At 36.5% G+C, this 72,089-nt stretch overlaps 2 protein-coding genes, 1 non-coding gene and 1 pseudogene across 3 annotated transcripts; 2 read left to right on the forward strand and 2 right to left on the reverse strand.

Moving 5' to 3' along the window:
• Positions 1–10,294: 10,294 nt before the first annotated feature.
• Positions 10,295–18,942, reverse strand: LOC147517993 (nuclear poly(A) polymerase 4-like; annotated as a pseudogene).
• A 2,750-nt stretch (positions 18,943–21,692) lies between these two features.
• On the forward strand, positions 21,693–31,706 carry LOC147517994 (long chain acyl-CoA synthetase 6, peroxisomal-like). The gene is made up of 23 exons (XM_086590021.1): positions 21,693–21,934; positions 22,080–22,140; positions 22,230–22,307; positions 22,401–22,472; positions 22,574–22,655; positions 22,803–22,908; positions 23,009–23,085; positions 23,226–23,270; positions 23,371–23,457; positions 24,430–24,519; positions 24,647–24,726; positions 24,842–24,935; positions 25,776–25,864; positions 25,962–26,050; positions 27,463–27,592; positions 27,703–27,821; positions 29,025–29,148; positions 29,238–29,324; positions 30,148–30,251; positions 30,341–30,426; positions 30,934–31,020; positions 31,113–31,199; positions 31,304–31,706. Exons 1-23 carry the CDS (start codon positions 21,811–21,813, stop codon positions 31,397–31,399), a joined length of 2,094 nt encoding a protein of 697 aa, XP_086446147.1. The 5' UTR covers positions 21,693–21,810; the 3' UTR covers positions 31,400–31,706.
• A 7,697-nt stretch (positions 31,707–39,403) lies between these two features.
• On the forward strand, positions 39,404–39,485 carry TRNAS-AGA (transfer RNA serine (anticodon AGA)). The gene has a single exon. It is a non-coding gene; the product is annotated as a tRNA-Ser (tRNA).
• Positions 39,486–68,887: 29,402 nt separating this feature from the next.
• On the reverse strand, positions 68,888–70,474 carry LOC147517996 (uncharacterized). Its single transcript, XM_086593772.1, has one exon. The coding sequence runs from the start codon at positions 70,472–70,474 to the stop codon at positions 68,888–68,890; it is 1,587 nt and encodes a 528-aa protein (XP_086449898.1).
• Positions 70,475–72,089: the final 1,615 nt, after the last annotated feature.

The raw sequence follows: 72,089 nt of genomic DNA on the forward strand, positions 1-72,089 counted from the left end.
TTTATGGCGTTACACTAGATCGTGTTTTGTTGTTTCACTTTTAACCGCCAACCACGCGTTTCTTCTTCCACATTCGTTTGTTTTTTATTCCAAAGCTTCCTCCAAACTATTTACAAACCAAACCAAATCTATTTTATCCCAAGGTTAATGGCGTGAGATAGTCCCGCTTGTTAACAAGTGGACTAAAAAACAGTATGTGTTTTCATGCATGGCGTTGAAATATAGCGATAGTTGGTCGCTTTTCATGCGGCTTGCGGTTCCCTTACGTAACTTTATATACACGCGCCGCGGTATGTATATATAGCAGTTCTCCAATCTTGTTGTGTCAGACACGATGCAAAACGTTATTTTCAAGACGTCCAAGTAACAGGGCTAGTTTTTTGAAGAAGCAGTTTATTTTCATGATTTTGAAGCAGTTTAATATAAAATATCCACAGATGCTAGACCAAAGATCTTCACGGTATTGAATTTTTAATCAACTTTTGCGGTATTTGCGAGAGAAAAATTGATGCGGAAGAGCTGATGGTAAGAGAACATACCTGGCTAGTCAAAGCGACGACCGAACAAGCTTCAAAGCTTGTCTTGCCTACGTCTGTTCTGTGGGATGAGCATAAAGTGTTTTTTTTTTTATGGATTGGGATATGCGGCCCCAGCACTTATATAGGATTACGAGCGGGTTTTCCAGTGCTGGTGGGATTCTTCTCCGACTCCAACTTCATCTCTACTCTCAATTCTTATCTCATCCGAACACGTTGAGTCCAATTCGTATTTAACTTCCTTTTATTACTATTATTACTAAACTGCCCCTACGTTTAATTTTCAACGGTATATTCCAAGTTTCGCTATTCTGTTGGCACGCATTGTCGAATTCAAATTTCGTATTATTACGTGACGCGTTCGGTACAGTTTTCGCCAATCAATTTTTTTTTTTTTTTTGCAATTTTATTTTTGTGTATATTTTATTTTTTTTCTGTGCATTTTCGGCCATCTTTTATTTAACTACATTGCGTCCCGTATTCGTTAGTTTGACATTATTTCGTTCCCGATAATTCACGAATTTTTTTCGACAGTTAATTTTCCAATTATTTCTTTTTCGCATCTACACTTCGTTATACATTCCGCTCATTTTTTTTTTCTTTTGCCATATGAACTTTGTTCGCATGCCAAAGAGGGGCGGTGTTTCGACCCCCACCTACGTGGCAAACGCCCATTGGTAGGAGTCTCCACTTTATTCGTTTAATCGACGGGGGCTAAAGCCCAATTCGCAATATCATGGATCAATGTATGAGGCCATTAACTCATGTGTCTAAAAGGTCAACCTTAGCCACATGGCTTGCCACTAATAATGCGTTGATTTATGTCCAAATTTATTTCTTATCAAAAAGATAATTATCAGTTGAAAGTTATAGTCTATCACAATTACTCAAGCTACAAGATTACTTGAGCTACAAGGACTCTCTACTCTACCTATATAAATACCAAATTATTTTTCATACAGAACTACGTTCTTGAGACTTGATCCCACTGATAATTTGGGCACGTAGGCAACCGCAAGGTACAGTCTCATCATTCCCCCGATCACCATCATTTTTCTAATTACTTTTATACGTTCTTCGTCTTTTTCATCAACACTTGGTGTTTTGATCATATTTGGTCGAAACACGACGCTTGACATATGCTGATCACACCGCTTCGGGAAGGTCGTTACTGCATATTGAAAGCTTTATTGTCGAAAATGTTCTTCCATTTTATGGTAATACACATACCGGCGATAGTTTTGTAGGATAGCGCATAACAAAAAAATAGTGCATGAAGCAACTAAGTATATAAAGAAATGCTTGGGAGGAGGACAAAGAAGATGCCTTGATATTTTGTGGTTCGTGTACTACAGCAGCTATAAAGAGACTACAAGAAGTTATGGGCATGGTCGTTCCTTCAATTATGAGGTCTAAATTGGTTAATGAACTTAGACACGAGAGAGATGGGTTGCCTTTGTTGGGCCTTATGAACACCATTCTAATCTTCTTTCTTGGAGACAAAGTTTAGTTTGAAGTTGTAGAAATTGGAGTGGATGAAGATGGATTGGTTGATATGGAAATGCTTAGAAGAGAATTAAGTAGTTCAAAGTACTCTAATAGGCCTATGTTGGGTTCTTTCTCAGCTTGTGTAGTAATGTTACCGAATTCTTTGTGATACTAGAGGCATAGCTCGGCTTCTACATGAACATGGTGCTTTTGCTTGCTTCGATTTCGCAGCCAGGTAAGAGATCAAATCCATTACATATTTGCATTGGAGGCGACTACACCACACGACTACACCACATGTCCCAGCACAAAAAAAACCATCCGAAGTCAACTGTGATTGGCTGGTTTAGAGAGAGAAAACAGGAGAGAGGAGATAGAAAGAGAGTTTGAGTTGTTATTTTATTTTTATCAACCAATCACAGACTTCGGATGTTTTTTTTGTGCTGGGCCATGCGTTTTAGTCCTATCCATTTGCATTTGAGATTTAGTACTCTGACAATAGCATTACCAAAAATTTGTCGGCACCATTATTTCATCACTCTGTAATAATAATGTCTGTTACTTCAGGGTCAACATCTTTAATATATAGAAAAATGTGGGGTTGAGTAACAGTGTTTTGGTGTACGCCCGGCAATTTGATAATTTTCAAAAAAAAATCTTTTTGAGGAGTAAAATAGTAATTTAACGTTTATATTTTTTTTTTTAAAACTCAATAGAGCCTACATGGGTACCACGTGCACAGTGGCTAGTTTACGTAGTACGTGTATTCTAGCTAGCTTGTAAGCATGTAATTGTACTTATAAATGATAAAGAATTACATTTAGTTACTTCGCAAGAGATTAACAAAACGTTTAAATTTTTAGCAATATTCATAAATCATGCAATAAGCCAGTTTTGTGAAATGTTGGAATTAAGAATAACACTAATCACAATTTTGTTGTTTTATAATTAGTATATACATCTAATATGATTTTGCTTGGAAAACCTTGCTAGAGTGAGTACATATGAATCAAAAACAACAAATTAGAACGATAAAATGTTCAAGGGATGAAATGAATGAATTTAAAAAAATTACTTACTTGATTGCATATACGAAGATGTCATTTAATTAGTTTTGGCACTTAAATTTAGATTTGAAAAGCAAAACCTTTAAATTTATTGTGTTCAAATCGAAGACCATTGAAGTGCCAGAACCAAGCTCTAATCACATCACACAAGTAATTGCTTTTAATTAATGAAATTTCATCTCTTGAACAATTTGTACTCGTAAACTATTGTATTATTTGTAAAAAAGTAAATAAAACTTTTCAATTCATAATCCTCTCGACTATTCTAATTGTAAAAAAGTAAATAAAAATGAATGTATTATCGTGTTACTACTTTTTAGTAAATTTATTTATAAAAAAGACATAAAGGAGAAAAAAATAACAATAGCTAGAGAACTATATATATCAACTTCAAAATATGCAACAGATACAATCAACAAGAAATTGGTCCCCAAGGGCCATTTTCAAGTGAAAATAACTTTCGCAACCAGCATTTTTTTTTAATCACTATCAAGGACAATTTTCGGGTGAAAAATAACCTTAAAAACTAATTTTTAAGTGAAAATAACCCATAAAGGCAAATAACCCGGATTTGAAATAAACATTTTCCGATTTTACCTTTTATGCCATTTTGCTATGAACAATGAGTGTTCATAGCTCATGTTGATGTATAAACAATTATTGTTTATACTCCAATTGGTGTTATTACTGATCATACATTATGTTGAGGTATGAATATTGATTATTCATAGCTCATGTTGAGGTATGAACAATTATTGTTTATACCCTAAATATGTATGCACAATGATTGTTCATACTCCAATAGGTGTTCTACTGATCATATATTGTGTTGAGGTAATTATTCATAGCTCATGTTAAGGTATGGACAACCCAAACAGGTGATTGTTCATATCTCAACGTAAATTATGAACAATCACTGTTCGTATGAATAATCATTGTTCATACTCCAAATAGGTATGAACATTCTTTATACTATATACACGGGGTCGTTTCGGTTGGGTCAGGTCGTTTATTATTTCGCGCTAGGAGTATATTTGACTTTTCATCTATTCGAATAGTTTTTAATTTCGCATCAAGGGCATACTTGACATTTCATCTATCTTGGTCATTGGCGATTGATTAAAAAAAAGGTGATTCAATCGGGCACTCATCAAATTGGATTCGGCAACCCCAATTTTTTTTTTTTTTTTACAAGTTTACCATATTACAAGTTTGCCATCAAATCCCAGGCCCAGCAACCAATTCAACTGGTCTCGCCATAACGAACCCCTCGGGCCGTTTGAGTGTACACTCAAACGATCTCGTCATGTCGTTTGAGTGTACACTTAAACGATCTCACTATGTCATTTGCGTATACACTCAAACGATATTGCCACGTCGTTTGAGTATACACTCAAACGATATCGCCACGTCGTTTGAGTATACACGCACTTGGTCTTAGCATGTCGTTTGAGGCTTGGCTCTCTGGAATCTCCATGGAACGGTTTGAGCATGCCGTTTGAGTGTCACCATATCGTTTGAGTGTACACTCAAGTGGCTTGACCACATCGTTTGTGTGTGAATTGAAATGGCTATGCCCTGCCGTTTGGTATCACATGCAAGCGGTATGGTTGGGTCGTTTGGGGCTTCTATGGGCGATATGGTGAAGTCGTTTGGACTAAAATAAATGAGAAGTTCTCAACCAAGGAAACTCCTGATTAACCCGATTAACCAATAAAAATTGATTACATAAACACCAATTACACTTTCTTATACATAAACACCGAACACTTTTCTTATAATACAAATCATTAATCGATCATAAATGTACAATAATTTATTTAAAAAATTATTTGCAAAATTTAATTAGTAATGATCAATTATCGACACATCCCAATTGAATTAGGAAAATTGAAATCCGATTTAAAAAATTGGGTTAGGAACAACACAATTAGTTACACCAACACAATTACATGCACTCTGCACTCTTTATCTGTTATGACAAAATCTAAAATAATGTAATCAAACATGCCAAAATCTAAAATAATAATTTGTTTTATATCTAAACTTGTTATTTTTTATTTTTTTTTCAATTGTGAATCATAAACTAGTTTGGGGTTTGGGGTTCAGGGTTCAGGGTTTACAAATTTTGTACCAACATATTTCACTTAATTATTCGAAATAACAATTTGTTTTATATCTAAACTTGTTATTTTTTATTTAATTATAAACTAGTTTGGGGGTTTGAGGTTTGGGGTTTAGGGTTTAGGGTTCAAGATTTACAAATTTCGTACCAACATATTTCACTTAATTATTCGAAATAATAATTTGTTTTATATCTAAACTTGTTATTTTTTATTTTCTTTTTCAAATTTTGAATCATAAACTAGTTTGGAAAGGGTTTAGGGTTCAAGGTTTACAAATTTCGTACCGACATAAAAAAAAATTAATTTCAAACATATTTCACTCAATTATCCAAATCTAAAATAATAATTTGTTTCATATCTAAACTTGTTATTTTCCATTTTTTTTTTCCAATTGTGAATAATAAACGGGTTTAGGGTTTACAAACATATTTCACTCAATTATTTGAAATATATCAAAATTTCAAATATCTCTACATAGAATACTCAAGTTTCTCATTTACTTCTCCTTACTCCTTTTTTCATCAAAATCCTTACTCCTTACATAGAATACTCAAGTTTCTCTACATAGAATACACAATGAAAATCCTAAATGGAACATGAAGATGAAGAAGAAATATTTGAGGTAATGCTTGAGGTGCAACAACAAATTAGAGAAAGAGAAAATAGAATAAATGTTGAAAGTGAAGAAGTGACACAAAATGTTGAAAGTGAAGGTGAAGAATTTGAAGAATTAGAAGATGCGACTAGTCGAGCAAATGAGATGCTGAGAAATTGTCGACAACAAAGTATAAACCTAAATAATGAGGTAACACTTGATTATAATGAATACAAATACTTGATTGATTGAATTAATGAATGAATGAATCTACAAGAGAGCATTGATTAGAATGAATGCAAATCACTTGATTGATTGAATGAATGAATGAATGCAAAACACTTGAATGAATGCAAAACCTGAGCCCAAACAACATGGCTGGGTTGTTTAGGGACATTATGGAACTACATGGCTAGGTCGTTTGGGGACACTATGAAACTACATGGCTGGGTTGTTTGGACCCTCTATGGAACTACATGGCTGGGTCGTTTGGACCTTCTATGGAACTACATGACTAGGTCGTTTAGACTAAATTTAGTGAGAAGTTCATTTTTTTTGGTGACTTTAAAATCCCTCATTATCTAAATGTAAATTGTTTGAGACTCTTGTTTTATTCTATATGTAGGATTCTTTGCCGCTATCCGAGAACCAATCCTCTGCAAACTCAAATGACGTGGATTGTCAACCGATTTTAAGTGATACAATAGAAATTTTTACTACGGAAGAGGTATGATGGAGTAGGCATTTTTTTTTTTAAAAAAAAAATTCTAAATGTACTTTTATTAGTGTATTAATAATAGTTGTTGTTTTTTATGTGTTTATGTCTTTCATACACGTAGCGAGGCAATCAGTTGGGCAACCACTAGAGGAAAACAAGTTAATGTTGTTGTGGTCATTGAAAAGTCGGAGTGTGCCAAGGGAAACCGAGTAGCAAGATTGAATTTGGCTTGCGAGTGCTCAGGTGTGTATCAGTCACACAAGAAGGAATGCGAAGGGAGGGCTAATAAGAGAAGGTTGGGAACCAAAAAATCGGGATGTCCATTTAAGTTAAAAGGTATTTTCCAACGCGGCACTGTCGATAGTTGGAAAATAGAAGTTAGAAATGGTATTCACAACCATGTATTGGCGAAGACCCTTGAAGGACATGCATTTGCTACTCATCTGACCGTTCCAGAGTTCGAGTACTTGTCAGAGATGAGTAAGTGTGGAATAAAACCTAAGCAAATTTTGGATTCCATCAAAAATAGGTATCATGAAAACATATCTAGTATATCTCAAGTCTACATTGCAAGGTAGAAGGTGAGGAAATTGGATATGAACGATCTCAGACAATTGCAGAGATTGCATGAGTTGTTAGCAAAAGACTATTATTTTGAGGAGTTGAGACAGGATGAGAATACCGAGGAGATAATGAGGTTGTTATGGGCCCATCCAGAAGGTGTTAAGCTGGCTTGGACTTTTCTAACAGTTTTCATGTTAGACGTTACCTACAAAACTAACAGGTATCGGTGGCTTTTCGTACAGTTTGTTGGGGTGAGTTCAACGTAGAAGTTTTTCACCGTGTGTCAGGTGCTGCTTCAGTCTGAAATAATAGTCGACTATGAGTGGGCCCTATGTCAGTTTAGTGGCTTGCTTGGTGACATAAGCCCATCCGTGATCGTGTCTGACAGAGATTTGGCCCTGACGAGTGCCGCTGACAAAGTTTTCCCTAACTCACACAAGCATTTATGTAGATGGCATATCGCTACGTGCGTCCTTTCAAAATGTTATGATATTTTTCCAACTACAGAACTTGTAGAGAAGGCCCAGTTCTCGTGGAACACTGTAGTCAAATCGAAGACAGAGGTTATTTTCCAGCGTTGATGGGATGCTTTGGAAAAATATTATAGGGTTGAGTACTCCAATTTTGTTAGTTATTTGCGAGAGACTTAGTTTCCTCACAGGGATCGATTCGTATGTTGTTAGACTGACCAACACATTCACTTTGGGAGTACAACGACTAATAGAGTTGAAGGGTCTCATGCTCAGGTGAAGCGTGTACTAGGAAATGCAAATTGTCATGATTTTTAGAGTATGTTTAGCTTAATCTACCCGATTCTAGAGATCCAGATGTCCGATATTAGAGCTACCTTCTAGAGGAGTATGATTGTAACTCAGCACCACCACCGGATTTCTTTGTTTCGTGAACTCAGAGGCCTTGTCTCACGCAAGTGTTTGGAGTTGCTATTTGAAGAAATAGATACCCGCATAAAGCGTGTTAAAAATGGAGAGATCAGGTGTTGGTGCTATTTGCGCATGAGCCATGAACTGCCATGTGCTTATGAATTAATTGAGTTTGAAGAGGAAGAACGGTCCATCCCTTTGACTGCTATCGACCCCTTTTGGAAAACATTGTTTGTTTCTCCCAATGTGTTAGTGGGTGTTGGTCCCGATGTTACACCTTCGATGGAGTTGTTCATGAAAAGGTTTGCAATGTTTTCTGAAGAAGAGCAGAGGGTTATGATTATGAAGCTTATGGAGATTGTGATACCAGAAAGTAAATGGCTAGTACCGCCTCGTGAGGAAGCAAAAACCAAAGGTCGGTCGAAAGGTAGCTGCAGGAGAAAGCTTCCAACTGGATATGAGAACTCTTCAAAGCGAGATCCATCTCATTTTGAACATTCTCAACGTGACCATGAGGAGTGGGTCTCGTCACAACTAAACACTACGCCCACCCAAAACACCCACACCACACCAAGAAAGAAGCTTTCTCCAAAAATACCAACCCAAAACACCTACACCACACCAACAAATAAGGCTTCTCTAAAAACACAAAAAACAACCATACTAAGAAATAAGTCTTCTCCAAAAACACCAAAAATAACCACACCAAGAAATAAGGCTTCTCCAAAAATAGCCACACCACAAAATGTGAAAGATGGGTTAGACTTTGGAAAGACGACGGGTCCTAAAAATTATGGGTTGAATATTCCTAAAGAAATGCATAAATACATTGTTAGAGTCGATGACCCTGTTGGCGATGGCAACTACGGTTATAGAGCTTTCTGCATTGCATTAGGAAGAAGTCAAGAAGATTGGCCGCAGATGAGAAATGACTTGTACCAAGAGCTTATTGACAATCTCCCCCTTTATTGTACTTTGTACAGTCAAAGTGAGGTTATTTATGCGATGAAGGAAATCCTACATGAAGAAGGTTACACACCCTTAAATAAGTGGATGAGCATGCCCTTTGTTGGATACCTATTTGCTTCAAGATTTAATATTGTCCTCCTGCATTTAGGAGCTCGTCAGTGCTTCCTTATCATGCCGCTGAGAACCCAAGCAAATCCTGAGAGAGTGAAAAAAGTGTGGGTAGCGCACATGTTGGTGTAAATCATTTTGTCTGAACTTGTTGAAGATTGTCTGGTTCCTCCAGTAATGCGCCAATGGCTTAGAGCTCGATATGATATTGCTGAAAGTTGGAATTTGGCATTCACAACAAGACAACTGTAATTTATGGCATTAAACATCCCCAATCTAATATGGAAAAACGAGCCCGTTGAAGACCCAACAATACATGTTATCGACTAAGTTGTTCGTATGTTGTCAATATGATATTTTGATGTAATTTGTAAATTCATTTTGACATGTTATTTTGGTGTAATTTGGAATAAGTGTAATTTGATTTGATTTTTATGTTATTTGGAAATAATGTTAGGGCTTTTATTTGATTTGATTTAGAAATCGAGTGATTATCACTATAAGAAAAAATGTTTTATATCATTGTTAAAAACAGTCACAAAAAGTCTTTTGTCACTGTTTTTTTTTTTCCCAAAACCGTGACGGAGTGAGAGTCATTTATTTTTTTTCCAAAACCGTCACAAATATTTGTTCCAGACTAACCTCTCTCTACCATAAAAAAAACGGTAACAACTGCTCAAAAACCGTCACAACAAATCATATTATTTGTGACGGTTTTAAATAAACGGTTATGCATTCATCCTTTTTAACGGTCATAAAACCATAAAAAACGGTAACAACTACTCAAAAACCATCACAACAAATCATATCATTTGTGACGGTTTTAAATAAACTGTTATGCATTCATCTTTTTTAACGGTCATAAAAAGTACCATTAGTCATGACAGTTTGGATAAAACAGTGATATGTATATATTATTATTTTTTTTATTAAAAAAAGAAAAAAAAAATGTGAATATATATAAAAACCCCCAAAATTGGGGACTTGCAATAAACTACATATCTAAATATGATCCATTAAATTTCAAGTAACACTCATATATATTGCTAATTTCATTGAAACATTCCAATCCCATTAGATAACCAATATATATTTGTACTTAATCGTAAAACGTAATGAAATAAATAACACATTTCCAATTTAATTCATATAAATATAATCAGCCTTATCCAAATCCAAATCCAAATGAAAAAAATAACCTAATCTCGTCAAAGTCGATCACCCACATATATCTCTTCAACCTTATGGTTCATTTTTGTCTTGAGGATAGTTCATAATGCATTCTTGGATGAACATAACAAAATCCATTCGAATTTCATTTATCTCTTTATCGGTGAAGGCCTTTTTATGGCTAAGATTTTTTAGCTGGAATATAAGAAACAACAAGTTTAATATTTTGCAAAATAAAGAAAAAAAAGGTAAAAAACATAGTTGCTAAATATATCAAGCATAAATTAAGTTAAAATATGAGAGAGATTTTATTTACTTTCAATGGCAAAGGAGAAAGATCGCTCATTATGTCTCGCATGAAGCGCATTGCATGAATACCACATTGTTTACCATCTGGTTGCCTAGGACCTGCAAAAATATGAAATTGAATTAGGGATGTTATACATCAAGTACATACATAAATAGTAACGGTAATCGTTTATCCTTCACGTATACCGAATTGTTGTCCTTCTTACACTAAGACCCCCTGTTCCCTTTGCAAACCCATGAAAAATGCGGGGACTGCTTGGAAGTGTCTACATACTAACTAGGGTATGGATGACACTGCAACATCCAATTTGTGTCTCGTTCAATCTGAAAATTATCAAATGGAATGCATAGGAGATAGGGAAACGTGTAAAATTACACAAGCATAAAATCTAAAACTTTAATTTAAAATAGCATGTTACTGTAAGTTAGTAAGTAATTTCTTTTACTTCTAACAGGCACAAACTTTACCATCAAAGTCAGCTGCCTCAACCGGGATTCAACCCAGCCCTTCCAAGAATGTAAATCATCACTATCAGCCGCAACAATGTCAACCTGCAAATAATTTTTGTATGTTTCGAAGAAAAGATATGGTTCAAACAAAGCTCTCCATTGGGCCTTATTAAGCTCAATATCCCGAAGATGGGAAAATATAGGAAAAAAAAAATTCAGAGAATCAGCAAAGAGAAAATTGACTAGAAAACTCTGCTCGACATTGTACCTCACAAATCTTATTTCCGTTATGGAATTGCTCCATCATAACCCGACGAGTACGAGTTGAGACATTGTAACTGGAGTTCATGCAAGGATAAGCAGCGGTGATGATCGACATATGATGGGTGCAGTCGCGTGGGTTCTTGCGAGGATCCCACACTGGAAACCCGAGATCATCTTCCTCTATAGAACACAGCATCACAGGATTCGGCCAGCACCACTGTGTGTAAACCCTAAAAAATCGAGAAACTAACTTGTTGGGGTTCGCATTAGGATAAAGATGACATACACGGGCAACAAGAAGAGCCCAATTCACGCCACCAAGAAATCCAGTAACCTGATATGTAAATAACGAAAATAAAATAGTGTTTTACAAAGAAATGCCAAAGTAGAAGCATGATATTGAGGAAAAAAAATTTACATTTGAATAAACACCACGTCTTTTAGCCCAAAACTTCAAACATCGTAGTGTAGTTCGAAAATGCTGCAAGTAGGATAAAAGAAAATTAAAAAAAAAAAAAAATCAGTATACCCCTTCTTCTATAACATAAGACCTAAACATAATTACATTTAAGGACTTTGACAAAGTTATTGGAAACCTAACAGTCGAAGTTAAGAGAGAGAGAGTCGTGGGAGATCGAGCGTTTTTTTTTTGGTAGAGGCACGTACGTGGAAGTGTTTCTGGAGGTGTTGGAAGGATGGGGAAACCGAGCCCTAGGTTTCTAACTACTTTTACTTAGTGGGCTCTTGCAGTTTTTTTTGGTAACTTGGGCTCTTGCAGTTGGGGGAGCGAAAAATACCTGAGTATTCAAGACTTTCACATAAAGTCTGGGAATATGTAATTGTTTTTGAAGACCAGTCACAAATTATACTCCACAACCTAGAAAAAACCATTTGTCACACTTCTGGATATGACAGTCACAAATAGTTATCCACACATATACACCTTTTTTAGAAAAAAAAAAACCATTTGTGACCGTTTCAAAAACGCACGTCACAAAAAACTTCTTAAAACAGTCACAAAAATCCTTTTCTGCCATTTGTGACCGTTTCGAACAGAACAGTCACAAATAATATTTTAAAACAGTCACAAAAAGCCTTTTTTCTACTAGTGTTAACTAAGTTAATTCGAACGGCAATCGAGTGATTTGGAAATAATGTTGTCGATATGATATTTTGATGTAATTTGTAAATTTATTTTGACATGTTATTTTGGTGTAATTTGGAATAAGTGTAATTTGATTTTATTTTTATGTTATTTGGAAATAATGTTAGGGCTTTTATTTGATTTGATTTGGAAATGGAGTGATCGACTAAGTTGATTCGGACGGCAATCGAGTGATTTGGAAATAATGTTGTCGATATGATATTTTGATGTAATTTGTAAATTCATTTTGACATGTTATTTTGGTGTAATTTGGAACAAGTGTAATTTGAAACAAGTGTAATTTGATTTGATTTTTATGTTATTTGGAAATAATGTTAGGACTTTTATTTGATTTGATTTGGAAATCGAGTGATCGACTAAGTTGATTCGGACGGCAATCGAGTGATTTGGAAATAATGTTGTCAATATGATAATTTGATGTAATTTTGGAATAAGGGTAATTTGATTTGATTTGATTTTACTTGATTTTACCACAAACGACATGGTCAAGTCGTTTCACCTTTGAACCAAACGATGTGGGCTGGTTGTTTAACCTTTACACCAAACGGTCTAAGCTGGTCGTTTGGGCTTTATACCAAACGATCTGAACTGGTCGTTTGACCTTTGAGCCAAACGGTCTAAGCTGGTCGTTTGAGATAGAGCTCTCTGTTTTTACACCAAACGGTCTGAGCTGGTCATTTGGCCTTTATACCAAACGATGTGGCTGGGTCGTTTGGCCTTTATACCTAACGACATGGTTGGGTCGTTTGGACAATTTTTTTTTGAATTTCATTTTGTTTTTACAACACTTTCATATCCAAAAAACAAACAAATTCCACTTTCAAAACATCAAATTCATATACCAACACATCAAATTCATATACATTTTCAAATTCATTTCAAAACATCAAATTCTACTTCAAATTCAATTCGAATACGCCATCAAATTCAAATACATCAATTTCCACATCAAATTCAATTCGAATACGCCATCAAATTCAAATACATTAATTTCCACATCAAATTCAAATTGAATACATCAATTTCCACTTCAAAATACATCAAATTCAAAAATGCATAAATTACATCAAAATCGGAATCCGCACTCAAAAATCAGTTATGATAACTGTACCGCCCACCACTATACTTGCACAGTTGCACCTAGTCAAGTTGTACGCCTCCTCGAATGAGGACCTTGCTTCTTCGGGAATATTATTCCCACCCAATTACAGACCTCTCTCTAGTAATTTACTCGTTTCATCGATGACGTTGTTCTGTCGAAATAAGAATACAAAACAATTATTAATTACCGTTTTAAAAGACCATAACCAAAACACAATTAGAAAATCATAATACTCACAATCGGTGCATAAGATGGAGCTGTATGTAGGGAGAAATAGATAGGAAGCCGCTCGCGATTTACTAATCGAATGTGAGAATGGCTCACATACCACTCCATGTACTTTGAATGACACTCCTATGGATAAGTACAGATGAGTCCTCAAATGTTGGGTTGGATCACGTGATTCTGCCACGACTCCCAGTATACAGGCCCAATAGTTGTCAATGTCCATTTCACTTCATACCCGCGTCCGCTACAGTCCTGGTCGTGTAATTTGGTGTTGGAGGAGCTGCAGGTATAAACTGCACATGACCCAACTGACGCATGACCCTTGCAACGCAGTAAATCTCCATAACGTCAAAAAAGCAGACCATTCCCTCAAAAAAGGCAATGTCATCGACTGGGCGTATAACTCTGACATTATCATATGGACACCAATCAACCTTAAACAAAATAAAATGTGTCATTAATCACATACTCAAATAATCAATTACTAAAAAAAAAATTTAAACAAACTGAAATACTTACATTGAACACTGTCATATCATCAATTATCGTTTGGTAATACTACAATGCATGACATGGGTTCTCATAGTGCACAACGCTAACTGCGTGTCTAAGAACACGTAACCCAGCCAACTTATACTCCAAGTTTGGGATTGGCCTGAATAACGGGAAGTACTCATAGATCTATGCCTAGATATATATACACACAGTTAACATACTAATAGAATAATATAATTAACATTAAAAATAATCTGCAAAATATTTAAGTTTTACCTGTAGAAGAGTCAGGAAACCCAAAACACCTTTCACCTTCACACGCGTGGCAGTTCCAAGTCCTCTATACAGAAAGGCCAAAATTGATGCACCCCAAGCATACTTGCCGATCTCTTTGAATTTCAGCAACTTGGTCAAATAATAAATAGGCACTCCAGTCTCAGACTTGTCGGTAAAGATGGTACATCCAAAGAAAAATAGTAGATAAGCTCTTACAGCCCTCTATACCTCCGCCAAAGTTTACACCTTCCCCTTTATCGCGGACCTTCTGTCACACCCCGAATTTCGACAAAATTCAGAAAAAACATTATTTGTTCCCGACTCTTCGATCTCCGAGGTGTGACGCACTCTCCACTTCCAAAAACCCATAAACAGTTGAAATATGCAGATAATTAAAAACCAATAAAAATTTTAACTTAAACAAAAGTCATCTTCATTACAAAAATTAACAAATGAAAAAGCAAATACCCTTATCTCAACTGAAAATCTACATCACCTCAAAGGAAAACAAAGCATATCTTGAAATGCGACGCTAACGCAAACCACAAGCAGCAACCAATCTTCTTCAACACTAAACCTGTCAATACTTATCAACTATGTTCATTTAATGAATACACCCAATAAGCAAACATGCAAATCGGGTCAGCATTATAAAAATGCTGGTGTGAGTAGCCCTAAAATACAACATATACTTATACATATATTTACACAATCTATAAGGCAGTTAGTTCCTCCACCGAGGCGCCTTAACTTTCCACGACTAATACAACATCCTTAAGTTCAATAACTAAGGCAGGTAGTTCCTCCACTGAGGCGCCTTAACTTCCTACTAACCACACAACAAACCATACGCATAATAAAAAGGCATTTAGTTCTTCCACGAGGCGCCTTAGGTTCTAACCAAGCTAATAACCAGCCAAACATATTCTATACTTATCTCATTTCATGCTCAATTACAGAGTAGGTCTTCTCTGCACAAGTAATTAGTTTGACCCACTCTTCAGCAAAACCATATACAATCATCTATCTAAAAATATATCATTAAACAACATATTACCATAATTATATTAATTAAGGCTTTCTTTGTGTGTCCCTAAAATTCACGTCGTATCTATGTCTTACCTAGTTTCCCTGGCTACCACAATCGTTTTCCAACGCCGAACATGTACATCCACATGCCTCCCCTTACATAATGAACCACTCCGTGCGTAACTACCACGAAATGGGATGCGCGACACCGTAACCCTCACACGGAAGCCATTATGTAAGTAATCGCCACTATTCGCAAAAATATCAGCGTCTCGTTCTAATATTGCGAACGGAATAATCAAGCCACTATTCGGCTACGATTGCCCAACACATGGGTCAATCAACATCTTATATATACACCCTACACAAGGGCCAATCATATCACATACGCCCACACAGGACAAATCACATGAGTTGTGGTAGTCAGGTTCTAGGATTTTCGTTACGTAATTGATTTAGGTGTCATACATTAATGCTCATAATAATTCCACTATGTCACGTGCAGGTCAAATACCTTATTGCACTAAGCCACAATATTTAGAAATATCTCAATATATCTCATAACCATTTTCCTTCTTTCACGTGTCAATATATTATTGCACTAAGCCATAATCCCGTGGGAAAATATCCACACATACTATACTACCTCATAGTAGCATCTCACATATAAAATAATGGAGCGTTTATACATTTATGTCTCCAAAACTATTGCATTTAATATATATATCCCAACATATTATAGAATATCATAATATCAACGTCAAATCTTAATTAGATAATGACAACCAAATTTATACAAGCTTCCACAGTATTTTAGCATTTGATTTGTCCATACCATTTACAACATAAAACGTAGCACAATTAAACAGTCCACAGTCCACAATCAAATCCCCAAAAATCTAAAGTCCATAAATCTAAGTCCGTATGTAGTTTAATACTCATAAAAACATATATATCAAATTCTTATTATCAGAATTCCCCTCTAGTTACGTGCCAATATATTATATGCTTTACACACTACTCACGTCAAATCTTAATTAGATAATGACCAACAAAATTATACAATGTTCGACAATATTTTATTACTATATTTGTCCATATTCTTAAACATGTGAAAAACTGGAAAAAGTCAACATTCCACAGTCAACGGTCAAAGTCAACACGTCATGGTCAAAGTCAACACCTCATGGTCGAAGTCAAACTGTCGTTTCCATGTTCGACAGGTTCAGGGTCATAGCCATGGTTCAGGACTAAGGTCAATGTGCATGGCTCATGGGCTCATGACTAAGGTAATGGTTCGGACCCAACTGGCCAAGCCCAAACCTTAGAACCCGAAAGTCTAAAAGTTGAAAGACCCATTTGGATCTCTATTTTAAGTCTTATGGACTGGCCCCGAACAATATTAGAAACTGGCCCAAAAACTTTGAACTGAACTGGTCCACAAATTAAAACAAAACCGGGCCCAACAACTTAAAACAAAACCGGGCCCAACAACTAATAAGCTAAGGCCCAAAAACCGAAACCCATTGGCTTTGGCCCAAGCCCAAGCCCAAACCGATCAACAGTTCTTCTTCTCCCTCCACCAGCAGCCACCGATTTGGCCACCGCCAGTTCCGATCGTCTGCCCCTTTCAACCCCACGGTTTTGATCCCCGCGAAAACCCCTACCACTTTAGTGAAAGCTAAATCCCCAACTCTTACAATTCATATACTTCCTCAAGTAGATCTGAAATTTGTCCGCCATTAATGGCTTCTCTAAGCTTCAGCAGCACCACCTCACTACACGACCCAATCACCCTTTCCCCCAACCACAGTTCAAACAATACACTTCACCCATACCCCCGACAGCACCCATACCAACCACTCACCCTCCACCAAATCGCGAAGACGCCATTAACGCCTCTCCCTCAAAGCTTCGACGACCCTTTCTCCACCACCAAGTCATCCCCAATCATCAATCAATCCCCTCGCAAATACACAACCAAACCCACCAACCAACAACAAAGTTTGAAATAAACTGGCGCATTAATATTAACAGCTTCGACAGAGTTTCCTACGAGGGCTTCCAACGTACCACCCCATCCCAATCGACTAACAACCCATATCAAACACTTAACCCCGACCTCAACCAACACATCAAAACCACGGGTCAAACAAAACAAAAAATAGGTTTGCTTTATCTTGGCTCGAGGCGCCATTGGACGCTCTCTTGAGCTTCAAAGTTCTATTAAGTATTCAACAATTAAAATAAAGACTTTCAATGCTTAACTAAAAAACTATACTAACATCTAACCAAATCAAAAAATTCCACGTGGCCTAGAAAAAATAACCCGACATAGGAAAAGGAAAAACTAAGCGCGAACAAAAACTCTGACAGTAAAGCTTTTGTGAAATAGAGTAAAAATATAACTACTCACCTTAACTAACAGCTCGACGAATTCCTCCTAGCCTGAACCGTTGGTTCCCACTCTCTAGCAAACCAGCTTCTCTCTCTGCCTCCATTTTTATTATTTTTTTATTCTCTAAAAACCCTATTATCTAGAACAATGTGATTATATACTTGAGTTTGAAACCCAAGCCCAACACAGACTCGGGCCCATAAACTAGGCCCACATATCCCAAATCCAATCCAACGACTTTTAAATAAATAATTAAATTAATTAATTAATAAATAGATAAATACGTATTTTAAATACGGGCATTACACCTTCTCAGCAAACTGGCTCCGCAGGAATTCCAGCCTTACCTTTGAAATGAATTGGCTCGCGTCCATCTCCGCTTTAATCACAGGCTTCGAGACACCCAGAACACGGTGTAGGAGACTCTCCGATTGTTCACGGGTCAACTCTGTGTTCCCTCTCACTGCTTTGCCTCTAATTACGAAGCCTAGGATTTGGGAGACATCATCCAAAGTCACAGTCATCTCCCCAAATGGCATATGGAAGGTGTTGGTCTCTGGATGCCACCTCTCCACAAACGCAGAGACCAACGCCGGATCTTGATGTTTGTAACACCCAAATACCAGATCATAAAACCCAGTCCTTTTAAGCTGATTTTCAAATCCGAGAGATCTTTTGAACTCATTATTGAGATCCCATTGGCTTAACTTGGATAGATGTGGAATACACTTCAACACTCCGTGCTCCGCCTGAAACAACAAAGACTCAATGAGGAGAAGCAAAAGGTTTTGTAAAGACAAAGGAAAATCGAGATACTAAGTCTATGATAATACCTTATTTTACCAAACATCACGAGCCACATGCACCAAATAGTCATACAGAAGCTCTAACTCAGTAGGGCCACCACCATATACACCTCGTGTGTACTCCAAATCATCCTTGGATTTTCTCACATAGTCTACCACTGGAGGTGCTTCGACTTCGACCGGTGCTTCAACTTCCATCAATTCTTCTTCTTCCAAATCATCATCCTCCTCCTCTTCATCACCATCATCATCCCCATCATCTCCATCCTCACCACCATCATCCCCATCATCATTAACTATACTCTTCCCACAATCCATTGCTACATTTACATCTACATCTAAATCTTTATCTACATTAATATCACCCTCACTCTCAGTTTCACTCTCACTCTCAGTATCTATATTACTCGGAACAACCTCATTGTGGTCCCATCTAGGTAATGAGGGCGAGGTGCCCGCACTCCTTTTTCTCTTCTTCTCTCCTTCTACATCACCTACATTTGTAGGATCATCATCTGCTTTTCTATCGCTTCTACAGATTAAAGTCGTTGTTTTCAACCCCCCATCTCTCTTCTTCTCAGGCTTAGGCGCGTCACCGCGACCAGAAGAGGAACCGCCGCCACCAAACAACTTCTTTACACCCTTGAATGTAGTTTTTGCTACATTCTTGACATTCTTTGATCGAGGATCCATTGCTACAAAGAAAGATAAAACAAGTATTAGTAACTATAATAAGTTTAATCAAATCTACACCTATGTTAGAAACTTGGTTACCTAAATACTAAACATAACATAACATAACTTCAACCACCCTAATTTAGTCCCCTCTACCATCAACATCCAACAAATACCTAAACAAAAACAATGAAATACAACTACCAACTGAAACCAGGTACTTAAGAACCAACAAGTGCTCGACGAGTCTTTTAGAGAAAATTTGCAACAATTAATAAGTTACATAAAAAGCAGGAAGAGTTGGATACAACACTGGGAAAAACCATAACCAAATAAACCCAATTAAACAGTAAAATACATTAAATCTCAAAAGCAATCAAGTAGTGGTAACATGTGAGTTCAAAAAGCTCAAACCATACTAAGAAGAATGAGAAACAAAAAACAGAGACAGAATAAAAAAAAAAGCATACACATATAACCTCCACTGTCCCAAAGTATAAGAAGATATGATTTCTTACTACTTTGTATGCCTTTGTAGAAGGAACGTACATCAAGTGAAGAAGTCTGTCTTAGCTGGGTTCACATGAAGTGATATGATCTCTTTGGCCACAGGAGCTGTAATGAATCTTAGCTAGCTAGGTGTTTTCTACTTTTCTCCACATAGGATCACTATAATTTTTAGTGCCTAAATACATTTCATAATCAAAGTTCAAATATATTTCCGGAAGCCTTTGAAATTTTACTCATATCAAGCTTAAAGGGCGACTGAATGTTTCATTCTTCATTACATAAAGTCCACTTACATAATTACATGGGCTCACATACTAGTATACTACATTACTACTACTATAAGTGCTATTTCTACGGCAGCTCAATTCCTATGGAAGTATGGAACAGAATCTAATTTACCGGATGTAAGATTGGCCAGTAATATAACTACTTTATCTTGATGTGTTAGATGCCTGTTTTTGCAATACAAAAGGAACATGCCTCTATGATAAGCAACCAAGTCGTGGTCTACACTCTACAGTTGAATATAAGCATACTCATGCCCAGTTATGAGTTTTGAGTTACAGGTTTTCATACAAAACTTAACAAGTGAAGAATTGTAAACTAAAGTAACCAAAAAGCTTCAATGAAATAGCACAATTCATACTTCACGTCGATTTGAGATTACGACATGGTCGACAGGTAATGACAAAAAAATCAATTTCTAGAAATCTTGACTTTCTTCAAGGCATGAGTTCATAAGTGGAAAAACGATTGGCCAGTTACAAAAACATAGATTAAAATACTACGAATGCAATCATTATATACAAAGGCCAATTATTTATGAATTTATTACGCAATCACTGGCCAATCGAAAATTGCGAATCAGAATTAAAAAATCATTGTTATACTACGATTAAAAAATTCGTTGTTATACTACGATCGTACTACGATTATATTTCGAAATATTATAACAACAATTAAAAAATCATTGTTATACTATGCCAGTGATAACAAAATTCTTTCTAAAAATAATTGTTTAATAATTGTTTAATCAAGTTGCAACTGAACCAAGGTTATCAACAAGTCCTTTCTCACCGTCAACATGTAGGTTATCAACTATAGTTTACCTTGAAAATGCATATCCAAATGCGGATTAAAATCGATGCCACAGTCCAAATGCAGATCCAATATCCAAATGCTGTCTTTGAATCAAAATGAAACTCGAATTAAAACGACCCATCCAAAATAAAACTCGAATTAAAACGAACAAGCCAAAATAAAGGTCGAAGGTTTTGAGTTTGCTTACCAGGAGACGACAGCTTGTGGGTCTTGAATTATTAAACTACAAGAAAACAAAGAAAACAAAGGTTTGGTTTCGAGTTTTTGAGGTTACAAAGCTCGAAGGGTTTCGCGAGAAAGATGATATTGGGAAAAGGTTTTCCCTGTTTCGCAATTTAGTGGGGGGGGGGGTGTATTGGGCTTTTTGTTGGGCTTTGCTGTTTGGGTTTGGGTTGGAGGCTGCCCAATCCAATTCTAGTGGCGCCCGAAACTGAAATTTTCACAAAATCTCAGAATCTGATAGGCTGAATATGCTGACATATTCGTAAAGTTCCCCATACCAGTTTTTAAAAGGGATATTCATTCCACCAGATCCCACAGAATATCACAAAAGGCTGTACGAGTCATTTCGGCATATTCAGTTAAAAGTTAAAAATCGTAATTGAGTAATTGATGTGACATTTATTAGTAACTACAAATAGACAATCTAAGCGTTATCCCATCACGTACTATCGAAAAGCGTGCCGTAATCATTTCCCTCTCTCCAAAAATAGACAAACGAAAAAAGATCAGATAAGAGAGAAAAAAAAAATTTATAATTTTATTTTTTCTTCGTAAGCCATGGAATCAAAAGCTGAACGTAGATTGAAAGCAATTCAAAACCATCTTATTTCTTCAACAATTGAATCATCAAACTCTTCTTTACAACTCCAAACCAATCGAACTGCCGGCGAATATGTTTATGGTAATAATAATTGTTATATTTTATTTTATTCATATCTGATCTTCTAGCTTAGTAGAATTGACACGTAGGCAATAGTTTTTCATTTGCCAGATTCCACATATATGTTGATGTATTGAAATGGGTATTTATTTGAAATCTTGAGCAGAGCAGGGTTACAGTGTAGTTCTTCCAGAAAAGTTGCATACAGGGAAGTGGAATGTATACAGGTAAGCTCCACTTTTTGGGTTTTTAAACCAATAGCTTAAGACTGCTTCCTTCTGTCTGTTGGTTGATATATATCGTTTTGTGATTCCAGATCAGCGCGGTGTCCTTTGAAGCTTGTCGGTAGATTTCCTGACCATCCTGAAATTACAACTTTGCATGACAATTTTGTGTGAGTATTCTTTTGTTCTTTTCAATTACAAATGACCTGCGTTTATTTGAATCTAAATGTTGAATATACTGTCTCTATTATTGTTTAACATAGGCACGCTGTTGAAACGTTCCAAGATAACAAGTATTTGGGCACACGAATACGAGTGGACGGAACAGTTGGAGAGTATGTTTATGTTCCATTTTTTTTTTTGCAATCTTTGTTTCTTAGTTCGTAATTTGAATTTCCATTATCTTGATTTTTATTTATACTTTGCACTTAAAAAGGTACAAATGGATGACATATGGAGAAGCAGGTACTGCCCGATCAGCAATAGGATCTGGTCTTGCGTTTCATGGGATACCAAACGTGAGTTTGTGTTGGAACATGGTTTTTTCTCTTCTACTTTGTTTTGATATTAGGCTTACTCTTCCTGATCGTATGCATGATTCATGGAAATAGACTTTGTACAAAACCAGTACAACTTAGTTGTCCTCAGACTACATTTGTTAACAGGGAGCTAGCGTTGGATTATATTTTATTAACAGACCAGAGTGGCTTATTGTTGATCATGCTTGCTCGGCGTATTCTTATATTTCGGTGCCTTTATATGATACTCTTGGTATGTTCTTTCTTACATGCAAAGTGATTTAGCGTCTAATATGTGGACCTTCCAGTTGATCTTGTTTATCTTTTGTTTGTATAATTCCCAATATATTCAGGTCCAGATGCCGTTAAGTTTATTGTGAATCACGCTGTTGTACAAGTCATCTTTTGTGTCCCACAGACATTGAATACTGTAAGGCCTGCTCATGACCCTCTGTTCTGTCCTTTGTTTGTTATTTCCTCTTTATTTTTAATTTTATTGTTGCTAACGCTTGGTCCTGGACTGCAAGTGCTTCTACTCCATGTTTCATGTTTGTTACCTTAAATTTGCAGATGCTGACGTATTTGTCTGAGATTCCATCCGTACGTCTAATAGTGGTATGTGTGTGACTGGTCTGTGAAATTAATCCATGTAGGGGTTTCAGAGTACAATAGATGTTGTTTTCTGTAACCTTTCCAGTTGTTTTCTCTCTAACAGGTGGTAGGAGGAATAGATGAACACATGCCGTCTCTTCCATCATCAAGTGGGGTCGAGGTTATATCATATTCGAAACTACTCAATCAGGTAATCTTTCATTATTTAAAAATGTTATTCAGATGTATGCTATGCTGTTTATCTGGAGAAGCCAACAAACTAAATTCTGTGATTGTGTTACTTAATTCTTAAACGAATATTTAATAGTGCTTGGATTATTAACCTTTCTATTTAGAGTAAGGGGTAACTAACTTGATTGCGTTCTATTTGATGATGACTGAATCTTACGTATTGACTTAATTCGTTGAGATGTGTTGACCATTTGAGAGACATTTCAAAAGGATCTACTGCTAGAACAAGCAGATAATGCGTGGCACCATCTTTTCTTTGGCCAATCTTTTCAAAAATTCTTAACTTCATGTAAGATACACAACAAGTTCGTATCCTGTAAGAAAACCGAATTAATACGTTCGAAGGTAATTGAAGACTCAAGACCGTGCCCATTTATTTGCCTTCATAACTTATTAACTTGTGCATGCATGTCAATTTATGAAATTTTAATTGATGACTTGTCCAGATGCATTAGATTTGAGCTAGATAAGTCCTCTAATAAATTTTTTATTGGTTTAGTTTCTGTTTCCGTTGTAGGCCTTCTCGCTCTTCAGTTTTGTCTTTGTTTTTTTGTTATCTGTTTTTGATAAATTTTCTTTATTGACCATATGATGTGATTTAGGGTACATAATAATTAATTAGACTAGTTTCTTATTAGGTTATTTTATTTACGAAATTAGGTATTGGTTTTAGTTTCCTTTTCCATTTGTTTCCAAATTGTAAGCCATCTAAGGCTATAAATAACCATGTAGGTCTTTGTCCATAGTAGTTTTGGAGATTGAATTGAATTGGTTTTATTGAGAATTCGTGGAATTCGATTTCATCAAAAAAAATATGCTATGTCGGATGATTCTGTACAGATACAGTGCTATATGTCTTTCAATCTCTTCTCAGTATGCAACAATCCTGTACACTTGGCTAACTGTTTCACCTCTAAATTTTAAAACATAGGGGCGCAGTAATCTTCAACCTTTTTACCCTCCAAAACCAGAAGATATTGCCACCATCTGCTATACAAGCGGTACTACGGGACCACCGAAGGTATTGTATGAGTGTCCTATAAGGCTATAAGCTTTATTTTCATATAAGGGACATTTCCCTTAACATCTTGAACCTGGAATTGCTATTACATTCTTTTAACATCATAAGATACTTTTGCTGTGTGCAGGGAGCGGTGTTAAGCCATGAAAACTTAATTGCTAACACTTCTGGTACCAGTATTTCAGTCAAATTCTTCCCTTCAGACGTGTAAGTGTGTACCTTTGTTAGTGTTTAGATATACTGCAACCATTATCAATGACTCTATTTCTGGTTTTCTGCCTAGCTACTATTCCTTTTTTGAAATGATCCATATTCTTTGCAGCTACATATCTTATCTTCCTTTGGCACACATATATGAACGGGCTAACCAAGTCATGTCAGTGTACTATGGAACTGCTGTTGGTTTCTATCAGGGGGTATGAGATCTGACTCGTGGAGTTTTGACATTATGTTCTATATGTTATTTGGTACCTTACTCGCACTATTTTCTATGCCAGTTGCTTGGTTGGAGTGCCTCTACTGTAGTAGGCTATACGGGAAATATAACAACTATATTTTGTATATATAAATTTAAGAGTCCAATTCATACATTTGCTGCCTCTTCAGGGGTTTTTGCTCTTGAGGTTTTCATTTGTTTTCTAATATGCTAAGTGAGGACAATTCCTATTCAGATTAAAAAAAAAAAATCATGATTGTCATTTTTCCTTCCTTTTCCCTTTCTGCTGTTGCTACTTTCTTTTTTTCTTATTTTACTGCTCATGCTACCTTCTTCATCCGCATTTTATTATTTCTTTTTGTTGCTTTCACTGCAAGAATGTTTGAATATTTATTGGCGCTTTATTCTTTCTTTATTTTCGTTGTTGATGTCTTACTTGCAGAGGAGATGCAAATCTATGATATTGTATTTCTTGTCGTTTCTTCACTGTCGCACGTGCTTTGAGTATGCAACATGTTTTGCTACATGGTGTTAGATTCTTGTTTATTGCAATTTGCTTCACTCTGGTGTGCTCCCTCATACCTCACCTCAGGCGATATAGTGCTTTGGCACCTTGGGTTTGGCTTACTCTCCTTAAGCTCTTACTTTTGGAGTTAAGTGGGTCTAGTCCTTTGTTTGCTCTCACACCCCCACTTTGTGAATACAAGCTTTCTGTTTTCTACATTTTCGTGCTATTTTGGTAAACCACTTAAAGTAGGTCTCAAATAGCTCATCTACCCCATATGCAACCATTGCAAGCTTATTCTCCATTCATATGCAGGACAATTTGAAACTGATGGATGACATGGCAGCTCTAAGACCAACAATATTCTGTAGTGTTCCCCGACTATATAACAGAATCTATGCTGGGTAGTTAATGAACTAACTAACTTCGTCAATTTTGTTAAAATTTCTATAATTGTAGTTATGAATTTTGAATGATCATGTCTTACTTTGATTGCTGCAGAATTATAAATGCAGTAAAGACATCAGGGGTTCTAAGAGAGAGATTATTTAACGCTGCCTTCAATGCCAAGAAGCAAGCCATAATTAGTGGTAAGAAAAGTCAAAATTGGGCATATTTTTCAGATAGCTGTTGAACGTTCCTGTTGAAGTGTTATTATTTAGCTACTTTGAGATTTAATATAATAATATCAAATGTGAATAGGAGCCGTATAGTTTTATGTTATAAGATTCCATTTCCCCAACCCATATCTTTGGTTTGATTGGATGTTTAAAGGGTTATCTTTTGGTATTTTGTATAATACCAAAATTGTCCTCTTGGAGAACATGAAGTTTTAAGAAAAGAGTCACCTTGAGGTCCATTCGTATACCCCCTTCACCAACTCGCATTAGCTGTAGCTGAATACAAGTGGATTGGAGTGGAAGAAAAAGATGACAGCTATAGTCTCTTTGTTTAGACCGCCTGGGAAGAAGACCAGATTTTTTTTCCAAAAAGGCAGTTTTGGTACTATGCAAAATATCAACGTTTTGGTCACATTCAGATAATAGAAGAGGGGGGTATCTGCTATACTGGGGGTTCTAGTCAAAACAGGTACAAGCTTTGGGTCCAATCCCCCCATTTTAATTGAATAAATTAATAACTCTTAAATTTGAAGAATCCAACTCAAGTCCATTTAGCGATGAGTGGAGCGCTCAGGAACGTATATACTCCTATGCAAGCCTATAAATATCTCATGTGGGACTATACCAAACATCTCAACATGCCCACTCATGTTTGGCATTACTTGAGCCTAACAAGTGGTCGAACATTGTTGGGCGAGTCTAACTGAAATACTCTGCTCTAATACCATCTTAAACTTCGGAGCTTCCAGCTCAAAATGAATTGACGATGGTTTAAATGTCATATGTTGGAATATACTAAACATCTCAACATAAACATTTAATAAAGTTACACGGGTTTTGTTTCTGACAGTGATAATGCTGATAGAGTTGGAAAACTGAATATGGATTGCATTCTTCTTAAGAGGAGTATGGGGCGTTTGGCTGAGAGAAGGCTTTCTTTGATACCATTGTTGATATCTAACGTTTATTATTTGGTGGTCCCAGATGTGGATAGAGCTTATATGGCTACATTTTTGAGTCATATGTTTTTAAATATAGGGAGATCTTGTTCATGTGGTTTAATGAGGTCGGCTGCTTTGTGTATGATTTTATTTGTTTCTCTGTTTGTGATTTAAACTTAAAAAGGTCATGTTGACGTTTCATTTTCTTTTTTGTTCCTTCTCTTGCAAAATAAACTAATTCAGCATAAAATTTCAAACATGCAGTCAATTTGACATCCGTGCTCTTATACATGTTATAATTATTTGGTTCTGAACTTTTCTGTCGATAACTCATCCATTTTTTATTGTTAAGATATTATTGCTTTAGACATGTATTCTCTGTGCAGTATCTCGTGCTGGAAATTGAAACTAATTAAGTTGTTATTACACATTTTATTTCAGGTAAGAAACCATCTCCAATGTGGGACAGATTGGTATTCAATAAGATAAGGGCAAAATTAGGTGGAAGGGTCCGATATATGATTTCGGGCTCTGCGCCTTTGTCTCCTGACGTCATGGACTTTTTGAGGGTGTAAGTTAATGCAAATTTGCTCAGAATACATACATCTAATATATTTTTTCTACCTTTGGTCACTTGGAGTATTTGTTGTTTCATAATTAACTTTATGAATCACTTCCCAGATGCTTTGGTTGTAGCGTTCTTGAAGGATATGGAATGACTGAAACTAGCTGTGTTATAAGCTCAATGGACGAGGCTGATACGTTATCTGGTCATGTTGGTTCTCCTATTCCCGCTTGTGGTAAGCTGTTGTTTTATAACTTATTAATCAGGTTTCTTATTTCTTGGTTCTTCAGTTCCAATGCAGTTCGTAACTCAATGATAAAACTGATGTGCATGTTCTAGGTTTATTCATTACATGGGTTAAAAACATGGCATTTTTCTGTAGTTTTTTTTTCTTGGTATGACTATTGACTGAAATGGCAATTGATAAAGGATGTCATATAATCATATTGTGTTTAACGAAGTCTTTCTATGCATTTTTTTTCGTTCTTACAATAAATTTCTTTATCACTCATTACATAAATTTTTATTTATTTCGAAAGAAATTGCAAGTACTATATTAAGGGGCTCTTTATCTTGATTGTAAAGACATATTATAACTTATTATAATCTTACTTCTATTTAAATAATTCCTCCACCAACTGTGTTTTTTACACTACATTGACATTTTTTTCCCAATTTTATCCTCATCATTTTCTTGATATTACAATACACAAAACAGAATACAATCAGTAAATTGAATTTCAGATAAGAGTAAATATGTAATTCCACCCTTGTGTCCCTAAACTATTCCTATTCAAATTCATAAATTACCAGATAAGATACATTTTCTTCCACTTTTATCCTCATTTATTTCTGCTTTGAACATCGCTCTAAGCAAAATAATTAGTAAATCTGAATTTAAAGAGGGGCAAAAATGTCATTCACCTTCATCATACTTTTCTATAGACACGTGGGCCCCGAAATTTGTCTTCATTAGGTCACCTTTGCTGGCTTTGCATGACACATGTTTGAAAAGCAAGAAGTAAAAAAAAATATATATTTGTAAAAGCATATATAGGCACACTTATATTGTTTTACTTTTTATTTATATATTCTCTTATGTTTCGGAATTTATTTGGGTATCCCAAGGTTCCATACTGAAATTAGTGCCTCTAACCTGTGAGTTGTAAACTGTGCATGAGACCCTTGTATAGAAATGACGGGAACGCATCACATCATAACCTTTACTTTTGCATTAGTGGCAGCTATGTGTACCCCCTTAGTGGATTTAATTATCAGCGGAGTGTGCATCCTGAAAAGCTTTTTGCTTCGTCGCAAATGTCTTTGGCTTTTTCTATTTTTGGTTTTTTTCTAGTCATTGGAAATGTTTTTTCTTATACAGGGTTATTGGGTTTCTGTTTCTTGATTGGTGATGTTTTCTCTATTTCTTCTGTTTCAGAAATCAAGCTTGTCGATGTTCCTGAAATGAATTACACTTTTGAGGATAAGCCCTATCCTCGTGGAGAAATCTGTGTCAGAGGTCCTATTATTTTCAAAGGCTATTATAAAGATGAAGTGCAGACGTACTTAACTAACTTGTTTTGATATCTTTGCTATTAGATTTTGTTTTTGATTGCAAGAATCTGACTTGTATATCAATCATACTGGACAGGAGGGAAGTAATCGATCAAGATGGTTGGCTGCATACAGGAGACATAGGGTTGTGGTTTTCTGGAGGACGCCTCAAAATCATTGATAGGTAAAATAACCCGCGATTTATTTTGAGTAACTTATGGAATAAATTCTTGAATTGTTTGTTCTTTACTTCTATAAAGTAAAGTTTTGTTCAAGAAGTATATAATTTTCAAGAATTGTATGACGTTAAAAGCACTCGCAACAAATACAATGACCAATGACGCATGAAGCAGCTTTAATACGATAAAGAGCAGAACTACAGGCATATCCCTTTTATTTTATTAGGAATGCTATGTAGTTTATCCCAAGTCAATTTATATATAGCCCCTAGTCTGGCATCTAGAGGAGGTCGGGCACCCCTGTTCTTTTGTTTGGATAGTGCTTCGGCAAAATCCCTGATTGACCTTTGTATGTGTTAGTCCCATTGAGGGAGTCCCTCCATTTTTGTGGGAGTGACTCCCTTTTTGCTTACTAAAAAAACGTAAATAATAAGTCAATTTATATAGTATAGTGTCACTCACATCAGTAGTGACCTCATCTGTTTGACTGCCTACTCAGCTTCATACCTTCACTAGTCCTCCAGACCCTGCTCTGATGTGAGGCATAATCCCATCTGAGGTCATCTTGGGCTCTTGCTCTTCTAGTGGATCCCACGTTCCCACGTACACTTAAGTTCAAACTTAGTTCTCATAAGCATAGAATTTAAGAACCCCCCAAATAAAGTGGTGCTACACTTCCATGACATTACTTTTTTGTTGAGGATCTTGTGGTACCCAGTTTCACTATAATTTTTTGTTAATATGACTCTAACCAATAGCTCAGGAAAAGTGACTTGTGATAATTAATTTATACCATTTTACTAATAGGTTCTTCTGAAACCTTAACAGGAAAAAGAACATCTTTAAATTGGCACAGGGAGAGTACATAGCACCAGAGAAGATTGAAAATGTTTATGCCAAGTGCAAATTTGTTGCCCAATGTTTTGTGTATGGTAAGTAATTGTGTGTTATTTTGTGCCTTTATACTGCAACATTTATTTTCCTTTTCAGAAATTATAATGAATTTTTTTCTGGGGAATAGGTGACAGCTTAAACTCAAGCTTAGTAGCTGTTGTTGCAGTGGATCAAGAGGTCTTAAAAGCTTGGGCTGCGTCTGAAGGCATACAGGTAGTTTTCTTCACAAACCGTGGTGAAGCACCAGGATTTTTGCCTGAGTTGTTTCTATATGATCTACTTTTTCCGTACCTGCAACTATTGGTATAAAAATGACAGTGATTGATTGCTTTGTGAATACATCAATCTATATAATCATCCAAGATTCAAGTACAGATTCAAACCTACATTGCATACGAGAGGCAATTCAGTCAAAAATCCAAACTTGTTCGTTAACCATAACGTGCATTCTTGAGTTGTTAGCAGGTTTTGATTTAGAAAGGTTTTGGATAAATGTCTAAATTATCTCCAGTTTGATAAGAAAGACATACAATATTTTAAAGAAACATCTGAAATGAAATCCTTTACCTGGTTTTAGGATCTTTTACATGACTATTCCATCCAACTGCCCATATTTGAAACTGACAAAATTCTTATTAAGGTTGTGAATAAGTAGAAAATCATTACTTAGCAAAAAAAAAAGTAGAAAATCGTTAATTCTGTTTAATGACACATGCACAGTATGGAGATTTAGGACAACTGTGCAAGGATCCAAGAGCAAGGGCAGGTGTCCTAGCTGATCTGGATGCTCTTGGCAGGGAAGCTCAGGTACTGTGCCTCGACAGACACTCTTTTCTCCTTCGAAAACATGCTTCCTGGGTTTTCTAATGTTTGACTTTTCATTTATTTTATCTTTGCAGTTGAGAGGTTTTGAGTCTGTTAAAGCTGTAACTTTAGTGCTTGAACCATTCACCTTGGAGAATGGCCTTCTTACTCCAACATTTAAAGTGAGTAATTTGTTTCAAGGTTTAACAACTGCATTATCTTGAACTGAAATCAAAGTTTGTTATTTAAGAGGCTTTGCTGTGTTCTGTGTTTTACCATCTTCCAGATAAAAAGACCTCAAGCAAAGGCTTACTTTGCAAAAGCAATATCAGACATGTATGCAGAGCTTGCCACGTCTGATCCAACACCACAGAAACTATGATTCAAAAACAATTGAAAAGGCCAGAGAGGATCGTTCCTTTCCAAATACATGTAGTCTAGTAGTCTCCTCAATAATAAGTCACAAAATTGTAAAAGGTGATGGAACATGGGTTCCTACTTGCTTCTTGATGAATATCAGAAAAGTCCTGGTTGCAGTTACAAATATTCTAACAAGGCATCTTGAGGTCCCTTCTTCACCCATCTAATGTTTCAAACAAGCCTAGATGTAGCAAGATTTTGAGAATAATAAACAGGCGATTTATTTATTTGAAAGAAAAAAGTTGAAATAAATTTGAATTTTGTACGAATTTCACTGGGAGTTGTTATGGCACCTTACTAATAATAGTGTATGAGTATCTAATGTGATGCTAGGCCAGATTTCTGTTTCATACCTAAACCGGAGTTTGATGGGTGTGTTAGGAAGTTAGACATGGTCCTGAAGAAAGTGAAGCAATATTATCCTTTTTAAAACTGAAACAACCTTTCTACATTTCTACCACATCAACTTGATATGGAAAAGATGGGCAGTATTTCTGGGCTGTCATGGGGCAATGAGGCAGGATATTCTCCATCGTAGAAGCTTCTCTGCTAAAGAATATTTTAACAAGAAACTTGAACTCCGTGACTGTCATGGTTAAGATATCTGTTTCGACCAAATATGATCAAAACACTAAGTATTGACGAAAGAGACGAAGAACGTAGAAAAGTAGTTAAAAAAATGATGGTGATCAGGGGAATGATGAGACTGTACCTTGCGGTTGCCTACGTACCCAAATTATCAATGGAATCAAGTCTCAAGAACGTAGTTCTTTATGAAAAATAGTTTGGTATTTATATAGGTAGAGTAGAGAATCCTTGTAGCTTAAGTATTTTTGTAGCTTGAGTAATTGTGATAGAATATAAATCTCAACTGATAATTATCTCTTTGATAAAACGAATCGGACATAAATCAAAGTACATTCAGTGGCAAGCCCATGTGGGCTAAGGTTCACCTTGACATTACATGAGTTAATAGGCCCGCATACATTGATCCACGATATTGCGAATTGGGCTTTAAATTTTGTCGTTAAACGAATAAAGTGGAGATTCCTACCAATGGGCGTTAAGCCACGTAGGGGGGAATCGAAACATCATCTCTTTGGCATCGCGAACAAAATTCATATGGCAAAGAAGAAAGAAAAATGAGTGGAATGTATAACGGTGTCGTCGCGAAAAGAAATAATTGGAAAATTGATCGTCGAAAAAAAAATTCGTGGAATTATCGGGGAACGAAATAATGTTAAACTAACGATATGGGACGAATGTAGTTAAATAAAAGATGACCGAAAATGCACGTAAAAAATAAAATATGCACGTAAATAAAATAACAAAAAATTCGATTGGCGAAAACTATAATTTGAACGCTGCCACGTAATAATATCTAAATTTGAATTTGACGATCGTGCCAAACGGAATAGCGATACTTGAATTATACCGTTTAAAATTAAACGTAGGGCGGTTTAGTAATAATAGGAAGAAAAGGGGTAAATACTTAATTGGATTGGAAGGTGAAGACTTTAGCGGCTAAAACCGGATGCCAATTTCGGATTAGATAAGAATTCGGATTAAATAAGAATTTGGATTAGATAAAAATTCGGATTAGATAAGAGTTTGGATTAGATAAGAATTTGGATTAGAGAAGAGTCCAACCAAAGAATGTAAAAACTAGATCGAAGAAATATTATATACGTGCTGGTTAAGCTCCATATACAAAACAATATACGGAAAAAAAAACTAAGTAGAGAAAGATATACAAGGATGAGTGAGATGGCGTGGCAAGGCAGCATGCCATGAAGAATTGGAAATCAAGTTTCGAATCGATGGAGACGTTTATGCACAGACAATGAAAAGAAAAATGTTAGCAAAACAATCTGATCAACTGACAAGGTGTTTTCTTTTCTCGCTCCTCCTATGTGGTTTTTGTTCCGTCTTATTCGATAGGTTCTAATCGACCCTGGTAAGTGCAATCAAATAATTTTTGGGCGTGTGTCAAGTGGGGGTAATAAACTGGGGAAACAGTATCTCTGCTAACACCGAAAATTTAAATGGTGGGGCTTGGAATTGAATTGCCAGAAATTAAGGCCATGAATTATATGGAGCATGTGAACAAGGAATAATGATTTGGGGCAAGTGGGGCATGCCACTGTTGAATACAAATTGTAAGGTTTCTGAACCAAGGAGATAAAGACGAGTATCAAGAATAATGTCGTTGGAACATGAACATGAACATGAACATGAACATGAACATGAACGTAACATAATTTGGATGAAGCTATAGAAAGTTTATAAGGAAGCTATAAACTCTATTATATATGAAAGTGGGAAACTAATTAAGGATTTTTATATGTGGTTGTAAAACACTTAATCGGTATGGTTAGAGAATTTTGCAATTTTGTACTTGCAGGAAAAGAGGATTTGGGAAGATAACAGTATTGACACAGGATGAGCCGATGAGGAATTCGAAGATGGTGATGGAAAACACGCTGCAAAGCAAGTCGCAAAGAACGGCAACCAATGAAAATTGACAAGTACCATCTCATGTAACACCATTCACGAAGGGAAACCGTGAAACATGTTAAAAGTAAGTAATTAATGTTAATTTGGAAACTATCGAGCATATTAACAAGAACAATGAAAGAAATTCGTGGATGAATGCGATTTTTTTTTTGTAAGTGTGATGCCCAAATTACGAAAAATCGCAGAGATTATAACAAAGTGGTGTCAATGACTTCTGATAGCCATATAAAGAGTATGTCAATATTTGTTATTAGTTATTTTAAAATTTGGTTAAGTCAGAAAGACTGACGAAAAGTTTATTCTTATCGTCGCAGGTAGAAACGACGGTATGATGGGCGAAAGAAATTCACGAAAAGGCTGCGAAGAAAAGTTTCGCTCCGCATGATCTCAATGCCTTGAAAAAAAGAAAGAAGGTGAAGATAACTTTCAATTTGCTCAGAAATTTGACGTAATGCAAATTTTCGCCGCACGGAGAAACGACGGTTTTACGAGCAAAATATAGTCACAAAGAGTCGATGGAGAAAAGTTTCGTGCAGAAAGGCGTCAATAAATGTCGTAGAAGAATTAAAGAAGCTGACAGAAGTTTCGTTGAGAAAGAGCGGCACAATGCCTTAGAAAAAAGAATGACTGCGGAAAGTAGTTAACCGAAAGCACTAAGCGAAGCGAATGCAGATTTCGAAGAAGAAAATGAAGATTTAATCGAACAACCATAAGGATTAAGTAATTGTGTGAATGTAATATCATAGAGCTAAAACTTCTTTTGATGAAAAATAAAAATAAAAATGGGTTTGTTATTGAATATTGTTGTTGTGTCAGATAACATACCTGCGGAAAACTGACAATGTTGTAGATTTATGTAGTTGAAATGAAATAGAACGAGACACCCCCAATGCTAACTTTAAGCTTGCAAAATTAGATTGAGCGAAAAAATACTCCGACGCAGAACTGACAAAACGAAACGGGGTAACTTCATCAGATGTTGACATAGCGCGAGTAACCGACTAAGCGAGCATAAAATTGTTCAATTTAGACTGACGAAATTAAATGTGGTAAGTTCGTTAGATTTTATCGTAGCGATAATATACGACTAAAATAACAAATACTCAACTTAGACTGCCGAAATTAAACGTGGTAATTTTGTCAGATTTTGTCGGAGCGATAGTATCGACTAAGCGAGCATAACAGCATTCAACTTAGACTGACAAAGCTAAACGCGGTAACTTCGTCAGATTTTGTCGTAACGATAGTAACGAACTAAGCGAGCGTAAAAGCGTTAAAACTTAGACTGACGAAGCTAAACGCGGTAACTTCGTCAGATTTTGTCGTAACGATAATAACGACTAAGCGAGCGTAAAAGCGTTCAACTTAGACTAACGAAATTAAACGTGGTAATTTCGTCAGATTTTGTCGTAGCGATAGTAACGAACTAAGTGAGCATAAAAGCGTTCAACTTAGACTGACGAAATTAAACGTGGTAATTTCGTCAGATTTTGTTGTAGCGATAGTAACGACTAAGCGAGCGTAAAAGAGTTCAACTTAGACTAACGAAATTAAACGTGGTAATTTCGTTAGATTTTGTCGTAGCGATAGTAACGACTAAGCGAGCGTAAAAGCGTTCAACTTAGACTGACGAAATAAAACGTGGTAATTTCGTCAGATTTTATCGTAGCGATAGTAACGAACTAAGCGAGCATAACAGCGTTCAACTTAGACTGACGAAGCTGAACGCGGTAACTTCGTCAAATTATGTCGTAGCGATAATAATGTTGCGATGGAAACATAATTATACCATTATAACTGAAGTGAAAGAAAGACTGTATTGATCACCAAATCTTGAAAAGTGCAAAGATAATAACAGAAAAGAAACAATTGAACTGGAAACAGACTAACAAATTTTTGTCTGATTTTTCATTCAACTTGTTAATTTTGTCCGCTTACTTAGTAAAATAATTTGTTGCGACGAGCCAGAAACGAACACTGTCAGGGGCTGTCGAAAATAAACCAACAATGTCAAGGCCCCATTTTGCAAATGACCAAGGTTTATAGATTGGATGACGCTTCGTCGCGGGAAGTTGACCTATATCATATATCATGTGTTTGACAAGGCACACACTTCTCGAACAAACGTTTAACATCCTTTGGTATGTATGGCCACCAATACCATTGGGTCATTGCTATGTGAGCGAGACTTCGCCCCCGGGAGTGGTGTTCACATAGTCTTGTATGAATTCCTTCGAGGCCTACTAAATTGGTCGTTCTGTCCAAACAACGAAAGATAGGATTGAGACTTGTGCTGCTGTGATATAGTTTTTTAGTCATCAGGAATTCCTGAGCATCGTTAGCTGCATGATCGTCGTCGGTAGATACCGAGACATTATCAGTGCCAAGCTCGTTGGAATCATCTTACAGCATAAGTGGTTAATCCAGTGTTGTCATAATAGTGACAACTTGATTTTTCACGGATAAGTATGCGATAGAATCATAATGCCTTACATCATAACGCGGATACTGTACAGTAATGATAGGTGTAAAATTTCATGTAATTCGTTGAACGAAGTCTAAATAAACGTCCATTCTATCATTGCGAGTCGCATATTATCATTCAAATTGGCTAACGACTAGCTTAGAATAATTAATCGTAACTTAGTCGCCTCCCCAAAGAGTTGTCGCATTATACCACAAATGACAGTTTCGGACTCGGCCATATTATTTGACGATCAAATCCCCAATATAGAGACCTCTCAATTATGTCTTCATTCACTTCAAGATGACACAAACAAGACCGGAGGCGGACTTATTATCACGAACTATCGATTATAAATCGCAAGTAGCTGATATATCCGATAAATATTTCAAGTCATCACCCCCGGGAGATAATGACAATTAGGGATCGACGTGTTCCTCATCAAGTAATGCGTTCGACATAGGAATACCATCAATAAGAAAATCAGCCACTAGCAAAATCAAAGTTTGTCTCTTTTTAACTGTATGAGTGGCAGAGACAATGTTGTAAGCGCTAAGGTAACTTGTCCATTCTGCGACTTGATCCGTAGACGTTGCGAAAAAACTTGTGCAGCGGATATTCGACAAGTATAAACTTCGACTATTCCTTCTTTGAAATAAGTTTAAGACGTTTGACAGCATGAAACAAGGCCAGTGTAATATTTTCAATACAAGAATGCCTCGAGACATATGACGGACATTATCCGCAAATGGATGATGAAGAATCGTCGAAAGCATAACTTCGTCTTTGAATAATTTGGCGATCGGTGGAACGGTAGAGCCGGTCGTTATCTGTCGGATGTTGAAAAGGAATAGGAGGGAGTAGTTCGATACCGCCAGGTTGACCTAGAACCGCACATTCGCGATGATCGTCAGTAAGTGCATCGAGAACTTAGGCTCGTCGAGTATTCGTCATAACTTTTGTAGAACGTGATCGTCAGTTTTGCATAAGAACCGCAGACGGCGCCAATTATGTTTCGACCAAATATGATCAAAACACTAAGTGTTGACGAAAGAGACGAAGAACGTAGAAAAGTAGTTAAAAAAATGATGGTGATCAGGGGAATGATGAGACTGTACCTTGCGGTTGCCTACGTACCCAAATTATCAATAGAATCAAGTCTCAAGAACGTAGTTCTTTATGAAAAATAGTTTGGTATTTATATAGGTAGAGTAGAGAATCCTTGTAGCTCAAGTATTTTTGTAGCTTGATTAATTGTGATAGAATATAAATCTCAACTGATAATTATCTCTTTGATAAGAAACAAATCTGGACATAAATCAACGTACATTCATTGGCCAGCCATAAAGGTTCAAGGTTGACCTTAGACACACGAAGTTAATGGGCCATCATCGATCCATGATATTCAAGAATTGGGCTTTAGCTCTGTCGATTAAACGAATAAAGTGGAAATTCCTACCAATAGACGTTCGCCACGTAAGTGGGGGTCGAAACAATATCCAAAAGGTAAAATGTCTCCACAAGGTACGACTTGCTCCACAAATTTGTACGAGATTTCTGCGAAGGGGATGAATGTCTTTAGCACCTTCGGTTTCATCATCACTACCATTACAAATTTTGGGCTTCTGATAGTCAACGAACATGGCCGGTGCCATCTTAAATTTTAATAACAGATAGTGTACACTACTACCCGTACTGATTTATAAACTTATTGAGAGGATCTGTTGAGACCTAATTTCAGCTCAATATACTGATACAATCGATAACAAGGAGATGGTGTGTACGAACATCACTCATATAAGGTAGGAGTCTCAAGATGGGCTGAAGATACGAATGATCGATATGCTAAGATGTTACTATACCGACAGAGAAATGCTTAGAAATGCTTCTCAAAGAGATCATGAAGCATTGAAGACCAAGACCAGAAGGATTCGTGCAACAGTTGATCAATTGATTTCCAAAATTTCAAAATGTTATTCTTCGCGGTGATGTTGGCAGCCACCCACTTGTATAACTATTAACTGAACACATTGTTGTCAAAATTTGAGGCAATATAATGTCAGAAATGCTGGAAAATAATATATTACAAAATCAATTAAGAAGAAAAAAAAAAATCAAACTGCGGGTAATCTATGTGTTTGTATGTGTATGTGAGGGCATTTTCAGATCAAATGCAAAAAAAAAAAAAAAAATTACTTACATACGGCATTGGCAAAACTATCGAAAAATAAGGAATGAAAGGTAAATAAAGAATGAGAGAAACACTAATGGCATGTGGTAAAGAGAGATCAAGAGCAAGTGCAGTAGTCGACTTTGTTTTTGTTTTTTTTTCTTTATTCAAAAATCAAAATGTCATAGCTCTTTTCTCTTTAGAGCATTCCCAATACAAGTCATTAGGTGGGTTTGTGATTTTATTCACCTCCAAATGGTTCAAAACATTTACCTAGTGTAAAGGTGAATACTAAGGTGACTATTTTTCCAAGTCAAAACGAAGGTGAAACTTTAAACCGAGATAGTGGCTGAGTTGTGAACTTCGGACGGAATGTTGGATTCCGTCTCGTGTATTTTTTTTTTAAAAAAAATGGGTTTTTTTTTTTTGGACGGAATATTTCATTCCGTCTCGCATGATTTTTTTTTTTTTTTTTTTTTTAAATTTCAGGCGGGATGTTTCATTCCGTCCAGAGCATTTTTTCGATTTTTACGTCTAGACGGAATTTAACATCCCGTCCGAAATTAATATTCACCTTTGCATTGGGCAACTTCACCTTGCTTTTCACCAAAATAATGGAAAAAAGGAGAAATACTGCCTACATGGAGGTGAAAAGAGGAGGAAATATAATGACTTGCATTGGAAATGCTCTTACAAGTTATACTCTGGAACACAATGTAGCAAAGCAGAATTAGTAGTTCTGTTGTTCTTTGGTATAGAGGTATCCACAACTTAATAAAGGATTGATAAATATCGCACAACACTTAAACATTCAAGTGGTCGTGCCGGAGTGGTTATCGGGCATGACTAGAAATCATGTGGGCTTTGCCCGCGCAGGTTCGAATCCTGCCGACCACGCCCTTCTCAATTTTTGGTTTAATATTTCATCAATTTTGGATGATGTTGGTTGAATATTTAGGATGGGATTGGGTGTGGCCTTTGGTTTAATATCTCATCAATTCGGGATGATGTGCTTGAGCAGTTGAGAAGAAGAAGCTTCGTGTCGGCTTCCATGATTCTTCCATCAGGAGTGCCAGTCAATCTTTAATTCTCTTCAGTTTGTCAAGTTGTCCCTGAAAGGACGTCCTTTCTGATTCAGTACATCTTTAAATTCACACCTTCCAACCTTATCTTTGCACACTACACATTTTATGTCACATTTAACGAGTGTGCCTGTACTTCAAATAAATATAGGGCTTTTTAGACTTAAACCCCACAAAAGTATACTCCCTTTTGACTTAATCTTTCATTTTGGAAAATCATTACTATGGCCTCCTACATTGTCTTTTTTCATATTGACAATTTTGTTCATATTTTGAACTTGTAAAAATCCTACATTTTTAACATATATATGTCTTTAACCATTAGCCTTACATTTTTAACATATGTCTTTAACCATTAACCCTTCATTTATAATGAGGGAACATGAGGGCATAGTTTGGGATTTCAGAATTCTTGGAATTCCGATAAATCTAAAAACCGAAATCCATTAAATTTCGACCCTATCACATTCGGAATTTCAAATTCTTTCGGAATTTCGGATATTTCGACTCTATATTCGGAATTCCGGAGTTTCGTTCGGAATCACGAACTATGCATGAGGGAGAAGGAATTGCAGAAATTAGAGAAGTGAGGAGAGGAGGTTTGTTAATGGTAAAAAACGTATGTTAAAAATGGAGGAGTTTTACAAATTCGAAATAGGGGCAAAATCCGTTTAATATTGTCAAAAGTTATACCAGAATAATTAAAAGAATATGCATGAGTTCTTGGATAATTTCATAACATATATTATAAATGATTTTTTACGAGGTTGTACACAAGGCCCAAAATTTCGATATCAGTTCATATATCGGTGTACCCAAAAACCGATATATATCGGATATATCCATTTTTTTGGTGACCAGTCCAAACTATTTAAAATATCAGAAATATTGGATATATCGGAAATATAATATCGTAAATATCGGAAACATATCGAAAATATATTGGAAATATCGGACTTATATTAAAAAATGGTCAAAAAGTCAACCGATATATATCAATTATATCGGAAATATCGATTATATCGGCGATATAAAATTTCATATTGGAAATTCCGATATATATCGGAAAAAAGGGGTTCAATATTCAGTGGATATATGTCGGAAATATCGATATCGGTGTACCAATTTACCGAGATATATCGGCGATATATCATATATATCGACGATATTTTGGGCCTTGGTTGTACATCTTCAAATGAATTGATTTTTTGTGAAGATAATCTCTATTGTGTGGAATATATTTGTATAAAAAATTTAGTGGTGGAGTTATTTTAAGTATAGATTTGGAAAATCGCACATGGAAAACAAATATTCTGGATAGTCTATTTTTTCCTAACATTGTGAGGGAAATTCTGAAAATACCATTAAGTTAGTAAGGATGGAATTTGAGCTGAGTGCTCGGAGCTCGGCTTAGGCTTGGCTCGTTTAAGCTCGGCTCGAGCTCGCTCGTTTACTATATGAGCCGAGCTCGAGCTCAAATAAAAGCTCGTGTAACAAATGAGCTTGATGAAGCTCGGCTCGTTTAGTTCAAATAGCATATTTATAGTGTAAAATAACCGAGGGCTCGGAGCTCGGCTTGGGCTTGGCTCGTTTAAGCTCGGCTCGAGCTCAATTTAAAGCTCGTGTAATTAGCGAGCCGAGCTTGAGCATGGTAAAGCTCGGCTTGTTTAGCTCGAATTCCACCCTTATCAGTCAGAATGAACATGTAGACACCATCAGATGGATGAAGGAATAAAATGGGAAAATGAGCGTAAAATATGTCTACAAATACCTCAGCACAAACAGTCTGAATACAGCAGAATCCACACCTCTGGAAACAGTTATGGAATACGGATACAGCAGAAAGAGTCAAGTTGTTATTCTGGAAAGCTGTTACAAATAGTCTTCCCACAAGGGAGAACTTGAGGAATAGGACTATTACTAACACTGCAACTTGTTTGCGCTGCAATAACCATGTGGAATCTACTTCTCATGCACTTTTCCATTGCAATATGCTAAGACATATCTGGTATGCTTCTAAACTTTTCATTAGAACGGACCACTGGAACCGAACTGATTCAATTAGTACTATTATTAGTACTATTTGCTCTAACCTATACGATAAAACCATTTTAAGAAACACTATAAGTAATTTCGCCACTACTATGTTTTCCATTTGAATTAGTAGAAATGACATTGTTTTCAACCAAAAACAGACAAATGTTTTCAGCATTATACGTAGAGCTACAACTTTCATTACAAACAATGAAAAACCTTTATAAAAAAATAACCATTTACACATGTGGCCATAAATAAACAACAATTGACACTACTCACCACAGATGCCTCTTGGGATTGTAACACAAACCAAGTAGGAATATATTTTTCCTTATAGAATAACTTTGGTTACTGTATTGGTGCAGGACACAGTAAAGACACGGCCTCTGACTTAGAAGAGGTAGAGGCACAAGCTATTTGAGGAGGACTAAGCTTGACTATACGATTGGAGATCCGATGTCTCGCTGTTTTGACAGACTGCAAAAACTTAGCCAAAAATTTGCAGCACAGGGGAATAAGTTTATCTTGGGGAGCTACCTCAGTAGCACACGATATTTATGCTTGTACTTCACTGTTGAATGTCTGTACTTTCACTTTATCCGTAGAGATTCTAATTTTGTTGCTCATGCTCTGGCTAGAAAGGATAGGCGAGCTCCTCCTTATTATTTTAGTTTAAATCGTGCTACGGCAATATCTCTAATTCAGATATGTGTGGATGATGTAAACTCTGTAGGAAGCTATTTCTAAATTTCGGAAGTGCCTTCCTAACCAAGGCCCAAAATATCGCCGATATATCTCGGTAAATTGGTACACCGATATCGATATTTCCGACATATATCCACCGAATATTGAACCCCTTTTTTTCCGATATATATCGGAATTTCCGATATGAAATTTTATATCGCCGATATAATCGATATTTCCGATATAATTGATATATATCGGTTGACTTTTTGACCATTTTTTAATATAAATCCGATATTTCCAATATTTTCCGATATGTTTATGATATTTACGATATTATATTTCCGATATATCCGATATTTCCAATATTTTAAATAGTTTGGATTGGTCACCAAAAAAATGGATATATCCGATATATATCGATTTTTAGGTACACCGATATATAAACCGATATCGAAATTTTGGGCCTTGTTCCTAACCATAAATCACCCCCTTATATATAAATATATACCGTTTTTTACTGATTCCACAAGAAACAATAATGTGGCAGTCTGGTAGGATCTTTGGATCGACGTAATACTTGTCCATAGTGTAAAATCCACCAAATTAAAACTGATTGCCTTTTCGGATCTTTAATAAGGTCAAGATCGAAGAAAACCAACAACAGCCTCACTTCGAAGCCAAAGTTGTATATTGATGTTTTGAACTATACAAAAAGTTAATTATATGCTTCCGGTGGGATAAACTGTCTTGGCTTGATCATGCAAATTAAATAAGCAAAAACCCAAAGAGAATGAACAATTAGTGAAGTTGTGTTCATGATACATTTCGCAAGGAATTCGATCACTATATAGTTACATACATTTATATGGTTGAAAAATCGACTTTATTAAAACAAGAAGCGACTCCGAGTACGTGTGTGATTAAGAAGAAGTGGATTGTAACTTATGAGATGAGTACTTATGAGATCTGTTGTGAATAATTAACTGCGGAAACAACGTTACCCACAACAAACGGATCAATCCTACACAACGATCGATCCTTCACACTAGACAAGACTTCAACACCCTCCAAGCAATATCCCAACACTTCTCAATATCAAATAACAAGCATATAAAGTAAAACAATTAATGCAAAAGAGAACCAACCACAAGACAAGGATATATCGTGGTTCGGCGAATTTGCCTACGCCCACACCGGGCGAGATCCAAGCTTTACTACAAGTCCGGAGTAATAGACATACAAGTCTCTTCATTCACTCACAAAGAATGAACACTCAACTCACAAAGAATTGTTCTCTTTGTAATCACTTCTTTCTTGTTTTTTGAAAAGTTAGGTTTTCCAAAACTCCATTTTGTTTTATACTAAAACAAAAATCGCGTTATTCTTGTAATGAGGCCCGCAAAACAAAAGACACGGCGCTGGCGCTCCCCTTGCGAATTGGTGAGCGGTAGCGCTTCTTCGAAGGCGGTCGCGCCAATTCACTGGACCATGAGCGAGAGTCGCGCCCCCTTTGAGCGCGGGCGCGCTCTGACCGTGAAAAGCAGAAAAACGCCCTTTTTCTCTACATTCTCCACCTCGGTGAGGTTTTAACACATAAAACCGGTTTAAACACATCCAAAGAAGAGCACATCCATCCGTAACTTCGCAACCCACCCCGGCGGGCCATGCCCACAAAGGGCCACCCACAAAGAGTGTCATGCTCACAAAGAGCCACCCACAAAGAGTGTCATGCTCACCAAGAGCCACCCACAAAGAGTGTCATGCTCACCAAGAGCCACCCACAAAGAGTGTCATGCTCACAAAGAGCCACCCACAAAGAGTGTCTTGCTCACCAAGAGCCACCCACAAAGAGTGTCATGCTCACAAAGAGCCACCCACAAAGAGTGTCTTGCTCACAAAGAGCTATCTTCACAGAGAGTCATGCTCACAAAGAGCAATCACGCCCACAAAGGGCCATGCCTACGAAAGGCATCAATCAACAATGCATGAGCCTCCACCATTTGTGGAGTACCCCCAACCAATGTTGAAACTCAACTCCATAGAGAACCTTCTACAACCTAAAACCCTTTTGCCCTTAGGCAATGAAACAAATTCCCAAGTACAAAACTTGTCACGAGCCTCCACCATTTTCTCGCATATCCACCGACCAATCTCTCAGAATGAGCATCTCTAACGGCTTCCTTGAAGCTATCCGTTCATCATCCGCAATATTCAATCGTAGGCAACCGAGTCCGGTTGACCATAATGCTTCACCGGGCTTATCATGCCCGTGACTTCATAACTTGTTTCACACTTCTCTTTGGCTTTGATCTAGCCAAAGTTTGTCGCTTTCGAGTTGTTGTAACTCTACTTCTTGTTGAATAGTTCTTTCACTAAGAACCTCACTCTCTTTAGCATCCTCGGACGCTTCTATCTCAATCACTTGAGATTGTATAGAATCACCCCTATTTCCAAATTCTCCTACCGCTAAAAAGTAGCACCGAAGTCTCATCAAAGGTAACCTCATCTGGCGACCGACGGGAACTTGTGGTTCTCTAGACACCACAATCCATTATCCACTTTCCTCCCTTTGCATAGCCCAAGAATATTGCTTTCCTAGCTTTAGAATCAAGTTTACTATCATTCATGTGGTAGTAAGCACTAGATCCAAACACTTTCGCAAAAGTACCATAATCACCGTTGGTTTCCCTGTCCACACCTCATAAGGTTTTTGCGGTATCGCCGGAACCGGTGATCTATTATACAAGTAACACGCCATGGCCAATGCATCGCCTTTAACTCTTTTGCCAAGATTGGCATTGGAAAGCAAACACCTAGCTTTCTCAAGCAACGTCGCGATTCATTCTCTCTCTCGCTAACCCATTCTCATTGGTGGCGTGCCCCTCATCGATTAATGCGGCAATTCCTTGTTGCGCACAAAACTCTTGGAAAGGCCTATGGGTATACTCGATTACCATTGTCGGACCGTAAAAGTCTTCACCTTCCTATCTCGTGCGATTCTCAACCCTTGCCTTCCACTTCTTAAATGTCTCAAAACTTCATCCTTGGACTTCAAGATATATACCCACACATAAGCGTGTATAATCATCGATGAAAGAGACATAATACCGGTTTCCTCCCTTAGAAGCCACTCTAGAAGGTCCCCAAACATCCGTATGCACATAATCCGGGATGCCTCGTCTTGTGCTTGCTTGTACCGAACTTGACTCTGACCGCTTGCCATAGACCTGATGCTTTCAAGAAATTCCATACTTGGTTTCTCCAAGTCTTTCAAGAGCCCCTCGCTTGCCTGGCTCGGACAATCCTTTTTTGGCTCGTATGCCCAAGCGTATGCCACAATTTTGTGCACTCAGAATCATCACTACATGTACCCACTGCTACATCACCTATCACTATACTACCCAACAAAGTATACAAGTTTCCATGTCTTTGACCCTTCATAATGACTAGAGAGCCACTAAGGATCTTTAGGACTCCACCATTTCCCACAAAATTGTGGCCTTTGGAATCTAAGGTACCAAGAGAAATAAGGTTCTTCTTTAACTCAGGAACATGTCTCACATCGGTTAAAGTCCTCACTACACCATCATGCATCTTGACCCGTATAGTTCCAATCCCAACCGTCTTACAAGCAACGTCATTGCCCATCAAAACGGAACCTCCACTCAAGTTCTCATAGGTAGCAAACCACTTCCTATTTGGACACATGTGGTAGGAACACCCGGAATCAAGAATCCATGTATCGGTCATGTGGTCGTCTTGTGTAGACACCGAAAGACTTACATCATCCCCATATATCGGCCTAAGCAAGACTTGCTTCACTAACATCCTCATTCTCAAACTTACCACTCATCTTGTTACTCTTTTTTTCGGCTAGAGCAATCACATAGATAATGCCCCTTTTCTTTGCAATTGTAGACCGGTACATGTTTTAAAGGCTTCTTCGAACTACCTTTCCACTTGCTTGTGGAAGTCATCTCATTCGACATCACCCTCGCCATCTTTTTCTTTTTGCTTCTTTATCAAATTTCTTTACTTTAAATCTAGCATTTGACATCTTGGGAGCCCCTTTTTCAAGTCACACACAATAACCCAAAAATTATCTCACTCGGGAATTTTATCGAACACCTTGTCTACATAAATTTCGAAAGCACTATGGTTCTTTACCAAAACTCAAAATCCTAGGTCGTATACCTCGCCCCATACCAATTGTTGTGAATAATTAAGCTGCGAAACAACGCTACCTCCACAACAAACGGATCAATCCTACACAACGATCGATCCTTCACACTGAGACAAGACTTCAACACCCTCCAAGCAATATCCCAACACTTCTCGATATCAAATAACAAGCATATAAAGTAAAACAATTAATGCAAAAGAGAACCAACCACAAGACAAGGATATATCGTGGTTCGACAATTTGCCTACGCCCACACCGGGCGAGATCCAAGCTTTACTACAAGTCCGAGATAACAGACATTAGTCTCTCGAATTCACTCACAAAAAGAATGAACACTCAACTCACAAAGAATTGTTCTCTTGTAATCACTCTTTTCTTGTTTTGGAAAAGTTAGGTTTTCCAAAACCGATTTTGTTTTTATACTAAAAACAAAAATCGATTCTTCGTAATGAGGCCCAAAACAAAAGACTTCGAAATACGGGCGCTTCCCTTCCGAAAATACGGGTCGGCGTAATTCATGGACCATGAGGCGAGTCGCCCGCGCTTTGAGACCTCGGACCGTGAAAAAAAAAAACCTTTTTCTCTACAAGATCTATATAGCCCATTCATAAAGTGGGATTTTAAAGAAGATCCTTCATTCAGTTTGGACACAAAGACAAGCACAGCTACGAAGAGCTTGTTATTGGAGAAGAAAACAAATGAGAGATTTAATGGATGGGATTGAAGCAAGCAGTACAGGAGACAAGATCCTATCATCATCTAAATGCATTTAGTCCTATAATTTACATTTACAAAATCAGAGTAGAGAGAGAAAGATGCCTAGAAAGGTAGAAAATGGCGGTAGATATATCATATATTTATATTTGCGCAATCATCTGCATAACCTCATGGTGCGTGAATTAGTGAAAATGTATTCCGCAGAATTACTCTCGATGTCTTGAGTCTTGAGTCTTGAGTCTTGACCAACACTTAAACACCATTTCAGTGAGGTTATATCACCTTTGATAATGTATATAGCACTATAGCACTATAAACACTTTATTTTTGGCTTGAATTGGTCATAGACTTATATAGATAGCACTATAAAGTATAAACTACAGGTCATCCTATATTAGTCGGTGAGTCTTTGTCATAAAATCATTGGTTAAAATATCTATTATTTAGCTTTTGGGTCTTCCATACTCCATAGTAGAGGCTTTGCGCTTTGCTATGTTGGTATAGACTTTTGTAGGCGTTTCATGGGTTTCTCAATATTTTAGGATCTCATATTTTAGTGAAGTAATTAAGTAAACAATGATATCACCAAAGGGCCTCTATATAAAGAAGTCAAACCCTATGTATTTTCTATCTAGCCTAAGTGAAACAGGTTTCAGCCATGTGGGTAGTATTAATTTTGGTTGACTATTAACTAGTTTGGTAATGGGGATCAAATCGTGGCAAAACACCAAAAAAGAAAAAGGTATTAATTTTGGTCAGTCTTTGGTTGCGTAATCCTGGTTTCTACTATTCAACACACAAAAACAAAAGAAATAGGCCAAGTTTCCAATTTTTTTTTTCCATTTTTTGGTACCAAATGCAAATGTTTCGGTACCACAGAAGTGTGGGTCCAAAAATTGGGATTACAGGGAGATTTGACCACTTCCCAATTTTGTCGGCACCAGGTGGTGATCAATCAGTCTTGTCCACGTGGCATATTCTAGATCCACTTAACTGATGCATCGACCGGCTTGGACCTTGGATGGCTTTACGCCTTTACATAGGTCATAGACTCATAGTTGTGTAGTTCATCAACTTGGGCTGTGTTAATGGATTGTTCAACTCCACTTGGCTCTTTGTAAATATATTCAAATTCCACAGCTATTCGACGAGCCATTGGATTCTCAAAATATCTTGTTCAATGATCTTAATTAAGGTGCAAACAAATCAAATACGTGTGCAGAAGAATAAAATCAAGGGGCAAATATTATTTTATACTAGCTACTGTGCACGTAGTAACCACATGGGATCCATAGACTTTTTTTTTAAAGCTTATAAATATTTAATTACTATTTTACCTTTCAAAAATTAAAAAAATAATAAAAAAAATGTGAAATGACCAAAATGCTCCTACATCCACACACATTCACTATTCACTCGACCCCTCGTTTTTCTATATATTATTAAAGATATACTAGCATGCACGTGCAAAAGCACGTAATAACGATACATATTTGAACAGGGCAGCAGAATGCAGAAGAATAGGTCTTTAAAAGGTTCTAACATCCAAACTAAATCTGTTCCTCTAAAACCATGAAAAAAATAGGCAGACAAACTTCAGAAATTCAATTTTGCATTGACAGCAGAAATTATAACTCTTCATGATATGAAGAACACGTGCCAAGAAAGAATGTTTTAGTTTTATCTGGTTCCACATCAATGCTCTCTTTTTGCTTTGAGAAATGGTTAGAAGAAAAGAGAGCCTTTGAGTCAGAATGATATCCCATTCCGCTTGTCTGTGGATACGACTTCTTTAAATATTTTGGCATCAACACCTTTAAGATCACTATTTTTTACTTTTAAATTAGCTCCCGAGGTCCCAGCTTCAGCTCTGCAAGCGACTTGGTTGATCTTTTTCATTTTCCTTGTTATATGAGTGAGTGCACCTTGCAGCTAGCCATGGTAGCTCTTCGTTCCTGGTGTTGAAGTGCATCAGCTGCAGATTATATTATACTAATTTTGAGAAGATAGAATGAAAACCAGCGGGTAACAAAGAAAAGAAGAGGCATTACCCTGCTTTTCTTTTTCATGTATAGCTTCATATGATAAAGAAACTACTTATACGATTTCTGCAACTCCCCAGCTGGCTTTGCAAGACTGTTCAAGCGGTTTAGACAAAGATATTTCTTCAGTGGAACAATTATTGATACATACAGTTTAACACAAAATTTAACTAAACCAATGATTATTAACCACAACATATCTTTTATGAACCTATTACTTTACCAAAAAATTAAGGAAACAAAAAGAGATGAAGGTGGTCAAAATGCTCTCTAATAAAAACTATGTTGTAGTGTGGCCTTCTGCCAAGACACAACAGTCGACAGATATGTAGCAAACAACTCCAACCGATATGTAGTGAACCAAATATGGTTGACACCTCTGTAGAGGTACATTTTAGTCATGACCTTACAATCTCGGAGAATAGGGTTTGTATAAGATGTTTGACTGAACTCAGGTCGGTGCTCTGAGCTGCCTACGTATCTAGTTCTCTGATGAATTGGAATCAAGTCAGACGTAGTTCATCTTGAGTGATTGAGTTGGAGATGGAGAGAATGTGAGCCTCCCCCTTTGAGAATGGAGAAGACGCCTCCTTTTATAGGCGTAGATCCCCTTTTTACGTTGTCTTGATGATTGCTTTTACTCCTTCCGTTACGAAGTAATGATCTGTCATTAATGATGCTGTTGACTAGCTTGCAGCGGTTACATTTCCTAGCACATTTGGACGTCCTGACCTTAGGTCGTATGCACGATCTGCTTGTAGTCTAGACACGTGGTCTGCCACGAGTGATTGAGAGTGGAGGGTACTGACATAACCCCCTTTCTTTATATCACTGTTTGTAGAATAGTGGTGTAAAGAAAGATAATAAAGGAGATCGTGTGTCTTATTTGAAAATGGAGATTGTTGCGAATTAAATTTTCTGTGTTTGTAGGCTGGATGTCGTTTGTTGCTTAGAGCTTTGCTGGGAGTTGATATGGTAGGGCCTACGTTATAGTACACAGATTGTAGCTCGTAGTGCGTAGATCATAAATCATATGTCATAGCTCATAGTGCGTAGATTGTAGTTCGTAGATTGGATTTGATTAATAATTAGCCTTTGAGTGGTAATTATAATTGAATCAAGCTTAACCCTATTAGAGGCCTTAAGTTGATTTGTGGTCCTTTGAGGGTACCATGGATTAGATTTGACTGATAATTAGCCTTTGAGTGGTAATTATAGTTGAATCAAGCTTAACCATGACATTGGTCTTAAGTTGATTTGTACGCTTTTTGGGGGCGTCACTATGGTTGATAGCTAGCCTTTTGGGGGTGTCACTATGGTTGTTTCCCGTTGAGCGTCCTTGATTGCGATCTGACATCGTAGTGCGTGGTTCAAACTTGATCTTTAGTAGGGCGTTGAGCTGATTGGTTGATAGCTAGCCTTTTGGAGGCGCTATTGTTGTCATAGATCGATGCCATTTGAGTTGGCTGATTAGTAAGCCTTTTGGGGGGGCGTTACTATGATCATAGATGCCAATTTGGTTGGCTGATAGTAAGCCTTTTGGGGGCATTACTATGATTGATAGTTGGCCTTGAGCTGGCGTGCTTATAACTAGCCCCCAGTTCATAGTAGAAGCAACCCTTTGTGGGTATTAATGTTGTTTTAGCCCCAGTGTTGGAGCTTGGTTGACATGTTTAGATGGCAATAACTAGTCCCAGTTCGGAGATAGCTATGGCTAGTCCCCAGCTTGATTGGCTTGCAATAAACTGCAAGGGAGTAAGCTTCCATTTTGCAATTCGAGCGACTCACTGGTTTATAGTATATGCGAACTGTCGAGGAGGAAATTGCTTGCTTTGAATTGTTATATCTGATTCGGGAACACTTGGATGCTTCTTGGTTTGGAATTGTTGATTCTTTGATTCGACAAAATATTCCTTTCCCTTGATTTGTTATTTCAATTGATAATGGATATGTTGGCAAATTTTTGTGTGTGGTATAACTCCATGGCGAGCGAGCTTTTTTAGATTGATTGACATCATTGACGCGAGCTTTGTGGTGTGGTCAATCTGGGACGACCTGGAATATTGATGTTCATTCAAGCTCTAGTGAACTGATGACAACCTGTGTACAAGCTGAACTGACAGTGATTATGTTCGAGTTGAACTGATTGTTGGAATATTGGTTACTTCTTCCAAGTTGTAGACCTGCTCTGACCTGACTTGAGGATGACTTGATCTGATAACGACCTTACTTGAGGAAGATCTGAGTTGAGGACGACCTGATAAGAGGATGAGCTAATCTAAGGATGACCTGACTTGAGGACGACCTGACTTGAAGACGACCTGAGCTGAGGATGAGTTGACTTGAGATGACTGATAAGAGCCCAAAACTGTAGTTTTAACCCTTTAACAGTCATACTTTTGAACCAATTATGTGAGTAATAATTAAGAGTTAACACTGATTACGTGTTTTATGCATTTCAGGCTTCAAAGTCCATTATGTGCAAAAATGTGCCACTTTAGTGAGATAAAGGAGAAAAGGTCGGTTACTAAGGAGTTCCGTGATTAAAGGCCAAGATTCAAGAAGATAAAGCCTTCCTAAAGTCCGGTCAAAAGCTGAAAAGTCGACACGGGCTGAAACAACACACAAGTCGTTAACTTCCGAAAGCCGTATCTTTGGACTCAGACCTCGGAATTGGGCCTACCTTATGTCAAAACGACCGGCTCGGAAAGAGCTTTCCAATGGTCTAAGCCTTGACCCAATCGGAGGAGCAGAAGTGGACGAAAAATCTGTAGAAGCCAACTGCAGCAGAGGAGGCCTTTTTGGACTGAAAGAATTGGGTTTTGGGCCTGATTCTCTAGCCCAAAACATGGCTCCAAGCCCATGCACGACTTTTGGATCTGAAAGTATAAAAACAAAAGTTTAGCTCTTTGTTAATGGTAGCTAGTTAGACCTAAATTAATATAGATAATTCTAGATCTGTTTTCATTAATTAAATTAAGCTTTAGTTCCATTTTCAATTCTTGTTTTAGATTAAGTCTTTGAATCATTATTCTTGATTGATTAGATAAATAAAATAGTTGTTTTCTCAATTTCGAATTGTGTTATTTCAATTTATAGATCTGATTTTAATTCTTGTTGATTATCATTCCGTAGTTTAAATAGATTGAACCATTGTTAGTTAATTTAGTTAAGTTAAATTTTAATATGATGTGTAGTTATAATGAAATGGGAAATGATGGTTTGATGACTCAAGGCTAAAACCTCCATTAGAGGGGTTGATGAAAACTTAGTGGTATAGTGTAGAAACATTGTAGAATCTATTCCAATCTAGAAGGTCGTGATTCGCCATGAGAATGGGTGGGCGACCTCACATGCTAGTTAGTACTTTCGGTAAAATGCCATGAACACTAGGGATTAGAACTCAATTTCTTGCCGTAAGAATGTAAGAATCGAGATACAAGAATCTATGTTAGGCTATTAAGTTGGATTCGAGGTGGATTCAATTCCCCTAATCCTTTATCTAGATTCAAGCACAATCATATTTCCATAGCATTCATAGTTAAAATCAAGTAATCAAATTCATGAAGTATCGTAGCATATCACCTTCATAAATCTCTCATTGACTTAAGACCGACTAATTAGATTAGAAAACATTCCATGCTAGAGCACTAGGAGTGGAACGAACTTTCTACTCCACTATATCTCATAGGATTGAGAGTAGAGAAAACTTTGATAAATATAAGCATCATAAGATTAGTTTAGTTTACTTACGTTTTGAGTTCATCGTTCATTTCGTAGGTAGACTATTCAATATTATCCTTTTATCAATGACCTAAGCTGAGGATGACTTGATATGAGGATGAGCTGACTTGAAGATGACCTTACTTGAGGACAACCTAAGCTAAGGATGACTTGAGCTGAGGATGAGCTAATATGAGGATTAGCTGACTTGAGGACGACCTGACTTGAGAACGACCTAAGCTGAGGATGAGCTAATCTGAGAATGAGTTGATCTAAGGATGAGCTGACTTGAGGATGACCTGATATGAGGATGAGCTGATCTTTAGCGAATTGGAGTAAGTTTGGATGTGTTTTGGTATTTTGGCCATAACATTGGCTACAATTGTCAGAATCACGTGTGTGACCCCAATTCAGAAAGATCTCAACGGCGCGCACGCTTTCACAACCTAGATGCGCTCTGTGATGGCCATTTTGGAGGTCAAAATCTACTATTTTCTCTTGCAAATTCATATTTTTCTATTTGTGTCCTGATCTGACAAAGACCATTTCCGAGGATGACTTGAGCTGAGGATGACCTGATCAGAGGATGAGCTGATCTAAGGATGACCTAACTTGAGGACGATTTGAGTTGAGGATGAGCTGATCTGAGGATGACCTGAGTTGAGGATGAGCTGAGCTGAGGCCGACCTGAGCTGATGATACGTTGATCTGATGGACGACCTGGCTGAGGACGACCTGGTTTATGGAAGACATGATTGATGACGACCTGGCTGATGGAAGGCTGATGGACGACCTGGCGGAGGTCTTTGCATGAGATCTGGCTGAGGTTTTGATATAACTCTGTGATGAATTGTGTTGGTGTATGCTTTTCATCATTGATATAAGTCTATAGATTAGCATACTCTGAAATTTCTGTTTGAGATAGGTTAAACCAACACCTTAGTTGACCTGGTAAGGAGCTACCTATAAGCTGGATTCCTGGATCTGTATTGTCACCGATTCGCCGTAAAGGAACGTGTAACATGGTGGTAGTTGCAACCCTCGAGTTGGTACTGGATCGACTGTAAGTGATCTGTAAGTATGAAGTATATCTTGCAACATAGACGTGTGCACAAATTATCCAAACTGATCAAAAGATTAAAGATTAGTATAAATAAAGGATAGTTGAATGTAGACTTATCTCTTAGAATGCTGACTTTTCGCTTGCTGCCATTGATAGTTGAATGGAAGAATGCTGACTGTTCTTCCATGGTGGTTTTACCAAGTTTTGTGGGCTTGAGAAAATGGTGTGAATGCTTTTTCTCAAGAAAATGAACCCGCAGACAGCGCCAATGTAGAGGTATATTTTAGTCACGACTTTACAATCTCGGAGAATAGTGTATGTATAAGATGTTTGACTGAACTCAGGTCAGTGTTATAAGCTGCCTACGGATTCAGTTCTCTGATGAACTGGAATTAAGTCAGACGTAGTTCATCTTGAGTGATTGAGTTGGAGATGGAGAGAATGTGAGCCTCCCCCCTTGAGAATGGAGAAGATGCCTCCTTTTATAGGCGTAGATCCCCCTTTTGCGCTGTCTTGATGATTGCTTTTACTCTTTTCATTACGAAGTAATGATCTATCATTAATGATGCTGTTGACTAGCTTGTAGCGGTTACGTTTCCTAGGTCGTTTAGACGACCTGACCTTAGGTCGTATGGACATGTGGTCTGCCACGAGTGGTTGAGAGTGGAGGGTACTGACAACCTCACATATTTTTGTAATCCTTTCCCATGGAATTAGATGAAATTGGAAACTCCACATAAAATAGTAGATGTTGAACAAAATCTTACATAAACACTTTATCATTGAGGAAAAGAAGTAAAGTCAAGTGTCAAAAAGTATTATCCGATAAAAGACCAGGTCATGGTTGTGTTATATTAAAACTAAAATTAATATACTAAGAAGTATAAGTCAATCATACAATGTTAAGTAACTTATTGCCCTTAACGTACCTTACTAATGTTGTGTTAAACATGGTTATGACTAACGAAAATTTGAGTGACAGCTTGATAGAAAACAACAACTAAAAATGAATAATATAATGCAAATACTTCCTTTGGTACTTGATAAGTATCATCCAAATACTTACTTTGACATCCTACCATCAAGAGTGACTGAAACTGGTGCATGGCATATCAAATACGTTTGCCTTCATTTTTTATTTTATGAGAAATAACTATAACATTATATACAATCATTCTACGAAATCAAAACTTAAAGCAAAACAAAAAACGTGGAGGTCATGTTTAATTCCAAGCTCACCAACTAACCATTCACCCCTCATAAATTACTTCTACCAACGTTGCTCGCACTCAGGTGGAGACGTGGAGCAACAAAGAATATTAGCTACTCGCCTCCCTCTGCATGTACTTACCTTCAATAAAACTATAATTGTTTTCATTCATATAGATGGGGGTATCCACGTCCACTCATGAGACACAAATTATGTATTTGCTTGCTATTTTGTGGAAAAACTACTTAGTGCTAACTGGTTCCAGAGATTGGAGATACCAAAGACTTAATTTACTTTCTCTTTAACGAACAACATAGAAAAAGGTTCGGTTGGTAACTTGGGGGGAAAAAAAAAGCGCTTAACTTTAAAGAAGCCATCTAATCTCTAGCGGTAACCCTGTCTACTGATAGTACCATTCAAGCACCATGATACAAAATTCAGGACCCAAAAGCAAAAAAGCAAACAATATATTTCATCATAAGATAGCAAAAGTAAAAGAAGGCACATAAACCATTTAATAGACAATTATGCCTAAAAGATCAAAATCTATAATACTAAGCGTTTAAACATGACTATTGAATGTCTTGAACAGGTAAAATAATTTTGATCAGACAAAAACCATACATATCCAAAGAAGAGAAAAGAACATTCATACCCAATTATTGGGCATATTTTTTGGAACAAAGATCCCCCGAGAACAGATGGCTTGAGTAGGTCATATCAAACTGTAAATGCAATAAGGAAAAGATAGTCAGAAAAACACAAAAGAAAGTCTGGGAAAGGCACTATGTAAGAACTTATTCAACTATTACCCACAACAAATATCTCCAAAAAAGACAGAGTTCTTAATCGAATGACTATACAATATGGAAAGATTGTATTACCTATATAACAATCTGGAAGAATACAAACCTAATTAATTAAAAACTATGATTAGGCTAATATGAAAACCCAAAGAATGGATAATCGATTCATTCAATCATATATGGTCAACTGGCTCACCAACACAAAAACATTATTCATTTTAGTAAACATGATTTCATTGTAAAATTTAACCACCAATCCAATAAAACTTGGAACTAACACAACAACAAACATAATATGGATGAAAAGAAAACAAATCAACAAACACGGAGAATGGTCGACAGAATGAACCTTCGTTTAACTTCTCAGATTTGAACCAATCTTTTGTTAAAGTTTTGAATAATAGTCTCACTGCCAATAAAATGGATCTTCTGTTTATTTGGATTTTTTTTCTCAGATAATGAAAGCTTCATATTAATCTTCTCTACGAATCAGGACTGGAACAAAAAATCATGAGAAGATGAGAGAAAAGATAATCTAGATCGAATTTTGTGTAGGCCTTAATCAAGAAGAAATGTTGGAACTCTCAAATCATCAGCACACCATTACTTTCACACCACATTCGGTCGCTTGGCTATAAATTACAGGGTAAGAGAAGCAATAGTGGACTCGCAAAAGAGAAAAAATCTCTTCTCGAATCCCTATCTAACATGAACCCGCTTCTCCTAACTAACTTGCCCTTAGTCATCACTGGTTAACATCCTAACCACACTTAACAGCCTATGGAAAGTCATTATCCTACCTATTAATATGACCTCGATTATTTGTCCGAGTATAAGTTGCATGGAGTTTACATATAATGTTACAATATTTAAAAACAAACTAAAAGACGTACAGTTACCTTAACTTCCTTGTACATCTTCTCTTCCTCAGCATAAATTTTATCCAGTGTAACGCCATGTGCACCAGGTTCATTAAAGTCTATAGCATCCTTGTTAGAATGGAGGGCTCCTGAAGACCAACTCCAAGAAAGTGCACTATAAACCTTAGAAGACTTGCATCGCTTCCCTGTAAAACGAACCACAGTCATGAACTTCGCAACCTCAACAACGACATTAAAGAAACAGTGAATGTAGCTACATTGTTGTTTGTTTGGTTTTGTTAACAAATGCTAGTAATACTAGTAATACTAATCAGGTAACAAACATATTATACAATGAAATATTAATCAGTTCTTACTCATGCTTTCTCCAAAATTCTAATAAAGAGAGTCACCATTCCTATTGATATACAATAGCAGAATCACATTCCTCCCCGACGCCGAAGCTTTCAAGAAATAATCATCAATCTCTCTAATAATCCCAGCAAGGGTCTTCTCCTTCCTACTTGGAATAACTAAAGCTAGTATCTTTTTTTTTTTGTCTCGAAATTTGTGTAGGCATCTTCTCGATTTTAGGCCAGGCGAGAAGAGAGAGTGAGTTTCCTTTCCTTCCCCCCTTCTTACTCTCTCTCTCTCTCTCTCTCTATAGAATTTTCTTGTTTGTTCTATCCTCTTGTGAATTGACAATTTTGCCCCCACAATAGAAAGTGAAATGACGATTCTGCCCCTGTGACATACGTGAAAAATCCTGTTCATCGACCCCCAAATTTGTCTAATAGTAGAATAGATCGAAGCTTGATTTCGTTGGTGCTTGGTAAGCTGGTAATAATAGTACACAACCAGGGAAGTTAGCTATATGCTTACAGTGAAAAATAAATAGGTTTGGTTTGTTCTTGCCTTTGTTGTTACCTGTTCATAAATGATAGTTATTTGCCGCAACTAATTATTATTTGGACAATATTAATGCTGTATTCCCCTCTTCCTATAACATTATTTTCATGATGGCCAATGCAATGTAGTATGAATACTGCATCTAACCATGCATACTCCATATTGCTTTGTCTTCTCTTAGGTAAACCGTAAACCATATGCCTTCGATGTTTTTTGACACCCAAAATTTAGAACATTTCAATACCAATTCATAGACTTACTGCAAATATCAATACATATCTCAAAATTTTGGCAGAGTTTTTTTTTTAGTGCATTGAATGCAGGGGCCGTCCCCGAGATTTCACAACTCGATGCAGAATGGTAGCAAGCTAAGGGCCTATTGATGTAAAAAACAAATTCAAAGATTTTATTCCGATTTAGTTACCATTAAGAGATTTTAATGAGTTACCGAATTAATCTGTTTTAAAATAAAATAGGAAGGCAAAACCTCTAAATTTTTTGAACTTTTTCGGCAAGTGTAGAATATCAACCGTATGACACCAAATCAATGGAGTGAAAATAGGAAAAATTGAAAAATATAAAAAGAAGATTTAGCATATTTATTTTCATGTGTCACTATTTGATTGGACACTAGTTTTGTTTAAGAATGTTTTTGGGGCCCTCACAAATATGGGCCCTGTGCTGTGGTCCCTCTTGCAGACCTTCAGAGACTACTGCCCTAAATTGAATTGGTAATTGCCTGAATCGGCCATGATAAAAGCACATTTGTGCTCCAACCGGCCATGCCTTTTAATTTTGACCAATTCAACGGGTTTTTGACCCTTTTGCCCTTCCTTACAACACTCTCTTTCCTCCTGCCACACTCTCTCTCCTCTTGTATTTCTGATATTGACATGTATAGTAATACTTATCCGTTAGATTCTCTTAGCGATACGTACTAGCGATCAATGACCGTTGGATTTCAACCCAGCAGAAATGAAAATAGACTTTAGCTATTGTGGGAAACAGGAACCAGCAACTTATGGACCTACTATCAGCAATTTCTGGGTTGTTTTTGTTGTACGGACATGAAACAACGTTTACTTCGATTTTTCTACCAAACTATAAAAGTGTTTACAAACCTCCAAAGCTTCCAGTTTTTTTACTTCATCTTCTTGGTTATCCTCTCCTTCGTGATTTTGGTAAGGTTTTTCATGGAGGACAAGAACACAAATCTTGATAATGGATTTTTCTAAGGTTCATCTTCTTGATTATCCTCTCCCTCTACGGTTCTCATTGTTTATTGATATGTTTTGAACTTTGGTTTGTTGTCTTCAGTGTTGGTTTCTTTCTAGGTCGTCTTGGGTTTGTTTTTACGTAGTAGTGTATAGAGTTTTTTAAGGTTTCCATAGTTGTGTTTACTATTTCCATGTTGATTTTGTTCTTGTTGCATGGAGTGAAGAAGTTAACAGGTGAGGTGAAATTGGAAGGTTTGTCCAAGTGCATGAAATTGAGTTTTTGTATGATGTACTTGAAGAACAAGTCCCTTTCTAGATTGATGAAAAAATTGACTACTTGAATATGATTCAAAAGTAGAAGAAGACAACTGAGCAGTCATTGTGGTGAGCTTGGATTGCCTTTTCAGTTGCGGTTCCTCCAGGTTTTAGCAATGAAGACTCTGTGGATGCCATCATAAAGCAACACTTACATGTATCGTCAGCAACTTGGGTTTCTTTGGAAATCCCACTTCCACTTCACAAATCACCTTATGGAGTTTTGGAAGTATGTTTCACTATATAAGTTTGGGCTTGAATCGATGTAATGGTATTTTGTGGTTTGTGAAATGGCCGGTTCATTGTGCTTGAGTGTCAGCACAATAACTGTTAATGTTCATATGTTTTGTTTGTGATTATATAAGGGGTACCCTTATATCACTGTTGTTGTTTATAAGGAGACCCTAATGAGAAAGAAATCTGTATGGAAACTCAATAAGAAAAAAATGTATTTAGCATTCACAAAACTGGTCTGGACGTGCTATTCGAAATGGAGGTAACCGACAGCGTTTTATGTATGATACATTAGCAACTAAAGCCATAAACAAGAACACAATTAAGACTATCAGGTTGACTTTAATATACACCTATAACTTATGTACAAAATAGTATTATCCAATAACAAGTTAAACAAAAGTTAACTTTGACAAGTTTATTCAATATCAAGTAAAGCAAAAGTGTAGCATTTAATAACACATACTGAAGTTGAGAAGTAGTAACTAGCATCTCAGTGCCATATTTCACCATTGTTCCCACCCAACTCAGTTACAAGCTTGTTTGTTGTTCAATATTAACCCTATTTAAAAAGTTTTCTTATACAAATAGCCAAAATGTTTGGAAGTCCCACCCTTTGTAAAATGACCAGACTCAGAAGTTGCTGATGGTTAGTACATCCGAACATGTCTGTACTTAGATAAACTTGCACTACAAAAAAAAAAAGTCTTAACGAGTCACTTTTAAAGTGTCTTAAAAAGTGGTTTGTGTCAGTTTTCTGTTTATTATGAAAGCGTCTTATCTGCCAGCGTCACTAAAAGTTCACAAAAACGTCTCAAGAAATGCATTTGTTGTGTCAGTTTCTATTATCAAAGTGACACAAAAAGGTGATTACTTGTGTCACTTTAATCCCAAAAGTGACCCAGAAATACCTTAAAAGCGTCACTAGAAGATGACTTTGTTGTGTCACTTTTCAAAAGCATTGATCAAGAAATTGTTTTCGGGCCAAAAGTGACACACAAAGTAGTCATCAGTTGCGACGGTTTTCATAGAAGCGAGATACCATCCATTATTTTTTTAAAAAAATAAAAATGCAATATATACATTACTAATAACTTGCTGCAGTATGGATACACTTGCAAATGAGAGTGATTATAAATCAATATACAATATTATCATCCCTAAACCTGCCTTACAAAAGATGCAAAAACATATAGGTAGCAACATTCAATAAGAACCATTTCATTAATTGGAAATTAACCACCATTCACATTAAGGAACGTACTTACTCGTCCACGCACTAAATCAAACAAACTATTCAAAACATAGTCAATTTGAATCCATCCATAACCTAGATCCCATTAACCTTCGAATTCGTAACAAAAGCGTCATGACATAATCCAAAACCTTCACAAAAGCATCCGAAAAAAGACAAGCTATACATCGTAAACAATTTCCAAAAATCCCTAACAAACCAAAATTAACTTAACCTAATTAATAGTAGATAATCCACTTAGCATAAGGCATTCCATCTCCATTTAAGTTCTTCATTCACCTACAAAATAATAACAATTTGACTATGTATCAATAATATAATCAAGTAAGAAGGAGAGGTTAACCAACAATATCAAGGGTATAGTAATTCATGTTAAAGAGAAAACATTTTGTCACTAGAGAAAGATCAATTGAAACACTAGCAGTTCACATATCATAAGATCATAGTAGCAAGCAAACTAGGAGCAATCAATTCACTAATATGATGACATGTACAAATTCATAGGGGATGTCATCCTCCAACAAAAAACATTCCAAACAACTAGCAAAGCACAAACTTGAAGGATGCTGAACAGATTTAAAGCAAGCACATCATATAAAAAAATACATTTTCACAAGTCATACTTCAACTGACTTGAAAGAGAAAACTGGAAACTCCCTGCCATGAAAAACAAGAATTATATATTCTATATTTCGACAAGCTGGTAGAAATATAGTCAAACATAGCTAGTGTCTTATTACACCTCTAAACTAAACCTATCACAAAAAAACATTCTCAAACTATAGTAGCCATTATACATATTACATTGTGAACAATAACCTAGGTAATGTGTGTGACCAATGTGACTTAGCATGAACTTCACACTGAACATGTACAGAAGCTCTGTTGAAACTTCACTAAAATAGGAAACTGCAAAACTAGTATTCCTATCACCATCTACAACTAACACTCGACAAGCATTAACGTACTGAAAACTATGCAAGTTAATTGCAAATGATATGTGATGAAGTGAGAAATGAATCATCAACTAAAAAACTCCACCTACCCAAGTGCATGATGCAGACAAAAACGCATGAATCAGTTCACATTGATGATAGTCTGATAAAGAAACAGGTAATCACTAGGCCTAAAAACTGAAATGCACATTAAATTAACTGTGTCGTCACCAAGCCTTACTATGAAATCTTCTCAACTATACAAATTGAAATCCTAGGTAAACCTTTATAAAGGAAGAAATCCTTGGATGAAGTTGATAAACTCGAGTCGGATCTTATCTATTTCTTTGGTTTTGTATGTCTTTATGCTGGCCAACTCCATAACCTGTTTTGAGAAAAAGTAAGTTAGTGTAGTCATTAGTGTAAGAAAACTAGCTAGGGAACCTAATATTTATTAGTGTATGGTTGTGCTGCCACAGATGACAGAATTTAGAAATCAGTGTTAACACTACTTCTTCTTGTAGACTATGCAAGTCAATTGATGAATCTTTAAAGCATCTTCTATGGCAATGTCACTTCTCGATCTGTTAATCTATGGACTTGGTATGTTGCAATAATTTTCAATATTCAGCAACCTATCACAGGTCGGATTCAATGAAACCATCAAATTGTCAAAGAATTGGAGCCCTTTACTGAAGCTAGCAAGTTTGGAACTCAGGTCTAGTTGTAGGTATGGTGAGGAACAAGACTCATTTTGAGGATAAGACTCCCTATCTGATGGACTGCAACAAAATTTGTTAGGGCACAAATTCTATGTACTAATCATCATTTGAGTAAGGCTACAAGCTCCAACACAGCCATGGAAGTGTCGCTCCTTAACTCTTGTAATGTCTCCACAGTTGAAGCAAGCACCACAACTAAAATCATGTTATTGGATACCACCAGAACCAAACATTATCAAACTAAATACCAATGGATCTTAGAACTTAATGTAATCTATGAGCATGTATTAGGGCGGTTTCTTAGGCAAATTAAACTTCCATCCCATTCTTTTGTTTTTCTCTTTCTTAATAGAACTTTTACTTACTAAGCAAAAAAAAAAAAAAAAAATTTATTTATGTGTATAACCATTTTTTTCACCTTGCGTTTGAGCGATTGACCGGCATCAGCAAAAAAGTGCTGCATAAAACTCATCACATAATAACCACATACAATTCCGTCTCCTTGTTGTGGGCATTGTGGACAAATGTCATAAAAATGTCATATAGACAAATGGTAAGAGTAACAAACCTTGCATCTTCATTGCATAAATAGCATGCTTACCGTCACATACTCCCAATCTGGGTTCGGGTTTAACCTTCTCTTTCCACAAAAAAAGTTTGATGTTTTAATTGCTCTAAAAATCACAAGAAATTATCATCAAGGAAAATAAAATATATACACAAAGGGGAAAAAAAAAGATCGAGAAAGAGATACTTTACGTGTTCAACTCAAATTTAAAAGTTGGATCTAGCCTCTTTCCTAACAAATCCAACCAATAGACTTGCATTTCTGTTAAGTCAATGACGATCAAAACCCAATGCCCTCTACAACCAATCCAGCGAAAAAAAAAAATTATGTTAATATATTTTATTATTTGTACCGAATTCAAATAATGTCTAACAAATAAATATGTAGAGCACTTACCCTGGGTTGTAAGGAATTACAAGAGCTCTGTCGCCATGTTCCTTTGCCAAGGACTGGATGTATCGACTCTTATCATCTTCCTTTGTATGACGATTAAAACCTGCTGGATTTCCGAACGCATACATTGCTCGACCAATGCAATAGGTTGCATACAAGTATCTGATGTATGTGATGATGCAACTGGCATTTAATTCTCTCTTGTAACAAACATCTAACAACTCACCCCTTGAGACTCTTATAGCATCAGTCTCATCCGCAAACAAAGTTCCAATCATTGGAACAGTTATAACCACATTCTTTCCCATCCGTTTTTTCACAGATTTTGCAAAACTTGAACACTGACTATTATTACCGACATAATCAAGTGAATCATCCTCTTCCTATAAAGATGAAGTTAATAAAATAAAGTAAGAGAATGCTCATTATATTGCAAGACTACATGAATGTAAAAATATTATTATTTCTACAAGGTACCTCATCATCCTTGAGTATAACAAATTCCTTAGGCCAAGCTACAAATGAATTGATAGCATCTTTAATATAAATAAGCCCAGCATTGTCATTTGGAATGGGGAGAGGAGCATCATGACATATAGCTGTATTGATAGAGACACACACATTTGACTCCCCTAAAGGCACATTGTGAAGAGATTCTTCTGTCCCATTCCTTGGATGAAGATTACCTTCAGCAACAATGTTATCTATAGACTGCAACGCTAACTTACAACGTTGGCTATAACACACAAGAAAATGAAAGTTTATAATGAATTTGTTAGTTACATAGGTTATTTACCACTTAAGTTGAATTATTGGCAAACATATACCTTTCCATCTTTAGATTTAAGTGTTGAAGATGTAAGAATGCCTTTCCCTTTATCAACTATCTTTGCCTTTTGGTTTCGAGCTACCACAATCCGTTTCTTTGCATTTGGTTTTGAAGATACCACAGTCTATTTTAAAGTCAATGAAAAAAGAGTGTTATCAACGAACGTATAAAATTGGGAACACCAAATAAGGAATAGAAAATTGCTACCTATTTTCCACATGATCTATGTGCTTCAGAAGTCAGTATTACGCGCTCTCCGTTATCACTCTTAGCACTATTAGACACCACATTTTCTGATGGTCGTGGCATGCCCATTCCTTGTTGCCTAAGAAGCTCAATTATGGTTTCATTAAGTGGTGAGCCACTCGATGATGCTTGTTTAAGCAACTCTATTACTGCTACTTTCAGTGTTTGATTCTCTTCTTCCAACTTCTGAGTATGTTTCCTTGATCCACGTCTAGGGAGATTGAAGTATGTAGTTGGAGTGTAGTACATACTAGCCCCCCTAACACAACCACTTTGTTCCGGAGTTCCCAAGGCCATTGTAAGTATATCATTGCTTCCTTCTGTAATCAAAGTTCCTTATTCTTTTTTTTTTCAGCTCATCCTTTGAGACAATTAACAATAAAAGGTTGAAAAAGAATTACTCCAAGAGAGGTAGCCCCTACTGTTGGGTGATTATTTTGTGATTCTTACTCGATCATGTTAATCATTACTTACAATATAAGCAAAGAAAATGATATAGAACCTTGATATTATGCATGTATACAGAACTATGGTCTTAAACGTTAAATCGAAACTTACTATCTTTCCAGATATCTCCCTTAAAGAATCATCTGCATATTCTTTGTTTTTATCTTGTCGAGCTAATAGCCAAAACTGAGATCTGTCAATTTCTTCAATGGGTATCCCTGCTGCTTTCTATGTTCAATCAAAACCAAATAATTAGATAATAATAAACTAGTTACTGTATACATATATTTTAATAAAAATGATATAAGAAACTAATAAAAATTTACTACCAGCTTATCTTTAAGGCCAGCATAACCTGACTTTCCTAGTCGATGGTTGTATACGTTCTTCATCCTTCTTGCTAGTTGAACCTTACTAAACTCCTAATGGTTCCATAAGAAAAAGTACTAGTTAGTAATATATTATTATATTGGCCAACAAATCCTATTGAAAGCAGGTACAACAGATGATGCATTTGCTCAATTCATTAGGCATAAGCACTTCATTACTTCAAGTGACTTTATCAATTATCATGTATAAATTTTCTGCTTAAGGGCAGTTGTTGACTCTTTTCCTCACTGAAAATTTAAAGATGGGGCACTCGAACGTGTGGATTAATTCTCATCCTAAGACCAACGGTCCCGGTTCTCGCAAGTATGGTCTCATGTGCTATAGCTTACAATGAAATCATTTGAGACGCAAAAAAAAAAAAAAAAAAAAATGTATGCTCTACATGTGAATCACTAGAAGTCCTATTCTAATGTCTTATAAGTGTGTATACCATAAAATCAATTTTTGATGGATTGAAAAATAACTCACCACATTCAATTCTAAAAAGATAGGTTTCATATTATAAGGATTCACTCCACGAACTAAGCTGCCTAAATCTAATAAGGAACAAAAAACTCATCGAAAATAGGCTCTCTCGCCCTAGATTACAATTTCTTTTGATGTTTAAGAGGAGTGCAGCAAACAGTCTCCTCTTTTGATTATTTAATAATATATAAGCTCACTTGGGAAAAAAAAGAAAGCCGGTAGAACACATATACCTGGAATTCTGTTGATAACCTCATCTGCACAAACTTTTCCCAATTTGGTTGCTTGATATTAGGATACATTTCAGGTGCTTTTACTAGCTCTTCAGGTTCGTCTATGAAAGGTCTAATAAACTCCCTTGTCAGATAATTCTTAAACTTCCTCCAAATTTTACCACATTGTATTAGAGTTGCCTTCCTAAATTTCGGATCTATAATAAACCTTGCCTACAAATAAAATGTCGTCAAACTTTGACTTACAAGTAAGAGAACACAAAACATTTTAAACTATAAAGAGATCGAGGAAAGTTTAAGCATTAATTACCAGTAAGCCCTCCCATACATCAGCTTTTATTCTCTTATTCATTTTTGGCCAAGTTGGCCATTCAGCAAGCGGAACATTAGCTTTCACTTGAGTGCCTGCCCAACTAGCAAAGTCGCTTCGCACCTCTGTATTTATTGGCACACCATATTCATCTAACTCAACTTCAACTTTCACACCGTTCCAACCCTTATTTAAATCATGTTTAACTGTTTGGCCTCTAACGTTAGGCTCAACGTCATTGACAGATTTCTTCATTTTATGTCTCCTATTTCTTTTTGTAGGTGATTGAATATCCCTTTCTAGATCCATAGAAAACTGTTACAAAGGCAGACACATTAGTACATAATGTTAGTAAGAATGATATTTCCAACAAATAATAAAAAGAAAAGCATGACTTAAACTTACCTATCATCAACAAACCAATGAAAATGAGTATGCAAGCAAAACAATGAGTATATATGTAACCAATGAAAAACCAGCAAAACTAATCGAGTATGGAAAAATGAGTATGTATAACTATTAGATATATGAAAATGATAACATAATTAAGTAATTAATTAGTCAAGCAAAAGTCAAAGCTTTTGTTACAATGGAGTACTAGTAAACAATGAAACTCAAGATTTATTGTTGTCAACCCAAATCCCCTCCTCACAATCTACTCGCATGTAAGCTGACTGAGACTCATCAGTTCCATCAAAAGATTCGATATTTGGCAATTCTTTGACACAAGTGTTTTCTTCTATGTTGCCCTCAATAAGGTCGTCATCGTCGTCATGATACATCTTTAGAGGAGATTCTTCAACAATAGACCAATCGGGTTCTAGTTGATCAGCTACATAGAAAACTGGCTTTGCTTGAGATGCTAAAATAAAGGAATCATATTTATGGCCAACTTTATTAAGATCAACCAAGGTGAAACCCATATCATCTATCTTGATGCCATTCTTACTGTCAACCCAATCACACTTGAACACTGAAATCTTGAAATTAGTATAGTCTAGCAGCTATATTTCATCAATTACACCATAAAACCCCATGCTGGAAAATACAGGGTTTTGATCTTTTGAACTTGAAACTTGGGGGGTTGTCGCCATCAAACTCACTCCACTGTTTTGATTAACTCGTGAAGCATCACGTTCTCTTGTGCAAAAACGCTGACCTTTAATTATAAACGTACAATATTTCAAAACACGTGGCAATGGTCCCTTAGAAATCCACCTCAAAACTTCTGACACATTGTTATTAGCCATGCCCCGCTCGTATAAAACCTATATTGTTTAAGAAGGTTAGTCAAATTTCTTTGAGGCATACAATACATAAAAGACATTCAGGTAATCATATACCCTTCTTTTGAGCCAATCATTAAAAGAGCGATTATGCTCTTCCTGTAACCATGTCGGCTTTCTAGCCTTGCGGGGATTGTGTTCCTTTAGGTAGTTCATGTGCTCCCTATCATATATCAATACGAAATCACATTGTTAGCTATCAATATATTATTTGTTTAATTAAAGAACTAAAAATCCTTACTCAATATAAGGTTGAACAACTCCTGTGTTTTGCAAGACATAGTGGTGTGCCTGCTCCAAGGCTTTGCTATCAGGTGTAATGAGTTCACCACCTGACGAATGTTTCCCATTTTCTACCAAATCAGTGGTAATAATTTCCAATGAGGTAGGAACTCCTACTGCATCTAGCCCAGGTAAGAATTCACTCATAAATTCAATTGCTTCTTCAACGATATAGTTTTCAGCTATACAAGCTTCCGGTCTAGTTGGGTTTCAGACATAACTCTTTAACATCCTCATGTACCTAAACAGTTACAAAAGAATTAAGTGATAAATTGTGCGTAAGTTTCATTCATAGAAGCAATAACCAGATAAGGAATCAATGTACCTCTTAAATGCGTACATCCATCAGAAGAAAACAGGACCACCAACTTCAACCTCTCTTACAGGATGAACTGGTAAGTGAACCATGATATCGAAAAAACGATGGTGGGAAATACTTTTCCAACAAACATAATGTGATCACGATATCACTCTGAATTTTAGGCAGTTTTTTCACATCTACTAATAATTGCATTTCTCACATGACTTGGCAAGACAAATTGTATTGCCACAGGAAGTAGTTGCTACATCAACATGTGACAGTCATGTGACTTCAACCCATGCAATTTTAGATCTTGCATTGAAACAAGGGGCTTGAAATTTGAAGAGTATCCTTCGGGGACTTTCAACTTGTGCAAGGTTTTGCATACTCTAGTTTTTTCAGCTTTAGATAATGTGTAACACGCCGGAGATAAGCATGTTCGCTTCTCACCAACCTTTGGGGTCAACTCCATCCTTAAACCCATCTCCTGCAGGTCAAGATGACTCTTAAGGTGGTCCTTTGTCTTATTTGGAATGTTGAGTAGAGTACCAATCACACTGTCGCATACATTCTTCTCGATGTGCATGATATCGAAGTTATGTGGGAGAGGCGAGTACTCCCAATATGGAAGATAAAAAAAGATGGATTTCTTGTTCCAGCATTTCGTAACACCATTATCACCTTTATCGACTTCTTTTTCCCCCACGAGGCTTTGATCCCTTCAACTTTGCTTCGTACTTGCTGACCATTTAGTCGTTCAGGTGCCTCCCTCAACTCCTTCTCACCGTTAAAGGCTTTTTGTTGCTTCCGATATGGATGATGCCGAGATAAAAATCTTCTAGTGGATGTGTAAACATTTTTTCCAGAATGTTTCAGCCTATACGAAGATGTGTCTTCAGCACAAACTGGACAAGCAAAGTAGCCTTTAACAATACACCCATAAAGATTACCATAAGCTAGAAGATCATTGATCGTCCATAGTAATACAACTCTTAGTAGAAATGACTCCTGCTTGTAGGCATAAAAAACCGCTACTCCTAAATTCCATAAAGTAATTAAATCATCAATTAAGGGAGCTAAGTAAACGTCAATGTCTTTTCCAGGTTGTTTTGAACCTGATATCAGCATTGTCAACATCATGAACTTTCTCTTCATGCAAAGCCAAGGAGGGAGGTTGTAAGTTACCAACATCACAGGCCATAAACTGTACTTACTGCTAAGATTATTATATGGGTTGACTCCATCCGCTGAAAGTGCAAGGCGGAGATTTCTCGATTTAGCACCAAACTCAGGCCACCTCTTGTCTACCAATCGCTCATTGGCATGCCATGCCAATAACTTCGCTGTTTCCACAGACTGAAACATCTTTTTAAATCTTGCAATAGGTGGAAAGTACCACAACACTTTAGCCAGAACACCTTTAGTTTGGTCGGTCCCTTTTTTATTCTCCTTGTATCTTGATACTCCACAAGTTGGGCAAGTAGTTCTATTCTTATTCTCATCACCCCTGTAAAGTATACAGTCATTGGGACAAGCATGAATTTTTTCATATTTCATCCCATAAATTGACAACGTCTTTCTAACTGCGTGCATGCTAAAAGGCATCAAATTACCTTTTGGAAGCATCTCTCCTAAGGCTTTCAACAAATTCGTAAAACCTGCGTCAGTCCAACCACCTTTCGCTTTCAAATTAAACAATGTTACAATAGCAGATAACTTCGTAATCTTTGTACAACCTTCATAAAAAGGAGTCTCAGCATCTTCAAGAAGTTCTTGAAATTTCTCAGGATTAGCCTTATATTGTTTATCTACAGCCTCTGCCATTTCCTTCATGTTTGTAGCATCGAGGGTGGTTTCTGTATTGTAGGGTCGATGGGTGTTCTCATGTGTATGAACACTTGAAAAATCAGAAACGAGATGCCTTTCCCCATGATATCTCCACAGAACATAAGTTTTGTCGATACCACATCTAAAAAGATGATTTCTGACTTCCTTCTTAGTTAACTCATGGAGATTCCCACAGTCTTTGCATGGGCAGCGTATATAACTTTCTTCATCCTTTGCAAAACTAAGAAGATTTTTAACCCCTTCAATGTATTCATTCAAATTTCTAAGCTTGGACATCCAAGACTTGTCCATTCCAAATTAACAAAGATCTTGAAATCCTAAAACACCAAAATTTTCAGAAAAATCACAAACATACAATTCTTCTTAGCCATGACATGTAATAAGCACTCACATAACATCTTTATCTAACATAGGACAAATAGAAAATAGCAAAAGGGACAAAACAATATACTCAAGGTCGACAAATAAAGACAAAGAATGTCCTGCCTATATACTATATACGTAGATTAAAAAAAAATTCCAAGGAAAACAACAACAACACTTCAAACAAGAATGAGCTATCTCAAATTCAGTTTCACTAATTCAATGAAGTTCGACAAGAAATTTAGCACAAACAGATAAAGCATCAACGCAGCTAACATTATAAAGCATCAAACCATAATACTGAAGTTACAGATGTACAGTTTACAGTATACCACACACTGATTATATGTTATATTAGAGATTAATAATGCTTCAAAGTTTCTAGAGAGTGAATTAAAGTAAAGAAGAAAAAAAAAATCAACCAAGTATGTGTAAACAAAAAAGGTAACAATAAAATTAAACTAATAAAAGTCTTACCATTTAATGGGTTGAATATTGTCGATAAAAGAAAGAACCAGAAAACCCCCAAACTGCAGCATAAACATCGATGGGTTAAACATTAATGAGAAAAGAAGAAGTTTTGTTTTCAACAATTTAAAGCCTAAAAAAAGAACAAAATTTATGGATACCTTGTTGCTGATAGTTGGTGAGTGTGAGAGATAGAAAAAGGGAAGATTTTGAGAAGAGAGTGATAGAGTATGAGCGATAGAGGGAAGAGAGTGAGAGTGTGAGGGCTCTTTTGTTAGTTGTCTGAGCCCAATAGAAGTTTTAAGTTGGGCGGTTCTTTTCGCGAGAATCAAAATTTTCACTTCCAAGCACCCGCCCAAATTCATGTCTCACTTATGTTTTTTTTTTGTTTGCCGAAAGAAAATTCTTGTGTCACTTTTGTTTAGCGGGGAAAAATTTCATCAATATTTAGTCTCGATTATTTTAGAACTGACACATAATTTTTTTTGTGTGTGTCACGTTATAGAAAAGTGACACAACATCTGTAAAACTGACACAAAATACCTCCTCCGCTTCTACTTCCCATCTAAAGTGACACATTAGGCCATATTGTGTCACTTTATGGTAAAAGCGACACAAAGCCTCAAATTAAAAGCGAGACTAAAAGTCCTTTTTTTTTGTAGTGTAGTGAGATGAAAAATCTAGTTTGGGCGGGAAAAATCTTTGCCACGTGTTAGGAACGATACGATAGCATTAATTATTTGCCAAACTGTTGAAGAAATGATGGTTTTTTTAACTTTTAACTGGCACGTGTCAGTAGTAATATGTGTGAGCTATAAGGATTGTTCAGTATTCATTTTCGGACAAAAAAAACCGTCCAAATTGAATACCTTAAATCCCTAATTTTCCGACCATTTCCAATCTTTCAAAAATGAGAAAGCTTAATTTGACTGTTCGTATGTCACTTGATAAAATGCATAAATTGTTCAAGACATTCACTACTGAAGAGATGGAAGATTTTGAGAAATCTTGCTTCGGGAAGTTTTTAAGCATAAACGAGAGAATGCACACCACTACTACGCTAGTGTATGCTGTT

The sequence above is a fragment of the Coptis chinensis genome, chromosome 2 (assembly GCF_015680905.1).
Source record: "Coptis chinensis isolate HL-2020 chromosome 2, ASM1568090v1, whole genome shotgun sequence".
NCBI lineage: Eukaryota > Viridiplantae > Streptophyta > Magnoliopsida > Ranunculales > Ranunculaceae > Coptis > Coptis chinensis.

Excerpts from the sequence above, each read along its gene's own strand:
- LOC147517994 (XM_086590021.1), top strand. The coding sequence starts at position 21,811 with ATGGAATCAAAAGCTGAACGTAGATTGAAAGCAATTCAAAACCATCTT. Across the intron at positions 30,252-30,340 it reads TGCCCAATGTTTTGTGTATG|GTGACAGCTTAAACTCAAGC; the intron begins GTAAGTAATTGT and ends TCTGGGGAATAG. Across the intron at positions 30,427-30,933 it reads CTGCGTCTGAAGGCATACAG|TATGGAGATTTAGGACAACT; the intron begins GTAGTTTTCTTC and ends ACACATGCACAG.
- LOC147517996 (XM_086593772.1), bottom strand. The coding sequence starts at position 70,474 with ATGGACAAGTCTTGGATGTCCAAGCTTAGAAATTTGAATGAATACATT.